Source organism: Citrus clementina, unplaced genomic scaffold (assembly GCF_000493195.1).
Source record: "Citrus clementina cultivar Clemenules unplaced genomic scaffold, Citrus_clementina_v1.0 scaffold_7, whole genome shotgun sequence".
NCBI lineage: Eukaryota > Viridiplantae > Streptophyta > Magnoliopsida > Sapindales > Rutaceae > Citrus > Citrus x clementina.
The window spans coordinates 3,975,360-4,036,307 of NW_006262075.1; the positions used below are offsets into that span (position 1 = coordinate 3,975,360).

General features: G+C 33.8%; 5 protein-coding genes and 1 non-coding gene across 9 annotated transcripts; 3 read left to right on the top strand and 3 right to left on the bottom strand.

Annotated features, from left to right (window-relative positions):
- Positions 1-9,554: 9,554 nt before the first annotated feature.
- TRNAL-AAG lies at positions 9,555-9,635 on the bottom strand. Its single transcript has one exon. It is a non-coding gene; the product is annotated as a tRNA-Leu (tRNA).
- A 3,414-nt stretch (positions 9,636-13,049) lies between these two features.
- LOC18037011 (LOB domain-containing protein 38) lies at positions 13,050-14,357 on the bottom strand. The gene is made up of 2 exons (XM_006426002.2): positions 13,970-14,357; positions 13,050-13,856 (listed from the first exon to the last, which is right to left on the bottom strand). The coding sequence occupies exons 1-2, from the start codon at positions 14,151-14,153 to the stop codon at positions 13,321-13,323; spliced, it is 720 nt and encodes a 239-aa protein (XP_006426065.1). The 5' UTR covers positions 14,154-14,357; the 3' UTR covers positions 13,050-13,320.
- Positions 14,358-23,294: 8,937 nt separating this feature from the next.
- On the top strand, positions 23,295-29,163 carry LOC18036470 (formamidase). Of its 3 annotated transcripts, XM_024181390.1 has the most exons (9): positions 23,295-23,321; positions 26,074-26,300; positions 26,371-26,541; positions 26,732-26,969; positions 27,108-27,298; positions 27,548-27,783; positions 28,090-28,333; positions 28,418-28,525; positions 28,843-29,163. In XM_024181390.1, exons 2-9 carry the CDS (start codon positions 26,082-26,084, stop codon positions 28,963-28,965), a joined length of 1,530 nt encoding a protein of 509 aa, XP_024037158.1. In that variant the 5' UTR covers positions 23,295-23,321; positions 26,074-26,081; the 3' UTR covers positions 28,966-29,163. The 3 variants fall into 3 exon arrangements, with proteins under 3 accessions (XP_024037158.1, XP_006426071.1, XP_006426069.1); XM_006426006.2 differs by lacking the exon at positions 23,295-23,321 and having other exon boundaries at positions 26,212-26,300; positions 26,371-26,497; XM_006426008.2 differs by lacking the exons at positions 23,295-23,321; positions 26,371-26,541 and having other exon boundaries at positions 25,858-26,300.
- Positions 29,164-33,247: 4,084 nt separating this feature from the next.
- LOC18037675 (queuosine salvage protein) lies at positions 33,248-37,660 on the bottom strand. The gene is made up of 7 exons (XM_024180653.1): positions 37,277-37,660; positions 37,012-37,155; positions 35,995-36,093; positions 35,271-35,347; positions 35,061-35,169; positions 34,608-34,936; positions 33,248-33,767 (listed from the first exon to the last, which is right to left on the bottom strand). The coding sequence occupies exons 1-7, from the start codon at positions 37,344-37,346 to the stop codon at positions 33,675-33,677; spliced, it is 921 nt and encodes a 306-aa protein (XP_024036421.1). The 5' UTR covers positions 37,347-37,660; the 3' UTR covers positions 33,248-33,674.
- A 2,720-nt stretch (positions 37,661-40,380) lies between these two features.
- LOC18037753 (casein kinase II subunit alpha-2) lies at positions 40,381-46,656 on the top strand. 2 transcript variants are annotated; one of them, XM_006426012.2, is made up of 10 exons: positions 40,381-40,839; positions 41,108-41,237; positions 41,755-41,949; positions 43,436-43,593; positions 44,788-44,878; positions 45,321-45,386; positions 45,688-45,770; positions 45,871-45,934; positions 46,015-46,083; positions 46,229-46,656. In XM_006426012.2, the coding sequence occupies exons 1-10, from the start codon at positions 40,448-40,450 to the stop codon at positions 46,283-46,285; spliced, it is 1,305 nt and encodes a 434-aa protein (XP_006426075.1). In that variant the 5' UTR covers positions 40,381-40,447; the 3' UTR covers positions 46,286-46,656. The 2 variants fall into 2 exon arrangements, with proteins under 2 accessions (XP_006426075.1, XP_024036162.1); XM_024180394.1 differs by lacking the exon at positions 45,321-45,386.
- Positions 46,657-50,084: 3,428 nt separating this feature from the next.
- Positions 50,085-50,435, top strand: LOC112096761. Its single transcript, XM_024180425.1, has one exon. The coding sequence runs from the start codon at positions 50,085-50,087 to the stop codon at positions 50,433-50,435; it is 351 nt and encodes a 116-aa protein (XP_024036193.1).
- The last annotated feature ends 10,513 nt before the right edge of the window (positions 50,436-60,948 follow it).

The following is a 60,948-nucleotide window of genomic DNA, read 5'->3' on the forward strand; positions in this document are numbered from 1 at the left end:
GCTCACATGATTTGTTTTTATTATTTTATATTTTCATTCAACCAATGAATTAATGCCACATCAGTTTGTACAAAATAAATTTGTACAAGAGTTTGTGGCTGTATCATTATTCTTCTAATTATTATTTTTTTAAGTTATCCAATTTTTTTCTTAAATTTCTTCATCTATATGAACAAGATTTGAACTCCAAACTTTTTACTTTCAGTTACTTAAAATTTCATACCAAGCTTCATTCAAAACTAGAAACCATGAGTTTGCTTGCTGATCATGAAATGTTATCACAATTTCGTTCTGCTTCCATCTTCCCAGTAATCTGATCTCTAATAAATGAATATAAAGTTCTCAACGTTCTCTAGTTCTACAAAGTTATTTGTATTATATATCTTATCCAGGATCATTTTGGATAATCATATATAGGATATTTGAAAAGAGGGACAACAATACAAGCTATAGGATTTATATACACATTTCTACATGTGAAGGACACATGCAAATCAATCCTTGGAACAGGTCCATATGTATATGCATGGAATATCTTGTATTCCTCTTTTGTACACATGGGACCTTCCTGCAGCTTACACGTGATTTACTTTTTTTTTTTTTTCGTTTCCTTGTTTGATGACTTGTCTCCCCGTCCAATCCCAACCCCACCACAAATAGACTAATCAATCAGAAAGGGGTCCCCTTTCTTTCCCCCTGCTGCAGCAGTTCGCCAATGTTTTCTCTGTCTCACTCACACACATACATATTATATGAATCCCCATCCGCTTACCATGTTATCACTACTAGTAAAAAGTTTTGGCCCGTAAGAGCATTCTGATGTTTAAAATATGTACAATTGTGCCATAATCATGACCATATATGTAAATATGCAAACTTTTTCATTAGCACTTTAACATTCTCATAACAAGTACACCCACATAAAACCACAAAACTCAAGAGTTAATTAATTAACTGATTCATTTGTTCTTCCTATAATGGTAAGGCCACCACATGTCTAATTTTCTCACCAACCGAGTTTTCATAAAGTCAGAAAAAAGTTCCGTAGTGTTGTTTCTCGCAATGGTTTCCATGCATGCACATGCATGTTACCTAATTTTCACTGTTCAAAATGAAAAAAAGGGGACTGCAGCTGAGAGCCAGAGAAAAGCTGACTCACTTTTTTTTTTTTTTTCCCCCTTTCGTTTGTATACTATATGAGTATATTATTTTATAATCATTCTCAGGATTTCGAAATGCATGAAGCTAGAGAAGAGCATAAGAAGAATCCGAGGGAAGCATATAAGGAGAATCATATAAGTTAAGCTGTGAAAGTTTTAATATTCCTCTCTGTGAGAATTTTGAGGAGGATTCCTAAACTTGAGATACAAGGACTAGAGGACATGAAAGCTAAAGATATTTTTTTGAGCTTGTTTTGGAATCATATAAATAAGGAATTCTCCGGCATCGATGGTCTATATTATTTTTCTTCACTAAGACAGCATAGAAAACAAAATCTGAAAGCATGAAAGTAAGGAATGTTACCATGTGCCTGAGATTATTAAGATACCCACATACAAATTGATAATCAATTCTCTTATAATAAAACCATGAATTATACGCACCCTAGTGTATTATTAAATTATATTAAACAGGAGGAACTTTCCAAAAGCATATGAAAGCCAAAGGCATAGAGACATTGGCTTCGAATGTTGAGCTACAGGAAAAAGGAAAACGCCTTTTCACGCAGCTGATTACTTTAGACTGAATTTTGATGGTGTTATATGTTATTATGCCAAAACTATCCGCCCAATGATTACGAAGAAATTTTTGTACTGATTGATTAAAAAATTAATTTACATGTTGGCATCCAGCAATTGATTTATTTTATTCTTTATCTTCACCTTATGTTTATGTGTTCACCTATGACTTTATTATTCAACTACCTTTACATCTAAAATGTGGATTCAATTTAGATCTAAAATGTGTTAATATTTTGAATTCAATGTAGATCTTCCCAATTTTTAATTCATATCCTTAAATTTATAAATTTAGATTCAGTTTTGATCTAAAATATGTTAATAATTTAAAGATCTTGTGTCATATGCGTACTTATAACAATATATAGTTGAAATTTAATTACATACGTTTATATTTTTACTCAATAATTATTAATCTCAACTTGTAAAAATCATCACAAATCTCATATTACTTAATCCTAATCATATATTCACATTGCATCACCAAATTTAGGAACAAATAATAATAATTCAGGTGAGCTCCTGTTTGGCAATCAAAAAATAGCTTCCCTTCATCGTTTAGTTAGCTAGGTTGAGAAATTAAATTAAAACACTGCAATTTGTACTCAAAACAAGTCCTATAGCCAGGCTACCCCTTTTTTTTTTTTTTGAAGAAGAAAGTAATCCTTTCAATGCTCAACAATTAACAAGGTACAAAATCTCTGCAGGGGTGTCCTCAACAATTAGCTAGGCCACTAAATTATTATCATTATTATTTGGAAAAATAACATGGGATGTCGGAAGGTTGCCTATAGTGCAGGAAGAGTCAAAGATTATCAAACAGACTTTGCTTCAAAATAAATAAAGGTCGTCGATGAGAAATAAATGCGGAGAAAGTACACTGAAGCTTACTGATTTCCTTTGACCGCTGAAGATTTCCTTCCCGTTCCTGTTGCACTTTCCTGTTTGCTGTCGTCTCTTTTTTTTTTTTTTTTTTTGCCTTATCAATATATTATATTGTATGAAACAGAAACTATTTTGTTTTCTTTGAAGCATTTTTCATCAAAGATACAACAATCCGATGGGAAAACAATACCAACAAACGTAGAGGAACCTAGAGCATTGTTGTAAATCGAATGGGTGAGTAATAAAATAAAGGAAAATTTTCTAAATTTGCGATGTATTTAAAAGCATCCGGGCTAAAATAACATGAGCAAGCTTTTAACCAAATACTGAAAATCAGAATTAACGAGACAACCAATTTCAACCCCAATCTGGGGAACATTAACATTGCTTTATCACTTTTCAGTATCTACTCCTGTCAGAAAAGCTGTTCTGTAAGTAAATTTACTAAAGATGAATGGCTGATTTTTTTTTTTTTCTGAAGGGCTTTTTCCTGATCGTCAGAGTGGACAGATATAAAGTTCACCGGCTTGCAGAAAGGACCGGACCAGGTCCAGGCTTGACTTGAACGGAGTGCTGACACTAATTTGAACAAATGGGTTATGACCTATGGGCCTTAACTCAAACCCATTTGCCCGTCGGTTATTGTTTGATAGGATTTAAATAAATTTTAGGTTAATTTTTCTAATTGAAGTGTCTCTTTAAGACAAGTTGTTATTTTGCCATTAGAAGAAAATCAAAATCAACAAAGTGATTGTGCCAGGAGCCCAGGACCATTGTACTGATAATATGCCTGCAATTTTGAAGCAGGTCTTCTCTGCACATTTTTTCCCAACATTTTACTTGTTTTTGGAAGTTTTTTTTTTTTCCTTTTTTTTTTTCTGAAACGTGAAATAACCCAATTTCAGATGTAATAAAGGCTACAGGACAAAGTCTTCTGCAGAGTGCTGCAAGATACGGCACTTAATGCCTAGATCAATGATCATGCCAAAAATTACAAATAAAAGAAAAAAATGGAAATTTAGCGGCATACTGAAATTTAGACTCCTTCTAGTTCTGGTCCTAAATCGGCCCATTAGGATAACTTTATTGAAGATTTTAATAAGTCTCTCATTTCTTCTACGCTACAATCTTGTTGTTTGTCAATGTGAAATTAGTAATTTGTTGAATTCTTTTTGTTTTTGTTGTTGTTGTTGTTATTTTGAATGGTTACAGTGTTATCAGAATTTAAAAAAAAAATAAAAAATTCGGAAAAATAAAAAATTAAATTGAAAATTTACTCATTTTATATGAATTTCACAGTTGGGCCCTTTATTTTTTATATCATTTTATTATAACCTAATAAATTTTATAATTTATCCAATAGAGACTGTTGGACTTTTCAATTTTATGGATTTTATGTTACAACCTAATCAAATTTTTGTTTTTAATTTTGACATCCCTCAAACTAAAATACTGGTTCAAACTAGACATGGGTAGAATGAAATAATATTTTTCTTTACAAAAAAGAATAATAGATTATACAAAATATCTAAGATATTCCTTTTAAACCACCAAAGTTTCCATGCAATTATCATTTCATTCGGACTATTTTTTTTTTTTTGGTGATTATTTTTATCATTATGCATAGAATGAAACTTCAAATCCGGGTCTTATCCGCATCAAAATATTAAAACAGGTTGGTATTCCAATTCCATCATTATTTGCTTGAATTTTCATTAAACATTTACGTCACCAAAACAAATCTTTCTTTTCAATGCATAAAAAATCCACACAAATTTTCGATGGGCGGCCTCCATGATCCTTTGTTTGAATTTTAGGGGCTCTCAAATAAAATTTTACAGTTTACGTGTTTACATTTTACCGGTGGAAAAAGGGAAAATGTAAAAAAGAAAATCAGGTATCTAAAATGGATACTTTATATAAAAGAAAAGAGGGTGACATGGTCACGTGAGATATAAAAACATTCTCGATTCATTTGATTCTTTCTTTCTTATGGGGTTTGAAATGCATCTTGTTTTCCCAAGGGTTCAGGGCTTGTTTTGTTTCTTTAATTAAAAATAAATAAATAAATAAGGTGGTCAAGTCAAAGAATCCGGCCATGGCCATGGCGCTTGCTTCCATCAACTTGGGCTCGCCTTCACGTGACCACCCATATCCGACGCGATTCCATGTCGGCCTTTTAATCATCTTTCTAAATACTTACTGGTCCAATCACTTGGTGCTTTCTTTCACCAAAATCATCACTTACTAACTCACTCTCCTATCGTTAATACTTTTAATTGCCTTTATTAAGATTAAGCGTAGTTTAATCCAAATCCTATAAGGAGTTTGTTTTTATACAGTACAATATTACAATTAGACTTTTTTTTTTACTCTCACATAATATCAAAAGAATAATTTTATCAAAAAGGACTTTATAATAATCATTGGCTAAGTTATTAGGAGGTGGAAACAAACAAAAATTTAGAAGGATATAAACGACGAGACTTTCTCTTCAATGACCACAAGTTTACGTTATGATATTTACTCCCGCACGTCAACGTAAGAAATTCTTTTCTCACACGTCTCTTATGGAGAAAAATCATCCTTTTTTTTTTTTTTTTCACTTTCTCTCTCTTTTTGTCGGGTTTTAGACATCTGCACATGTGCCCACTTGGCGAATACAGTTTTGAACTCAAAATTAAAAATCAAGAAAGAAAAATTAAGGAAAAACAAAAAGATTTTTTATATCAACAATTGAAATATACTAATAGCTGATGACTCGATCGAATCTTCCTCGAGAAAGTGCAATTATGAGTTCCGTGAAAACCAAATCAACTAGATTGGTTCCTAATATAAATTTATACGTAACCGAATTAATTCAAATAATATGAGAGCCATTAAAAATGAATGAAGTTGGTGTCTTTTTTGACTAATTTAATGCATTAAATAAAAATCAGCCTAATGAATTAGGTGTAAAAAGTCAAAACCAATACCAGGCTTCAGAAGATTACCCATATGTCGATGTCGGGTCGGCAGGTCCATAATGCATGCCTCGTTATTCACGTTTTCCCGAAAGTTTATAATCGCATTGGCTCACGTTACAAGTTTGGACTTTATTTATTTATTTATTTTTGGGGTTGTATACTCATGTGACTTTGTTTATAATTGTATTGGCTTACATTACTATTTTAGACTTTCTTTTTTTTTGGGTTCTATATTCATATAAATTTTTAAATACAATTCATATAAGTAGAGTTTTTACCCAAAAAAAAAATCTAAAAAACTTTTAACTTGTTTAGTTGTTAATGTAAATTTTTATTAAAAGTTATAAAATTAATTTAATAGGAAAAAGTTTTAAAGATATATTATGAAAAGAACAAAATAAGATTATCAAATAAGAAACAAAATTTAGATATTTTATATTTAAAAATTTTAATCAAAAGTTTAGAATTTGAATTTTTGATAGTATAAGTGAAATATCTTACTTAATATACTAAAAGTCCAAACAATAGAAAAAATTTAAAAAAATTATAATTATTAAATAAGTTATACTAAACATGCACTAACTCTAAAAAATACAGTATCTGAATTGATCCTTAATTATTAATTTTAGTGAGTTGAGTGAATTATAGGTTATTGAAGTGAAGCTTGGCAATATAACGAAGGCTTTCTACACTCCTTTAGTGCAAGTGTAGTAATTGGTATCTTGTAGACCCCCACACCGTTGAAAGCTTTTAACCAAACTATCACTCGTCCAAATCAACAAAAGTAACAATACGATTTATAATACTACAGTTGCGAGTATACTAACGATTTATAATACTACAACTGTGGGTCTATTAAGCAAGATCATACGAAAAGAAAAAGGAAATGGAAATAGGCTAGGGTTATGATTTTATAATTGCCTCATTTTAATTTTGATTTGGTACTAATAAAGAGTGCCATTGGTATTGGAGAGAAAGTGATTAGATATCTCAGTAGTCCTAACCGTAAACAATAGATAGTAGTTTATTTACTTTTTTCAATTTTTCTAAATTCTATATTATAAATTCGAAACACAATTAACTCATTTTTTATTAAAGAATTCTTAACTTTTGTCTTAGAAATAAAGCCAACATGAAAGCCTAGTTTGGTACGGATACTGGTACAATAGTAATCAAAATACTAGGATTGTGTCCAATAATTAAGATTCTCCTCTAATATGAATTCACGTATTGATTGGTGGTTAATAAATTTGAAATATAAAAAAAAATTAAATCTTATCTATACACTATTACTACTTGACACATGACATAAGATTGTTAGAAATTTAAGAGTACTCAGATCTTGGAGAATTTCATTTCCACGAAAAATGATGGGTGGTTTATAAATTTAAAATATAAAAAATTTAAATCATATTCATACATTATTACTATATTACACATGCTATAAGATCGTTAAAAATTCAAGAGTATCAAGTATTAGATTAAGAGAGGATTCCATTTTCACAAAGAACTTGGTCATATAATCAACTTAGTCAACTGTAATATATCATTTTCTCCAGATAACTCACAAATCTAAATTTAATTTAAAAGAAACATAAAGAATCAAAGCGTTAAATTTGACGCAATTTCTTTTGCTATTCGCTTCCAGCTAGCAAATATCCTGTAATGGCTATTTTTCTCGATGCAAGTTGACAAAAGAGAATTGTTTCAACTCGACTTAATTTCCATAACTGACCTTATTCTCCCACTTTACAATTAAATTTGAGCCAACTGCAAATCAGTAAAAGAGTTTAACATCAAATCTCACGTACGAATACGATGGTGGAAACAGAAAAAGAAAATTTACCATAAATATAATGTAAATCAGAAAAAGCAAGCAACGGCCAGCCGCCTTGCTGCTTCCAGATACGCACATGCATTCATGTCATCAATTAAATATTAATTGATGACAAATCAAGGGACCTCTATCTCCGTGATTGATCAACGCCGATTGTCGTACTATAGGAGCGTTCAAATCTCGTCCACCGTACGTTTTGATTACTCTTACCAAAACAGGGAAACAGATCCTGAAATCAATTTCGGAAAACATTAAAATAGGAGCTTGACAGTGGTGCAGTACACGTTGGCATCACCAATCACCCTTGCTCTACGGCAAGAAAATCAGAGATGAATATTGAATGGGCCCGTTAACGTGTGGTGGAAAACTCTTCAATTAGATTCGATGAAAAACCCACGTCTGCGTTTTCATGTATGTATTCGTGATTAAATTTTCATATGTTTAGATACTAATCGGGTGTAATTTTGGGTGCGTTTGGAATTGAGATGCTGTACCTTTTAAGCTATAGTTACTGTGAAAAAAAAATTATAATAATATATAATAAATATAAATTTTAAATAATAATTTTGATAAAATTATTAAAGATATAATAAATTTTATATTATACAAGTGAAAAATCATATCAACATAGTTTAAAAGTTACAGCAGTTAGTGTTTACCAAACACTTTAGTGCTGTAGCTTTTTAAGCTACAGCTGCCCAACCTCAATTCCAAACGCATCCTTTATCTTGTCTGTGCTTCAAATTCACTCACACTTACATGAAGGAAAATACTGATAATTTTTCGTGTTCAAGTGATGTACGGTAGGATTGTTCTCCTGTAAATATTTCCAAAATTCCTTGGGAATCCACGTATAGGATTTATTAAATTGGTCTCGTGGGAGCTTTTACATGACTTCATTAATTTTTTTCTGTTTAATAAATTTCTGTGTTTAAAAAAGAAAGAAAAAGACTTCATATATGTAAACATTTTATGATAATATGATTAAGAAAATGATTAATATGAGATGACTGTAAATTTTATTGAAGGGCCACATGTCTCTACAAGAGAAGGCAAAGCCTGCCTTCCAAAGAAGGTTACAGTTGCTCATACAGATACCCATTCGTTGGCAGCAAAAGCAAAGAAAACGATCGACAAATAAATAAAAAAAAGATAAACATTATTACAATAAAATAATTGGGAAAGAACATAGCACAGGCATAGCAATTGAGAATTCAGAATCTAAAAAGCCACCAAAAAAATAAATAGGATAGCAACGTCATCCACATCCACTTTCAGGTAGACCCCAAGTGCCAACTTGCTTGCCAACTTGCTGTAACAAATTATTAATGGCCATCAAACCCAGCTCTTTTTTTTTTCTTTTTTTCCCTCCCCTTCCCACTCTATTCTTGAGGAAAAGGACGTGTATTTTTCCTTTTCAACCTTTTTTGATGGAGAAATAATGCTATGTTGATGAGAGAGAAGGCGAGCTTGAAGTAAAATGAAATTGTTGAGTCAAGTTGATTGGAGACCACCACCCACGCCTGGGCCAGTAGTGGGCTCGTTCCCTTTACAAAACAAGATCGAGTCATTGTGGGGTTAGAACTCAATATTTCCTTAAATATTAGTGGAAATATATTTTAAAACTATCTATAAGACACCTATTACACAGTAGAGGTATATATTTAGAGTGTGTTTAAAACACTACATTACATGAGATTGTATTAGTTAATGTAATGCAATATCATCTTTGGTCAATTTTCCTGTTCGATGTATTACTATGTACCACAATGTAAACATTTTTGCATTAAATAACTTAAGGAAGATCAGTCATATGTAATACAACATTGTTCACATTTTTTTTAATTCTTTAATTAAAATAAAAAAATATTAATTCTTCAGTACTACTGGCAGTGGTGAAGAACTACCGATAACAATTCGACAACTACCAACTATCAGCAATTGCCGCATAATAGTGTATTTTACATTAAAATTTGGCACTATTAAAATTCTTATTGTGGGAGGTACGCAATAGTAAACTTTCATTTGTCGTAAATAAATTCAAATCTTGAAACTTTCATAATATATAGATTAAATAACCAATAAAGAAAATTGATTAAAGATGAAAAAGAAAATCGAAAATAAATTTGTTGAGAGTGGGATTTGAACCCACGCCCTTTCGGACCAGAACCTTAATCTGGCGCCTTAGACCAACTCGGCCATCTCAACACGTTGTTAAATCTGTGAGATTTGGTATATATAAATTTATAATAATGTATGGTGGGTTATAAGCATACACATATGTACGACCTTGCCAAGTTCAAAAAAATTTTCTTCTACAAGGAAACCTAGAGGCTAAAAGGCTCATGCTTAAGAGTACTCGACCACTCGACATCCAGCGAGTTTTTTGGTACTGCACTAGTTTTGTCTCTTTCAACAATTATTTAATAGCTGTTAGTGAGCGCTTGGAGTGGACCCACGGTCGAAGCTGTTAAAATTAATTAATTTGCAATTTGATGTTTGATAATGATTCATTAACATATTAAAAAAAAAAAAAAAAAAAAAACGTCTGCATCCGCACCAAGAAGCTTGGAATTTGTCGTGGTTGCCTACATTCAATGAAGGGTAGCGGTGGTGAATCCCGCGTCACACCTTCTCTCCCCTTTCTTTTGCTTGTCTTGTTTTGATAAGCTTAATAATGCTGGCCACAGGCCTTTTTTTTTTTTTTTGCCAATCTTTTTCATCCACGTGTCATGTTTGTAAGCATCTGTGTTTTTCGTAGATTTTGATAATGTAGTTTATCAGTTTTTTGTTTTTTTTGGTTGTGATTGAAAATTTAATCGAGAATCAATTAATGGTTTCTATTCGTTTTTTTTTTTTTTTTTATAGATTTTGTTTACCAACCATGCGTTATAAGCACACTTTTATAACACATGCTTTAATTTATTATCCAAATAATTTTTTGGTTTAACATGACATAAAAGTATGAGTCGGTTATGGTAGAATTGTAGTACCGTGTCACCGTTGCATCCAATCGTTGGATTCACTTAGATGGTGAAGTTCATTAGAATCCAACGATTAAATGTAATTATGGCACAATATCATATTTGTACCATAATTTTTTTCTTAAAAGTATATTAAAATATAAAAATATTAGAGTCAAGATAACAGTGAGTACGTTTCATCACATCATCATCATAACAGTTAAAAAGGACCTGTGAAGAATTATATTGAAGTGGGAGACGAAGATCCTTCAATCCATCCCGCACGAATTTTTCGTGCTATATGATTGATGGTTTTTGACTATGCAACAGAGAGTTCCATCTTGGGTGATTTCCCAAGATTACATATTGTTAAATCATAATCATAAATGAGAAAATTTTAGATTTGAGATATCTAACAGCGACAATGTAACATAATTCTAGTGGTGACGACGTCACAAAGCAGAAGAAAGAAGCGAGTGGTGCAGGTGGGTGAAAAAAAGCAGAACCAACAGCAAATTGCAAGAAGGTTCCGCCTGTGGTCCCACCTGCAAATGCGGCGAGACGCAGCATTGCAACAATGAAAAAAGCGGGACCAATTTTCTTTTCATTCATCCAATTTCTAAAATCACTCTTAACTATTATTAAAAAAGAAATTAGTTTTGCTAATTAAATGGCAATTGGTAGTGTGATGATGATGTGGAACCCACCACTTCCCAAGATGGGAGGAGAGCTGGAGACAAACGTTGTAAGCCCCCACAAACAGGGACGGCCTATAACAGTGAGCTTACGTGGACCTTTCCCATTGGTCAATAGAGACGTGGAAACTTGCATTCCTTTTGCAGTCCCCACAAACTCATCCTAGAAAATAAAAATTGATTCCTTCTCCCTCTCAACACGCCTCTTCGTTTTCCCCAAAAGCCGCCTCCCTCCTCTCTCTCTCTCTCTCTCTCTCTCTCTTTCTCTTTCTTTCATTTTCAATTCAAGCTGTGTTTTGTACGCCGAAAGGTCCGATATTTACATAAATTCGATGCAACGACAAGTGACCCCAACGTTAACTATTATTTGTCAACATTTCCATTTTTTAAAAGTTGTAAGTTGCGGATAACCACGGAGAGAACACAGAAGTTGTACTGATACTTCACTTGCGTGTCTGGTCCCTTGCTTCTTGTTTAGAAGCATTTAAGTCGCACTCTCTCTCTTTGGGCCGTGAGAGTTACGACTTACGACTTACGAATGCCATATTAAACAATTATTATTATTATTATTTTTTATTCGATAGAATACTCCAGACAAAGGCGTCTGTATACGACTGAGTGATGGTTTTCATTTTGAGATTAGCTTTTGAATCTCTCCCTAGACAATGGGTGGTTTTTTTTCTTTCCTTATTGAGTGAAATGTAAATAGTCGTAAGTATTAATTGATTCTATTCAGTAATCTTAATTGATTCTATTGGGTAATCTTTTCAGTGTATCATGAAATAATTAAGGCTCGAATTCTACTCATATTGAATAAATTATAATAATAATAATGGCGTGGAGACCACTCAAGAGCTTTACGATAAGCCATCTCTGTTCATGCTAGTGGAAAGCAGTTTGATTATTCTTTTTTTTCCCCTAAATATTTCCAAGTATTAAATGTGAACCATTTTGGGCCCCTAAATTGAACTATGCAGTCACAAAATGATAGATTCCAGTAAAATTTTCATTATGAACGTTAGTAGATTTTATTGTAGTTAAAAAAAAATTATGTCATCTTTCAAAAGACTTTGAGAGTTTACTTTGTTAAATATGTCATTAATCGATACATTTTAGTAATAGTCTTTATACTTTTTCTAACCAGACTCAGGATTTCCGCTAGATTGCAAGCACCAATAAAATTGATGCTTAGCCTAACTGCCACGTAAGGTTGGAGAATTTTTTTAAGAGTATCAACAAAAACTTTGGGTTGGGTCAAAGTTTAATGCTCGGCGCCAATATTTGCCATGCTTGCATGACTACCGTGGACCCTGGCACGCTCTAGGGAATATTAAAAAAAATTAAAAAAAAAAGAATTGGTTATTTTGGATTTTGGGTAATTGCTTGCATCAGCTGGCTTTGCTTTACATTAAGTCAAATATGTGATTGATTAAGCTACTTAATTAATTTATCCATTCATCATCATGATGTTTGTGTTTCCAATTTAGAGTGCCATAATTCACAACGTTAATGTCCAATCAATTGAGCACACTTACACGAAGCTTCAGAAGATCAAGAGGCATCAGATTAAAATATAAACAAGAAACCTACTAAAAAATAAGCTGAATTAGGAGTCCTTTTTCTGTGGTTTATATACTTATACTAGATGTGTCAGTGGAGTGAGTGATGCCCTGGAGTTTAATTTTTAAAAGAAATACTTCTAAATTTTTCTTGTATTTATTTCTTTTGTCATAATTTCACCAAAATTATTGAGCCATCTTCAATGAATATAACGGCTGAGGAAATTCACGTCGGTCTATTCTGTTCTCAATGATTTAATAACAAACCTATCCAAAAGAAAAAAAAAAATTGATTTAATGGACCGATCATGCTTCAGATTTGGTAATTATATCTATACATTCAGTGCGTAAGACTCTCAAAATTAATCGGCAATAATTTCATTTTATTCATGTCATACACATAACTAAACACATAATAAAAATTTATTAAAAAAAGAAAAGAAAAGAAAAGAAAAAGAGAGTCATCACCGACAAATTCACCTTCCTCTCTTCCCGTTTGGATAAATCAAAGAGAGAAATCCTCTGACGGTAATTATACAAAAACTCGCCGGAATCAGTTTCCGGGAAAATTCTCTCAAAAGTAAACCAAAAACTAAGGATAATAGTACAACTCTTCTTCGTGAACATAAATTCACAGAGTTAAAAGTGGAAGAAACTAATTAAGGATAATATTTGCTCAAACGAACAAGTTGAGTAATTTCCTCTCCTCAGCTCCATTGAGATATCGATGATCTGTTAACCCACTTTCGAAGCACGTAGTGGTGCCTGATTCCTCCGAATTCATCGACGGAGTACCAGGTCGCCGCCTGACTTCCGGCGGAACCTTGCCCGTAAACCTTGGCGTCAAGCGAAGATCCAGATCTGACTGTTGCAATTTCATTGCTGATTCTTCCACTCTCTTACGTTTAGCTGGTGACACCTTGGATCTTGAACTCGAGAATCTACAATGAGAACTTGGAAACGACCGATCTTGCAACCTAGACATGTCCGTGCAAGTCACTTCAGCTTCCGATACATCGTCGGAAGTTGGTGTTGGCGATCCGCCGCAGCTGTTGAGAAGCTCCGGCACCGGACGCAACGTGCCGCCTCGGAGGACAGTTTCCACGGCAGCCTGGCAAACATGCCAGTTCCCCGTCCACAAAAGACCTACAGCTCCATTCACAGGATTCACAGTTCGGCCACAGGCTTCGTACAACAAAGACTGAAACAACGCTGCAGTAACAAAAGCAAGGACAGGGAAATGGGATATTTACTTAAAACCCAGACAAAATAAAATAAAAATAAAGCCCTAATGACATTATACATATGTAAAAATATGTACATACCAGGACGCTGGGATTCAGGGACAGCCGAGATGAAGGACATGAGGCCAGCACGGCCAAAGAATTTGGCGACGAACACAGTAGCGTGGCCTTGGGATTCAGGACTCTCGATCCACTGTAAACAAGGACGTAAAATACACGACTCGCTGCATCCTTTTCGCAAAACTCGGCATCCGTTGCAACTCATCTCTCAGCTTCTTGTCTTTTGTCGTTCTTCTTTATCCTTAAAGAGAAAGGGTTAAAAAAAGAAAAGCTATTACATAAACGCGAGGATTTGGAGAGTAATTATTAAGGTTGTTTGATTGCTTTGGCTGGCTGCTGCAGAAAGGGGAGAGCCAAAGTGGAATGAGTGGAGACTGAAGCTTGCTTAGGTAAATGGGAGGGCGGTATATATAAACCACAAAAGAAGAATACGGGAGTTAAAACGAAGGGTTGAGTTTTAACCAGGGTTAGGTTTAGTTGATTAGCAGTGGAGTGAGTGGTGAGCGTGTGTTACATATATTATTATTATGTACTTAACAGGCTTTGTATTGTGAATTTGTGGGTTACTACTATTTTGTTTTGTTGGGGCAGGTTTTGGGTTAAATTCCAAGTACTTGGGCGTGAGCGGCTCCGTGTCTCCGCAATTGGTCGTGTCTCCACCGTTGGATTCTTTTTCTTTTCAACTTTTTTTTTTATATATATTTTTTTATTTTTTAATGATATATTTATATTCCGGCTGGGGACGGGAGGTTCTATTCTAATTCTTGTTTTAAGCTTTCTTTTATCGGACTTAGTTTATTGTGCGGGCATGTGTTTTGATGATACTTTTGTAGTCTAAAAGGTGAAATTTACCATCCCAACTGATTTTTTTTGGAATATATTTTTGTAATCTGAATTTATTCTAATTTTTAAAGGAGTTGCGTAATGCCACTCTTTTTCAAATTTATCTCAAATCGATTATGTATCTTCAATATGTGGAGAGAAATTTACACAAAATCATCCTTCACTCAATAAATATACATCATGTGACATTTCATTTATGATACATTTTAAAAAGTTTTGATATATTTTATAATATTTTTATAAAAAAAAAATCCTTTAAACAACGCACACACTATTATTTCTGTGAGGTTTTCTTTAATATTTTATTTAGGTGAGATTACAATTAATTTCTCTAATTAATTTTTATTATTAAAAATTTCGAATATGAAAATAAATATATTTATAGATTATAACTCTTAATTTTTTTATTAAAAAATATTAGATGTATAATTTTAATCCTATAATATTCTCACATAGCATTTTACTAAGACTTCACTACAAAAAGTAGAGCCTTTCCATCTGGGAGAAAAATAAGTTATTTTTATATATGTGTTACATATATAATTTTAATCCTATAAAACCAATTACTTATGGATCTGGTTTGCTCTTTTATAACGTACGCATTTTTACTTTTAAAAAAAAAATTACAGCTGTAACTTTAGGCAGCTAATATTTTCTCATTTAAATTGTGAATTAATAAAGGTGCCGCGTAGGGATGGCAATGGGGCAGATATGGGTTGGATCTACTCTGCTCCAAATTCAAATCCGTAATAAAAATCAAGATCTGGATCTGCTCCAGATCCGTTATGAATCCATATTTTTTGCTCCATATCCAGATCCAAAAAAGAAATAAATATCTATATATGCTCCAAATCTGAAAAAAAATTAAAATCTAAATCTGCTCTAGATCCGTCATGAATTCTAAAATTCAATAATAAAAAAGTACTGATTTTTTAAATTGAAAATTGAAGGCTAAAATGTATTGATAACAAATAAATTATATAATTTTTCTCAAAAATATAATAAATATTGTAGCTTATACTTTTACACCAAAACAACAAATAAGAAAGATAATAAAATATCATTCAGAAGTAATTGCAAGAGTAAGATCAATCTAATATTCTATTGTCTCCTTCATTATTCTACTATCCACGATACACCTACCCTCATTCCTACAATATTAGATAATGACATATAAATTAAATATAATTTATATTCAGTTCTTTATTATTTTTATTATGACCATATTTGACTAAATATATGAATAACTATATTCCTTAAAAATTATTTGGCTAATATAATAAAATAAATTATCATGTTATATTACTTAGCTTGCAATTTGAATATTGCATGTACATGCTTTGAGGCTGGCTGACCTTTAAATTTACAAAACTAACATTTAAGTTTTAAGAGTTTAAATGCATGGTAAATACTACTAATATGCTATGAATAAAATTTATTATCATTATCATTCCACAATTATTAAGAAACTTTTAAAATAAAATAAAATTAAAAGATGAGTGGATGTGGATATGGATTTAGATATTAAGATAGCTCCAGATCTGCTCCAAATCCGTCTTAGATCTGCACATTAATATCTAAATATAATCCAAATCTATTTTAAATCGATTGAATTTAGATCACGTGGATCTTAGATCAAATCCAATCCATTGCCACCTCTAGTGTCGCGTGAGTACTAGGAATTGGGATGTATCGTGAAGCAATATATAACAATACCCCAATCAGGATTCAGTACCACAACAAAACATTTTTTTAATTATTTGAATTTTAATTTATTGAAAGTCGGCATCTGGCAAGCAATGGTGTCAGAAAAGCGGTGGTATTACAAAAGGAGGTTTGTAGTTTTGTGGATATTACCGTGGCATGCACATGTACTGGAAAATATTCGCAGAGTTGTAAGACAATTCTTAATCCACTTTGTGGAGATAATTTATGGTACACTTTTAAGTCACTAATCATTAAGACCGTGGCGCAAAATCGGGAAACACAAGCATTGTTACCGGGTTTATTTACTCCTTTCAATTAAAATATTATCATTACTGCGCTCAATAATAAAAAAGTTTCCCACAAAAAAATTGGTACGTTTGAATAACCTTCTGCTGTATCATTTCAGATAGAAGATTTCGGAAGTTAAACTTCTTTCTTCGAAATTGGTAATATTTAATTTAAAAAAATGAGTCGGTGATGTCTCAGGTATCAAAAAATAAAAAAAATATAAAAAAAAAAAAGTAAAAAAGGTGCGTGAACAAGTGAACTTCTTATTATAATTTTCAATAGTATTCGTACAAAATTTATTCTGAACTTCAAAATGTAAACATGAACGTTTTATTTTTAATTTAAAAAAACTATTATGCATAATTTAATAAACAATCCATCACATCGATCGGTTAAATTTTCTTGGCGATGCCAGCGCATTTCTTACCATGACTCTCACTGTCCTCACTCCTAACATGAAGGAACCTGTGATCTACCGCGACCAGCCATTATCTTTAGGCTTTGCGTAGGCAAACTGGCAAAGTCTTATTCACAGCAAATTCATATTAATATATTCTCTCAGTTGATAGTTGATACCAGTATCGAAAATAAAACGAATTCGCAATAAATAAATTGATCGGATCACAGAAACATAATAATGAACAAGGAGTTTCTATCCCGTTAAATAATTAAATCCAAGATCGATCCCTGCGTTGGCGTATTAACTTAATTAGGCTAGCTATGTTAAAATAATGATCTAACATAATTATGTCCAGCAAAATGAAATTTGAGTTGTTGTGAGAGATCATATATTAGCATTATCTTCATGAATTATTGTTTTTGATGATCTCTTTTAGCTCTGGTGTCTAAGAAACTCGATTGTCGAACCTCATCCTTATGATTATAATTAGTTTAGGGCACTATAAAGGTGACATGCATATTTCTTTCGGATTTATTTATTTTTTTATTAATAATCTCGACAAAGCGAGAAAATTTTACCAACATGAAATTGAAAAAAAATAATAATTGGAAAACACATAATGGGTCTGATCTGTTAAAATAATAGCAAAGCTGAAACAACCAAACGAAAAACTCGGGAAAATTAGAATAGCAAAATCAATTAATGAAACTAGGAAAATGATAAGTTGGCATCATTTGAATGCAAGCACGCCATATTCGAAGGCGGAGAAGAATCCAATTCCCACCAAGTAAAATCTGGATAAACAGGGGGTCAAATTAATTAAACAATCTGCAGGTGACTCGAAAGTTCCATCTTAATTATCAGTCAATCTTTAGAATAGCCAAAGATAGAAAGCCAAGTTGATGCCCAAAGGCAATGCCAAAAAAAAAAAAAAACTCAAAAAAAAAAAAAAAGACCAAGAAAGACAATCTCTAAAAAAGTAAAAAACACCACCAGCCGCCCAATGACCCGGGCCGGGTAACCTTTTTGGGAGGTGAAGAACAAAAAATTTAGAAAAAAATATGAAGTTTTTTATTCAGACAAGTGTGATTAGACGTTAGAATTAACGTAGGATTGACAAGTCAGCATAAGCTGGAGGTCCGAGTGCGACTGCGTAGCGGGAAGACAAGTTATTCGGCGCGTGATGGGTGAAAAGGGACAGCTGCAGGTGTCGTGATATAAGCGGGACGTGGCGTCCTTATCTTTTCAAGCTTGTCACTTCCCCCACTTGCACAACTTACTTCAGCTTTGTTTTACTTTACTTTTTTTTTTTTTTAATTTTATTTTATATATTGCCATATTCTTTTCAAACAATAATACACACCCAGATTTCTTTCGTATGTTGCCATATTCTTTGTATATTTTCTACAGATTTTTTTTTTTAATTAAAAAAAGGGGAAAAAGGAATTAAGCTAATTGCATACACAGCCAATCGACTTCCCCAACCATGGGAACGAGTCATTTTCTTTTTGAAATTGATCTTGTTGTTATCTACTTATCTCTACGTTAAATCAACCCGAAAATTGTTTTATCTTTTTCATTTTTTGAGAATCATTTTCAGTGTAAAGATGTGAAACCCGTTTGGTAACTCCCAACAAAACTTCATTACCGCACATAAGCCTAACTAAGTTAGGTATTAGGATAAGTTTCATCATCTTCCATAACACTCTTTTCATGGAAGCATATGATATCATAATCTAACGAATGACAGTTCCAAAGATATCTAATTGATGACGTTACGCTCCTCATATGGGTGCGTTACGTGCGTATTTGAAACTTTCGTTTGTAATGAATGTGTCACACTGACACCGACAAAAAGAAAATATAAAACATTTAACAAAATTTATTATCGGGCTATATTTGTTCTACACTTTTGACAAATTAATTGGTAGCACGGTTATATTCTACATCTAAGTTAAAAGAATTGAAAAAAAAAAAAACAAACTAAGATAATAATGAACACTGACGGTTTGGCGAAGGGAAAACCGGGTCTCGCAGCTTGTGATGCCGTGGTTAGTGGGTTTAATGGTGCTTTCTGAGATTGTTTTGCACAGCCCCTGGCCATCAAATGTCTTTCTATGCAGAGATATACGCTATTTTAAAGGCTATTGAGCTTCTTCGAAAGGTTGGATCTTTATCTGGGTGGAGAGTGACTCGGTTTCGGCTTTAGCTTGTCTTATAAGTACCAAATTCAAGCTGCCCATCTGCGTATCAGATGGTTGAATTGTTTAAGATTTATTCATTGAATACATTTTGTTAGTTCACACATCTGTAGAAAGGAGAATTCAAAGGCTGATAGTCTTGCTATTTTGGGGTTAAATATTAATGCTTATGGGTGCGTTTAGGATTGAAGTTGGGCAACTGTAACTTAAAAGTTACATCACTAAAGTGTTTGGTAAACATTAGCCGCTGTAGCTTAAAAGATATGTTAATACGATTTTTCACTTGTATAATAGAAAATTTATTATATCTTTAATAATTTTATCAAAATTATTATTTAAAATTTATATTTAGTACATATTATTAACTTTTATTTCATAATTACTGTTTAAGCTACAACGTCTTAATCACAAATGCACCTTATGATTAGTAGGATGATCCTCCTATTTTTAATTGTCACAGTTTGCATGAGGATGTTTGGGGTCTCTCCAAATATCGTTTCAAACAAATGTTTTGTATTCTTTCTTCTCTTTTTTTTTAATAAAATTCAGTATCATTATATATATATCAAACACCAATTCAGATTTTCTTGATTATTAGGGCTTTCAATATGCAAAACCCTAACTTAGAAGTTATAATACAAAAGGAAGCTCTAGTCTTAAATTAATTCTTTTAAGTTAAAAATTATCTTAAAACTATATATATAGTTCATTACAAGCTGAAGAATATATATTAACATCATTTCTACTTCTTTACATCTTTAATATTCATGAGAAAGTCGTTCCATCCTTTTTTACTAACAGTGGCTATCTGACACCAAAAATTACAATCATAATTAGGATCTTCCTTTAGATAAGAATTTCAACCAATAAAACATGACAAGAACGGCATCATTTTAAATTGCAATCAAGAAATAGCACAATCCTAATAAAAAGGAGTACTAGCTAGACTAACGAAGAGCTGGGACCATTAGCATTAATTCTTCAAATAAGGCTGTCGATTTTACTTGCGCGCAGGTCAATTAACACATCGCAATCCTAACCAGACCAGTTGTATAAGCCCTATAAACAGGTACTGGGATTCTGGGACCATCCAATAACTAAAGCAAAGGAGAGCAACGTTTTTCTCTATGAGAACAAACAAAAGCTTGAATCATCACGAATTGTGTAAGGCGCAATATCTTCGAGATTCCGATTTGTGGGGTCTTTCACAAAAGCCATTTCCGACTATTGACATGAAGTGAAAGCCTAGCTGTTTTAATCCTTAAATCGCTATGGTATCAAGTCCACTTGTTATAGCACATCTTTATTTATTTTTTAATAGCCACAAGAACATGATAATTTGGAGTCTACCTAAAATTCTAATAGAGACTAAAAAATTTACTTCAACTAACAATATAATGGAAAAATTTACCCCCATTCTATACATGCATGTATGTATATATATGATTTATCTCAAAAGAATTCGTATGGAGACTATAATTGGTGCACTCAACATTGTTGACGCCATTACCCCACCATTGAGCTTGTAGCCCAATGGTGCTACAACTAATTACTAATCGTTATGATATGATAATTACGAATTGCTTGCCACTAATTTACTTGTGATACTTAACCAACATGTCAGTAATTTATGTTATCAACTCGATATCACCCCATCCCAAGGAACTAAAACATGTCATGATATTACGTAGAGAAGCAAATAAGCAGCTGGAGATGGATATTGTCCGTCCATATTTAAATCCGTCCGTCATCATCTGTGATTGATACGTCTATGTCCATATCCAATTTTAGCTTGGATATAGATATAATTATAGATTTTGTTGATATGGATGTGAACATCCATGGGTATTCATGGAATTTTTTTTTATAATTATAAATCACTAGACATTTTATGATATTAAAAACTAATTAATGTGTCTGACATTAAAAAAATTCTTATTTTATTTTTTATTTAATTTACTAAAATCATTATATTAAAAGTTAACTTAATTTTATTATTAATATAAAACAAAATAATAAACAAAATTATTACCCTTATATTTTTTTATAAATTACAAAAACTTATTTTTGTAAAAAAAATATAGATAATCACCAGCGACCACTGCTCTGTTGCTGGCGATGGCATCACTAATTGAAGGGGCTCATGAATGATACCATTAAACTCAAAATTGGATGATCTACACAATGATAGTCTCAATACTGTAAAACAATTACTCGTAGCATTGCACACGCCTTCCAAAAGTGGCAACCACTATAACTATGTTGCAAAACAATGAGTGACATTACATTGTTGCCTTTATTCTATTTCTCAGCTATAGTGTCGTCATTAGTTCAATAATTTCCAACAATGTTATTTTGATTTTGCGTATAATTTATAAAATTTAAATATTAATGATGATATTCAATTTTAGTCTCAAACAGTTAAAAATTAAAATATTCAAGTTCATAGACAGATATCATAAAACAAATAACATCCGTGTTCGTTCAATATGCAGTTGGATAAATTTTAAAATATCCATGTTGTGATCCAAAATATTTTGAATGGATGTTATGTAATCCATTTGAATAGGATATTTTGATATCAACTTGGATGAATTTAATTGCCATTCCTACTTGTGAGTAGCGGTGTTAAAAAAGGCAATTGTAGACGAATAATGGTATTTCCAATACCCGCACCAGTTATTTATTCACTTATTTTTTTTAATACTTGTAGCTGTTAAATACATGCTAAATTTTCTGTAATACCAAACTTGTTAATTACCCATTGGGGCGACGAGTATTCAACTGATCTTGCGGATAAATATAAAGCAAAATTTTGAAAAACTGCAAAATAGTTATAGTTTTAGTTACCTGCTTCCAAGCAACATCTTGCTCAGGATTGCGTCAATCCATCCTCCCATGCATAACAAAGGAGACGATCAAGTATATTGGCCTGAGTCGAATAATTATACTATCACTATTAACTATGTTGTAATACTATGAGGAAGCTAAATTGGTTTAAATGCAAAATAACCTCTTGAGCTCAAATCGTAATGGATGTGGTACAAAGAATTCTCTTCTTTCTTTCTTTTTTTTTTCATATTTACTTTTATACACAAAAGAGATCAGGCTCAAATACTGGGTGGATAATGAAATGTTTTTCCGTACTCACGAATGAAACTGATGATAAACTTGTATACCCACAATCTGAACTCGAACCTTTAAAAAGTAGAAATTGAACGGAATACCTTTACGGAGCAGATACCTGCAAATAAAATTGACATCGCTACTTTTGAGGTATCAATAAAAGCACATCTTTAGTGCATATTTCAAATGATCTAGATAATTTCGTCTAATACACGATGTTGATTTTAAATCTGACACCGCTCACTCAAGTAACCTTCGGTGATAAGATAATGTTCCTTAGCTAAGTACATGCATTATTCCGCAATGAGTGGCTGGCTTTTGTTATAAAACCTGAGCATAAAATAAGCTTTTCAGGATAGGTTTTCACATGGACCTAGAAGAACGATTGGTGCAACAATCAACATTAGTCGTAACATTACCCCTAAATTCAATCTTGATTTGTTCCAATGATAATAGACTTCCATGTCTGTCAAAAAGTTTCTATCAAAGTGGTGGTCCATCCCATCCACTGAGATGAAAAGAAAAAACGGACTCTGTGGTGCCAATCATGGCTGTCAAACTCATCATGGTACTGAAAGTCTCAAAGGAATACTCAGCCAGCCTTAGGGAATCTCTTCCTTGGTTACATATCTAATTTTACACAGAGCCGTAGCTGAATTCAAAGACTGGTGGTGCCGTGGTGTCGACAGACTTGAAGAAGCCAGAAACCATGGCAAAGGAATCGTGGTCTTCGCAACAAGTGTTGAAAGGACTACAGCAGAAGCAGGATTGTGCATGATGGCGTTAAACATGTAGCGATCATTCCATTGTGAGTTCTACTTCATCATGTGCGTGCTAGAGTTGAATCGAATACTACTGCATGAATGTCAAAAGTAATGCCTTACTCATAATTCATAACTGATAAGCAACAAGTGGAAGTTTATAGAGACATTAGTATAGAGTAACGCTAAGGATCACATTATTTAATAACTTAAGAGTTCTATTTTATCATCTGTGGATGCAATTTTACTTAGTGAACTAGAATTTTGGGAGATGTAGAAGTAAAAGAATATTAACTTGGGCTTTGACTACCTTCTATTTTAAAAATATTAATAAAAAAGTGTTGATTTAAATTTCAACTGATGTAATATTAATATTGAACATGATGTGGCAGTTAGAGATAAACTGTCACATCAATTAGAATCTGAACTTTAAATTCATATATTGAAATATTTAGAATTAATATATTATTACTTGCATTATGAAATTTTGTGATTAAACATAATGTGACAGTTAAAGATAAGTTATCATGTCAGTTAGGAACTTTAGACACTACTATTAAGATTTTCTAGCATTATTACATCATTACACGCATTGTGAAATTTTAAGAAGCGCCAAACAATTTTTTTTTAGCAAACATACAAAAACATCAAATATGGATGCCGTCTACTATTTTTCATCTATCATGATGCGTCGTGTACAATGGATTTGTATTTATTTTTTGTATGCGTTTTGTGTCGATTTATATGGTTGTACTCGGTAATTATCAGATCAAAATAAAGGGAGATTGTCAATTTCCCCCGTGCTGTAATTAATATATACCATTTGCCTCTTGTTGTTTTTATAATAGCCAATAACTCCCCTGACAACATAAGTTTACAATATTACCCTTATTTTCAAACACACTCGTATTCATATTTATTATGAGATTAAATATATCACATGAATAAAAATTAAAATAAAAAATTAAGTATTAAAAATAAGAAATATATGTTTTGATGTAAAAAAATTAATAATAGTTTTTTTTACTTTTACATTTAATTTTAAAAATATTATAAAATAATTATTAGAAGAAAATGTTTACAGAATAATAAAATACAAGAAAAAAACTTTATTATTAGTTTTTTTGTTCACTTCAAAACATATGTTTCTTGTTTTTAATACCTATTTTTTTATTCAGTTTCTATTCATATGCTTTATTTAATTTATAATAAATATAAATAAAAGTGTATTTAAAAATATGGGTAATATTATAAACTAACGTTGTTTGGGGGGTTATTGTCTATTATAAAAACAGTAAGGGGGTAAATAGTATATATTAATTATAGTAGGGAGAAATTGGCAATCTCCCTCAAAATAAATATGTAGTAAAAAATTTTAATTAGATATTATTATAAATTCATACGTGGCACAAAATTTTTAAAAATTAGCATAATTGATTCTTTTTATCTAAATTTATTTTTAAAGTTAAGTTACAAAGTTTGTATCTTTAATATTGTTGCAAATGGTAATATAAAATTATTATATTAATGAGGATAGCTAATACTAAATACACTGTAATAATTAATTAGTGACACATTATTAATTTGAGAGACAAATTTTGTATCTCATTTTTGTAAGTATATAATTACTCTTGTCTATGTGTATAATAGTACGGTTAAGATTTATTTCTTTATTATTATTTTTAATAACTTTCAATTATATTCCATATTTTTGTTATGAGAATATCCTTAAAGAAATATGTATTCTTCTATTGTTTTCGTTCTAATTGTCAATCACATCTATATATGTATGAAGTGATGTTAAGTATCTCAATAATTAAGTCTTATCTTGAGTATCAACTAATACAACTTTTATCTATTAGATGAATTGATGCAGCACTTAATACTAATATACTAGTTTTATGTTATGTTTGTGGATTTTTGTTTTGTTTAACTTTAATACTTTAATTTACCAATTTTATATTAGTTTACTCATTTCACCTTCTATTTACAAGTTTTATACTTCATTTGCATTATTTATATTTTATTTCACACTTAATATTGATTTATAAGTTTTGTATTACATTTGTAAGTTTTCATTGTATTTACTACTAGCACATTAATTTATCACTTTTATATTAATTTATTTGTTTTACCTTTTATTTACAACTCTTATGTTTCATTTTCATAATATATATTTTATTTTTCAGTTAATATTGGTTTATAAGTTTTATATTAAATTTACAAATTTTATGTTTTATTTACATAATTTATAAATACGGTAAACTCACAATATCATAAAATGACATCATCTATCAAACTTTAACTAAGTTTTGCCCTGCACACCCTTTTAAATGCCAAAATAATTGCTACACCTCTTTATTTCCTCTGTGCACCCTTAAATTATTTAGATACTAATCCTTATGGTCAAGGTATCTTAACCAAACAAATTATCATTATTTGATCTTATTTCTTTTTATAATAACTGTAAGTTGTATGGGTGTGTTAGGTGGATGTCAAGATTACTAACTGTATTCTATTTTTTAGTGTCATATTGTTTTTAATAATAAATTACATCTTTTTCATTAAAATATAGGTGTTCAAATATATTATAGGGTGCAAATAGCTCCACACTGGATAAAATCTTAAGCCTGAGCAGAGTCATTGGAAAAATTTGTCCCCCAATTTGTCAGTCAGCTCTCAGCTAGCAAGTATCCCATCCGGACGTGTCGACTTCTTTTTCTACAACAAACCGAAATTTGATTAATCTAATAAATCATAAAAAATATAAGAATCTTGAAACTCTCTGAATCTTCACAGATTCATCCATGGCTCCAACAACCCCAACGGTGGTAGTGCCAATAGACTTGAAGAAGAAACCAAATGAGCAAAAGCTAACCCTTCACAACAGATGGCACCCGGAGATACCTCCGGTGGCAGAAGTTAAAGTTGGCGAGCTTTTCAGAGTAGAGATGGTAGATTGGACGGGGGGTGCGATAAAAGATAATGATTCTGCAATTGATGTGAAAACCTTAGACCTCTCCACTGTAAGTATCAATTTAAATGTATTTACTTACCTCTAAAGAAACTCTTTCAGTGTAATTAATATAATCTCAGTGGACCTCTACACATTTGGGATGCCGGCGACCGCCCAAAGTCATTAGCTGTGAGCAAATGAATTACGTTCTGAGTAGAGATGTCAAAGATAATAATATACAAAAACAACAGACCCCTCCACTCCACGGCAAGTATCAACTGTATTCTTCTGAGCAAAGCGATCTTCTTAATGTAATTAAGTAGCCACTATTACATACCCAAAAGAAACACTTCGCATGCAAACAATTTAAAACCTTTGCGACAGGTCTAGCTGACATCGAGATAAACATAAGTTACTTGAGTCTGAGAATTAATTTATTAAAAGACAGCAGTTGTTTTTAAATAATAAAAATCCTAAATGTATTTGTAAAATGTTCACCAGGTGCATTATCTCAGCGGACCGATCAAAGTTGTGGATGAACAAGGAATTCCAGCGAAGCCAGGTGATCTTCTTGCAGTTGAAATATGCAACTTGGGTCCTCTGCCTGGAGATGAATGGGGTTATACAGCAACATTTGATAGAGAAAATGGAGGTGGTTTTTTGACTGATCATTTCCCTTGTGCAACCAAAGCTATTTGGTACTTTGAAGGAATTTATGCCTACTCTCCTCACATAACGGGTGAATTTTCTACCTCATATTCTAAAACCAGTTATGCTTAAGGAAAAGTTCTTCAAGATACTATTTCATATCCATATTGAACGAAAATAAAATGTACATGTGATGTTTATGCCCTGATATAGGTTTGTACACATTCAGGGGTACGATTTCCAGGTTTAACTCACCCTGGCATAATTGGAACTGCGCCATCAATGGAACTCCTGAAGATATGGAATGAAAGGGAAAGAGAACTTGAAGAAACTGGTCTTCAATCCCTCAAATTATGTGAGGTCTTGCATACGCGACCATTGGCAAAACTACCATTGACCGAGGGCTGCTTGCTTGGACAAGTACGAAATATTACTACTCAAAATAAAAGTAATTTGAGTATTTAAGTCTACTACTGTAGTTTAGTAGAAAATTACAAAATTTTGCAAATCTTCATGGCTCAAAACAAATAGATACACGTCATGAAGTTGACTTAAACTAATAAACATTTTCTACATGAAAGTTAATATACGTTCTAGAATTATCAAGAGTTTAGAGATTTGTGATACTAACATTAATTTACTATGTGGGGGGGAATGAGTTTGTACTAGATCCAAGAAGGAACTCCTGAATGGAAAAAAATTGCTATGGAGGCTGCGAGGACAATTCCAGGAAGAGAAAATGGAGGAAATTGTGACATCAAAAATCTAAGCAGAGGTTCAAAAATATACCTTCCAGTATTCGTGGATGGAGCAAATCTTAGTACCGGCGATATGCACTTTTCTCAGGGTGATGGTGAGGTCACATTCTGTGGGGCAATTGAGATGAGCGGCTTTCTAGATCTCAAGTATATTTTCTATTTCATATCTTGGCATTCTATTCACACCTTAGACTCTAGACACTATGCCTCAATATTACATGATGCATACTATTTCAAGACAAGTGCCTGTTTTCTAAACCTACTTAGAAGACTAAAAATGGAGGAATTAGCATTTCTATCAGGCAGTTTTAGACATCTGAGAAAAATCTCCCACCAAACGTCCTGGGTTCTTGCAAATGTTTGATAATCTTTTTACGCTACAGCCATTTTCTCTGTTCCATCTATTCTTCAGCCCTTGTTGAGGACTAACATTTGATCATATCCCGTTATCAGATGCGAAATCATACGAGGTGGAATGAAAGAGTACCTTACACCAATGGGGCCAACTCCTCTTCATGTAAATCCTATCTTTGAGATAGGTCCAGTCGAGCCAAGATTCTCAGAATGGCTAGTATTTGAAGGGATCAGCGTGGATGAGAGTGGGGGGCAGCACTACTTAGATGCCACTGTTGCTTACAAACGTGCAGTCCTCAACGCCATTGACTATCTATCTAAATTTGGCTACTCCAAAGAACAGGTTTGATTTGGATCTCCTTCATTGTCTCCTGAACTCAAACAAGTGCATGTGAAGATAGACACATTACTGAATGGTGATTTTCAGGTATATCTGCTTTTATCATGCTGTCCGTGCGAAGGAAGGATCTCTGGGATAGTTGACTCTCCCAATGCTGTTGCAACCCTTGCAGTTCCAACAGCAATATTTGATCAGGTTAATACATCCCCCATTTTCAAAGCAAATTCAATATACACCACATTGCTATATGATGCACGCCTACTGCTTAATATCACGAGATCAATCAAATTCGCCTGATTGCAATATGATGCATGCCTACTGCTTAAAATCACAAGATCAATCAATTCACCACAATGTTATATGATGCATGCCTACTGCTTAAAATCACGAAAACAGATAATTAGGTTTATAAAAATAGTAACATTTCCATTAAAAACAATAGGCTCCTTTCTAAACCCTCAGCATTTCATGAACATGTAGACTTTATGCTATAATGTATTAAGCTTGTGCAGGATATTCGTCCGAAAAGCAGCAAGGTGCCAGTTGGACCCCGGTTAGTGAGGAAACCAGATGTTTTAAAATGTTCTTATGAAGGAAACTTGCCCACTACAGAGAACCCTGGAGCCAGAATATAGGCTAAATCAAAGCGTACTAAGATGAAAAGAAGCATTTTGGATACAGAATGGGATTCAGAACTGGCTATGCTAGCAACAGATTCTTTCTTTCTTCTTTTGATTAGGTCTTTTGTCATTTAAATAAGGCCTAAGTTTTCAATTAGGAGTCAAGACTTTGAACTGTTTGATTATCATTGAATAAAGTACTTTGATCTCTCATCTCCGTTATCTCTGAATGTTCTCCCATTTCCTCTGTAGATACAATCATAACTAATATCTTGCTTTAACATAGGAATCTTATCCAATAAAACATGCCAAGAATGGAATCATCTTGCTTTACTTGTAATCAAGTGTTACCACAATCCTAACAAAAAGGAAGTACTAGTTAGCCCTACGAATAGATGGGACCAATCTTCAAAAAATTACCATCAATTAACTTGCAAACAGGTCACAATCCTAAATAGAACAGAGTGGTACAAGCCTAAACAGATGTTGGGACTCTGGGACCATCCGATAAAACATAAATAAAGCAAAGGAGGGCAATGATTTCTCTATGAGAACAAACAGACGCATGAATCATCATGAATTGCAAGACACAATATCTTCAAGATTTTGATTAAGATGAGGCTATTGATATGAAAGCCTGTTTCTATCCTTAAATCGTGATGGTGCTAGTCCAAGTGTTACTCTACCGATAAGAACAATTAACTTGCAACAATCTTTAACTAACATAATATTAGTAATACTTAACAAATAGTAACTAATGAACATTAGATATTACACATATGACTTATAACATTGGATATGGTAAGAAGTGTCCGAATAACATTATCCAGACAATAACTTGATGTGAACAAGCAAAAAACTTGAAGCACAGTCTTATGAGGTAACAATTAAATGGAATTTTTAGTACTGATTTGAAATCATAGAGATAGTTACATCTAATTCACAAAGTTGATTTAAACTTGGCGCCAGTGAATTGACCTTTCAAAATAAGATGATGTTCCATGGCTAAGTACATGCATTATTTCTTAAAGTGGCTTGCTTTTGTTATCACACCTGGACATACGTGCTTTTATCGATAGGTTTTCACATGGACGCTGGAAAGAAAAAAAAAAAAAAAAAGGATTGGTTCAACAATCAACGTAAGCTGAAATCAATCTTGCTTTTTGATGACAAAGAAAACTAGTCAAAAAGTATTCAGCCAATTCTAAGTGGCAGTCCATTCTAGCTTTTCCGTTCACTAAGATGAAAAAAATAAATAATAAGATTTTATGGTGAGAATCATAGCTGTGAAAATTCCTTTTTGATACTGAAGGTGCAGGATTGCAAAGCTAGTCTAAAGAGTTTGTTCCTCAATAACATGCCAAATTTGCTTACCGTGACAGAGTTGAAAATTTTATACTGAGCCGTGGCTGAATTTGGTCCAAGACTGGTGGTGTCAGAATGCCGACCTGAAGATCAAGCCTCGGGAACAAAACACATATTGACATGTATGATAAAAGAATGCATCGGAATTTATTATCGGCTTCCAATTTTCCCCGAAGCCCTGTTTCATCCAACGCTAACAGGTTTCAAATTTCAATGTGCAGCCGCCACTTACTTCACTCGCCAGATTTTTTTAAGCATCATTTTCTATCTTTCTTGAAAAATAAAATCTGGATTTGAACTCAAGCCCAACCCTGCCCTGCTCGTGTCGGGCCAAAGTCGGGCCTGTCCAAAATGGGCTACAATCTTCCAAGCGGAGAGTTTAAGACCCCTCTAAAATCCTTCCACCATCCTTTCGAATTTTATTTCTTAAAATACCCCAGTCCAATTTATAAAAGACAAACCATTTTCTCATAAAATTTCACCCTAAAAAAAGAAAAAAAGTCTTTCTTCTATGTTTTTATTATAAAATACATACAAATTCTGTATTTTTTAAGGATTCTTTTTTGTTGTTATATTATTCATATCTCCATAACTCAAAAATTCTTATAAGAAAAATAGTTTTAATTCAAATTTAAAAATATAAATTATGATATGAGATGGGTGTAAAAAATTTATAAAAAATATTTTATTTAAGTGTTTAATTAAATTTTAATTCAAGATAGAAAATGAATTAATTTATCTTTAGTTATTTAAGTAATTTTAATTAAAAAAAAAAAGAATTTTTTCAGAAGACTTTTGAAGAGTGTGAAGAGGCCTACTCTTCACAATGCCTGTTCCCAAGCTAGGCCTAGCTCGGCCCATATCGACCCATTTGCCATCATAACACAACAGTCAGATAGGATACCGGACTTGGCCATAGCCCTTTGTTACTTTTGTCTTACGAAATCCATTTTTCGGCTATTCCCAGGATTTAAGAAATCAACAAAAACGTTGAAACTCCCTGCATCTTCACAGATTAATCCATGGTTCCGTCATTACACCACCAACAGTATAGTGCCGATAGATTGGACGAAGAAGCCATAGAAGCAATAGCTAGCTCTTCACAACCTTAATGCACGAATGGCTTTACCTCTCTGAATTTGGCTACTCCAAAGAACAGATTCGGATCCCCCTCAATTATACTCACGCGATAAAAAGAATTAATGCAAGGGTGCTAGGATATTACTGAGGATTCTTCCCATTACTCGCACAAAATATTAAATGGCGAGTTTCAGATGTATCTTCTGCAATTGTGCTGTCCGTGCGAATTGCAAAGGAATAGTTGACTCTTCTCCCAATGCAGTTGCAACCCTCGCGATCTCAACATCTATATCCCAGCGGGTTAAAATACTTTTCCCCCTATTTTCTATACAAACTCAATGTTCATAGATCGATCACCTTACTTAAAAAAAATACGAAACCCCTCAAATTTTATGACGTTGGTAAAAGTTAAGCACCTATCGGATACTGAGATTTAACAGAGGGATTTACGTTTCCATTAAAACTCTCTTAGAGTCTAGATTCTCTTCCAGATGCATAATCTCACTCCAATGACTGGCTCGATAATTTTCATAAAGGACGCTACTGAACACTCCGTGGGTTCAAATGGTTTAGAAAACCGCAATGAACAGTAATGATAGAATTCCAAATGCTTAAACCACAAGCAACAATCCACTAGTAAAGCGTAATTTCTAATATTTGATGCCACGAGATAATTTTGCATATGCACAACATGCCACTGAAAGAACGTGGATACAACCTCAAGATCCTTATATTTTGCCAGAGATGTGAAACATTGCATTTTGGAAAGTGGATACAGGTACAAAATGCTATACTGGACAACGTGTACATATCAAGGCAAGTTGACAGGAATCAGAAAGCATTATCAACTTAATAAAACTTTTTAAGAAATGAAAACGCATTCCCAAGTGCTTTAGGTAATAACTGTGATTGTGCAGGATATTCTCCCAAAAAGCAGCAAGGTGTCAGTTGGACCCCGAGTGAGGAAACCAGATGTCTTAAAATGCACTTCTGTTGGAAATTTGCCCACGACAAAGAACCCTGGACCCACAGTATAACTGAAGTCAATGGTGCTAAGATAATAGGGGAAAAAAAGAAATAAGAATTCGGAATACAGAATGCCTTATAGCATTGTTGCATACGGTCATACGCATTGGTAAGAAACTAAAATAACCTGCAGTTTCTGCTTGAATTAAAAGCATCATCTTTGTCAGCATAAGAACCATGTCCTCAGTAGAAAAGGTTGTGTCACAAAACTTCATAACTATATTCCTGTGATAAATGATTAAGATAATTTCTCACGCAAGCAATGCTTTAGAGTTCAACACCCATCAAAAGCTAGCCTAGCCACAATCCTGCCTTGGATAACTGGAGATTTAACAGGTAGGTCTTTATATTCTTTGCAATAGCGCAACCAGTGAAATACAACAGCTGACCTTGAAGTTTAGCGATTATAGTACAGAAAGTCCTCTATAGGTCTATGACATAAGAAATGTAGGTGGAAAAGTTAACTAGTTTTCTAGTATATGCATAAGCTACTAACTTTCCTTTGATGCAACCCTCAACTCCCATGCTAAAACAGCATATTCTTATTCAGAATATTTAACAATGATCATGGATATTCCACAGCTGATAGCTCTGAAAGAAAACCTCACCAAGAAGTTGAAGAATCAGGCTGGCATACATGTATCAATAGAAATAGTAATTAGCCACTAATAAGTATTTCAAAGGACTTTATGAAAAAAAAAAAAAAGGAATTTCAAAGGACAGCTATTTATTTAAGTTATCCAATGAATTTCAGTATTCCATCACCTTAGTCCTTATATGAAATGCTACAAGTTTCTAAGAGAAACAACATTCATGTGAGGCCTAATGTAAAAGTCCAAACTACATCCCCAAGGTGAGTACCAAATTATTCCTGCAGAGTACAATTGAATTAGCACACAAATAAATGCTGCCACAGTTCATGCGCCATTGATTTCCACGTTGAGCCCAAAGGGAAAAGCCATTTGTTGTAGGAAGCATTTGATATTAATATTGGACTTAATAAATATTGACTAGTATATATAATAAAGTTGTTTGGTTTATCTAAATCCACTAAAAAGTACAACTAATTAAGAGAGCACAACTTAGGTCTCTAAAATTGTTTTAAGCGGTGACTCTTCACAATGTATAAAACAAAAGAGGATGCCATAAACTAATGTTGGCCTTGTCCTAATCACCCCAACTCTTCTAAGCTAACATTTCCAGATTCCCACCAGCAAATATATAGCAAGCCACTACAATGTCATGTTGTGCAGTCAATAATAAATTGAGAGCGTCCGATGGTGTTGTAGAGCTGGGCATTGGACGCCAACAGACCAGAGCCAAAGGTCCAGTTCCACACTGAGAACCTGAACAAAGAAGCAGATGAATACTTAAGAAAAAGAAGAAGAAGAAGAAGGAAAATGAAGAAACAGCATGGGAATAATAAAAGGGATTCTTTTCTGTTTCAGTTCTAGAGGCACAAAAGAAAGAGCATGTGTACTCTGATTCACAACACATCCCTCTCCCAAAAGGCAAAAAACAAGGCCATTACATTGAGTTTCTAACTATTTTTTCCTTTTTTTAAATGACACTAGTCACACTGAGCTACAGCTGCAGAAGATTGTGTGTGCATGTTTGTTGGGGGTTGGGGGGTGGTGGAAGCGGAACATATTGAATCATCTAAACTTCCATAACAGCAAGAACAAAACTTCATTAACAGATTCACTAGAGGCTATGTAATTCTGCAAAGATAAACTACACTGTTGTGTTATTAAAATATCTGCATGCAAATTAATTTAACATTGGACTGTCAAACAGGCCTTATCCTAATCCTTTCTACCAGTTTGATGTGATCCAGCTACAGCCCGAGTCAGTATCATTAAGAAAGCTTTCATATTCCTAGGTAATAATAGATTTAAGATAACTTTAACTCAGCAACGCCTTGGTATCATTGGAGCTAAAACAAATATTGCAAGGAACAATGTTTTTATCCTTGTAGGCATGAATAAAACAATTGTAACTAAGAATTCTGAAGGAATAGCAGCTATGTGCCCAGAAGCATGCGTCAAGAATATTCAAGCTCCACTAAAAGGCCTAGAGATAATACCAGCCATAGACAAAATGATGCTGAAGCTAATTTTCTTTGCAATAATATTGTATCGTTGAAAGAAATAAATGTAAATTAAAAGTGAACATACAGCCCATACCTGCTTTCCTGATTTTATTCTGATCAATTCCCTCATTTTCTCCACAGCATATACAGAGCAAGCTCGTAATTCCACTTCCTCTTCACTGCCTGAACTTATTTCATTATTGGTCTCAATTATGTTGGCAAGTCTTGAACTGTATTTTAGCACACCAAGCTGCTCAAGCACTGCTGGTACGACATAGTCCGCAAACATAGTGATTGAACCTATGTCATAAAATTCTCCATATCCTTGCCCTTTGAATGCACCCCATAAATCTGCAACAAATATCTGTGCCCTTTTGTACAAGAATACCTGGTGACCTTTGTACACTGAGTGATCTCGAAAGCCTACAACATCATATTGCAACTACCTTAAAAAATAGCCTGCTGTGCCTGAGATACAACAATATAAAACATATGCCCCTGCATGCATGATACATTAAGAATATAGAACAAGAAGTAGTAAGGATACCAGCAAAGTGACGGGTGACAAGAGCAACAAGTTTTGCAGCTGATTTTCCACATAATTCCACAAGATTGGATGCTTTACCCCCAAAGTTTCTTTCCAGTTCAAACCCAACCTAGAAATGAAATTTAATGATTTCAAACAACTAATTTGGCCATAAATCTAGAGAATTGCATGGGGCAAAGCTAACTTCGACTATGGAAAGGTAAGTTTTACCTCATGCAATAGGCGGACTCGTTCATCCTCCAAAGGAAGTGGCCTAGGCCATTTCAACAATTCACGTAACTCAGGACCTGAAACCAAAAGATTGCTCTCATCTTTCTTTCCTATGGAATAGAGAATTCTCAATGAATGTGAAGAATTCCACAGCTGATCTTTCATGCTAAGAACAGAAATGTGTGCAATATAGGAGCATATGTTTTCATAAAAGAAATGAGGAAAAGGCAAAAAAAGGTGATGAAACTTTAAACCATGAACGAGTTCTGTACATGGTGATAAAATTTTTTATCTCACTAAGAACAGAGATATTTGACAAAGCAAAAAGGTTACTTCCTAAGTATTCTACTTCTGGCTTTGCTGACTATACTGAATATGTAAATTCATGCAACACATGAAAAAACTCAACTTGCATAGGTCCTTCCACACTCTTGAATAATGTGTGTGTGTGTGTGTGTAAGCATCACTGACCGGCAACACCACTGACAAATGATGATGTGAAGCATGCTCCTAAGAAGGCAGTTGAGAAAATATTGCCATCTTCATAATTTGCTCTGTTGTCCTGAGCCAACAGCTCAGTATTTATTTCTTCTACATTTTTACTCTATATGTCTATCTAATTAGAGGGAAATTTTGAATGCGTCGCTTTGTCTGTATTCAAGCAAAGGGTTCTACATGCACAACAAAGCCTACAAAGTTCAGATAGCAGGGGGGAAAAAAATACCAGTGTACTTTTGCAGGCGATCGGCATCAAATGCAGATTTGTCATTCTGTAGAGCAGCCTTCAGACCCAATGCTAGATGATCATAATTTAGATCCTTATCTTTAAGCATTGACAAGATCAGAAGAAAAAAGGGAAAAAAAAATGTTAGTGGAGCAAACAAGAAGAACTTGCATGAACAATGGCAAGAAATATATAAAATATATCAGGGGTTTCTACTCAAATTTGGAGGAGTTTATTGCTGTAAGCGAATTGAAATATTTGAGAAGAATGTGGTGAGCAGTAAAAAAAAACCAAATATGAATAGTTTACTTAGTAATTTGCTTCCTATCACTGCACCAGATATACCAAATTACATTCAGTTCCCACTACTGGGGCACATCAATATCAAGTATTGATGTGCGCATACAAAGTGATAAGGGGATCCATCTTCCTACAATACTATTGCATAACTAAAATGCCTACAACATCCACCAACCACGTTCTTCCAGTAATCTTGGAGCTAAGCAGCGGCAAAGTCTTCCAAGCTGTGTAGGGAAATAGTAAGACTTGAATCTAAAGCAGAGGAAAATTAGATACAAACATCTCACATGTTGGAATCCAAAATATCTAAAAACAATTCTTCATTTTCAGAAAATTAAGGATACAGGAACTGTTTATGTAGCGAACCCAGTTAGGAACTTGTAAAAGCAATTCTCTATTCGATGAGAATCCTACGGGATGTCCTGAAAACGGCAAGCCATTTTCTATAAGATTGGACCCAAAATTTTATCCAACAACTTGAAATTGTATCCTAAGCTTTGAAAAATGGATTTGGACGAAATATGCAACACCATACACGATTAAAGCCTCAAAAGAGTGGCTTGAGCTTCTAGGAGAATAGAAATCAATATTTCTTTTGAAACGAAAAAAAAAAAAAGGGAACGGGGACAAATATAGCACGAAAAAAACAAAGGCAATGCTAAAAGAATAAGCAACAAACAAAGTGAAAAATAGAAACAAATAAAGAGATTATATTACCAGGCCAAAAACAAAAATTCATGGCATCCAAGACAAACAGGTATTGAACGGAGAGCGGGCCGTTATCAAAGTAGTGAATCCCCTCGTAATCCCACTCCACTTTAGGAATCGAGCCTTGTATATTCTCTACGACCTTCTCAATCCCTGCATTATTAACACGACTATCTAACAGTAATATTATACCCATAAATAAAAATAAAAATAAAAAGACGAACTTGCATGCATTCGCGAGTAAAACAAAAATAAAAGAGCCCAAGTAATAGACCAGAAGAGTCAACGAGCACGTGAGAGGAGTGAGTAGCAACCCACGCAGAGGTTTCCCTGACATCGTCCATGGCTGTGGCTGTGGCTGTGGTTCAAATGAGAGGGTCCGACCTGTGAGTTCTTGTCTTTAAACCCTAAATGGGATTTCATAAACTGACAGACAACGTGTGTGTGTGTGTGTGTGTGTGTGTGTGTATATAGTAGAACAACAAATGGAAGCTACAGAGTAGAATTAGGAAAGCCAATTTGTAAGATAATTCGAAGTTTCCCGCTATAGTGTGCTACAGTTTGTATGTTGACCACCGCCCCGTGAGTGTGGAGTGGATTTGGGGTTGGATTGGGCCCACCCCATCACACCCCAGTCTTCAACCACACAAATATACAAAGCCTCTCTCAACTCTCATGTGTAAATGCAGTGGCCAATTGCCACCTTTTTTGGCCTGATAAAGTTATCCGAAAAGGCTCATTGTCACAGTCAGTCAATGGTATTTGCGGCTGCCTTTTTGACTCAATTAATTTAATCTATAAAATAAAAATTAACTAAGCGTCGGCCATCCGTCCGTAGTAGCAGTCGTTTGTTTTACGTGTCAGGTGAGACATTTCTTTTCTATTTTTTGTCAAATTGGGGACGAGCTGGGTCTGAGCGATGGAATTGGACAGGCTTTTGTCGCGTCCATTGGGGGACAAGGCCCACTAATGCATGTGCCTCGCTGCCTCTAGGCATTATTACAATTGGCCGTATTATTTATATTCCCCTTTTGTAGGTGAAGCCACCGGTGATTACCTAATAATATTTTGCCGAACACTTTGATAAATTATTGATGGAATGAAAACACCTAATTCACTTTATTTATTTTTATTATATTAAATTTTATGTAATCAGCAGTGCTATGTCACTTGAATTTGTACAAAATAATTTTACAATTCTAGTATTATTTTTAAAATAAAAAGAGGAATAACAGTAATACTATAATTACAAACTTTGTGAAAACTAAAGATGACAAAAATTCTGGTGAGAGTAGGAAATTGATATGCTTGGACCACTTTTTGAACTTAATTTTACCCTGTTTAAAAATTAGAATCGATTCGGGATTTTTTTTCCCACCACAACCCATTTGATTTTTTTTACTGTTAAAAATTATTTACAATGCTGCTCTCTTACCGCTGTTTTTTTTTTTATAAGGTTAAGAAAATAAAACATGTGGTTCGTAGAATGTTTTATCTAACCAATGTTGTTATATCATGTTAATTTGTGGCCCTAACATATCAGTCAACATTTGTTGATATTCACTGTGTTAACAGACCAAAAGCTTTTCTCATTTCTTTTCGAATGAATTGGATTGGGTTTTGGGTTGATCATATTGGAAAAAAGATAATTCGAACTCAATCCAACGTCATAATTTAATCAAATTCATATTCGGATCGGTTAATAAATTCAGATCAAATAGGGTTATCATTATTTTATCAAATTTTGATAGGTAGCTGCTTCGTCTCTTTAAACATTTCGATTTCTCCTTATTTCTTTTTAAACAATTATAATTACATTTTTAATTTTAATGTGAGACAGTCAGAGTTTTAATTGGCTAAAATCATATTGGACCATTCATCTACATCTGGTCTGAGCTTGAAATTTTCAGACCGAAACGGATTATTTACCCACCCCCAGTTCCAACAAAAGTAGGAGGCACAATGATTTTGTATGCCCCAAAAATGGACAACACTAAATTAAAAATCCGAAACAATAAAGTGATAGATCAAACAATTTATGTTTCTTTAATTGAGTTTTCATGTAGACGCTGGATTTGCCATTTTACTTATTCGTGTAATGATTAGAAAGGTGGGCCAATTGCGCACAAACACGATTAATAATATTTCATTGGATTAATGTGGATACAAAGTGGAATGAAAATTGGCTAAAAGGAGAAAATAGAAATGAGCCGCCCACATTTGTTGGATGAATGCAACAAAAATTGTAAGTTTCCGTGGTTCCTACTAAGGATACAATCTCAACAGAACTTTGTCCTTAAAAAAGAAAAAGAAAAAGGCTTCAGCACAAATTGGGAGAAAGTCATGATTTTAATTTTTACAAGTTGGTTGAATTGGTTTGAATAATAATGAAAATTTTATTTTGTAGAAGTAGCTCAATGATTTTTTATTTTATTGAGAAGTAGTAACTGAATTGAAAGGTCTACCCTCACAGTTAAGTATGATTGTGAGAGTAGTGGTTTGAATGCTCATGAACTCAATTTTCCTCAATTACACATAATTGTGTAGAGTTAATTTATAAGTTTTATTGAGAGTTATTTATCTGGACATGTATTTAATGAAATCTAATGTAATAATGTAAGTTCCGGTTATATATTTAATGTAATATAATAATTTGATGTATAATCAATATTAATTGATACTAAAAAAGAGATAGAAAAACGTTTTAGTAATTAGATTTTCAATTGAGAAGAGATTATTTACTTCATGGAGGTTTCTTGCTTGAATAGACAATGCTTTATACATTGACATTAATTTAATTAAACTTTTTATTGAAACAGCTCAGCATTATTAGAGGCGGCAAAATTACCCGCCCAGTCTGGACCCGGACCGTATTCGGACGTTGTGGGCCGGGTATTATTCTGCCCGGGTATGAAGTCGGGTCGGTCTTGGGCATCACTTGATAAATCTGGAATCTGGATTTTATTAAAAAAATATTATAAAATACATATTATTTTAAATATTTATATTTATTTGACTCATTTATTAAACATATATAAAGTTTTAAATACTTAAAGTTTATATTTTCATGTCAAATTTTATTAAATTAAATTTAAAACTTATAAAATTACCAAAAAATAAAAAATATATACACATATAATATTAAAAAATATAAAATTCGGATATCCAGATTAAAACCCGATCCAAACTTAGATCCGGACCGATTGCATCCGGGTAGGATCCGGTCATTGCAATACCCGGCCTGAGGTTTTGCCATCCCTAAGCATTATCAGGACGACTAGCAAGGCCTACAGTAATACGACGTCGTTTAAACAGGACTGATTTAAAAAAGAAAAAGGGGAAAAAGCAAAAAAAGGGGGAAAGGAAAAAGAAAAAAAAAACAATAAACATGATTGAAATAAAAATCGATTCCCCGTTCCGGCTAACACTCTTTTTGGGTAAATAGATGGCCATAAGGCCTTTCCAGTTCACAATCCATCGCAACAACTACAAAAACACAACTCTCTTTTCATCTTTCTTTGCCATTTCATCAAACACATCATCGTCAAGAACAACATCGGTGTCAAAGATTCTCTTTTCTCCATTATCTCAATCTTCTCGTATATTCACCCCTTTCGGCACTCTTCGCGGACTCGCCTCCAGCGCGTCTCTATCCCACGCGCGACACCAACATCAACGGTTAAGGCAGTTGGCCACGCCGCCGGACACGCTGGCTCAAAAGATCGGAAAATCGGTTCGGCGCTCAGGCGCGCCCTCCAAAGCTAGGGTTTATTCCGATATTAATGTGGTTCGCCCCAGAGAGTACTGGGACTACGAGTCCCTCACCGTTCAGTGGGGGTAACATGGTTTTTTTCTCTATATATTAGTTATTCTCATCTATTTTGCTCTAGTTTCATTTGCTTTATGCCTTAGGGTTTCTGTTTCACGGGAGAATTACTAAAAAATTATTGTTTAGCTGATAGGGAGTATATTATCTCCTTGCATTAAAAATGCTAGTTTTATCATTGCAAGCTATAAATTATAAATATTTTTGTATCGTTTAGTTTCTTGACATGTTTCGGGGGCATGTAATGGTTATTTATTGGTGTGTTTGGTTTATTAATAGGGAGCAGGATGATTACGAGGTGGTGAGAAAGGTTGGGAGGGGGAAATATAGTGAAGTGTTTGAAGGCGTGCACTGCACTGATAATGAAAAGTGTATTATTAAGATTCTTAAGCCTGTTAAGAAGAAGAAGGTAAGTTTCGACGTGGGAAATATGTTTGTTATTTCTAAGTTTTATTTTGCTTTTTTTCATTATATGCACGTGTTTCTAGATATTTAGTTTTTGTGGATGGAATCACGTCAGTTGCTGAAGAATGTGAGAATTGAAAGTTATGTTGGTAGGCACATGTATTCCTGGAAGAGTTTTGAATTAGAATGTGTATTTTGAGAACTTCTTTATTCATTGGAATGTTATACTACTGAGGAGAGCGTTGATTAAATTGTTGTGCTTATGTTAAAATGGAAAAGTTTTTATTCTATTTTATTATACATGCATGTATGCATAGCGAACAGATACTCTTTAGTTGAATCTGTATTGAAAACTATGGTTGGTTATGCAAGCTTTGTTTTTGCCCTCCATTTCCATGGGGAACTTCTTATGTTTCTGGTCTGAAGAAATTCAGATTGTGTTAACTATGCTTGTGAAGCTTGTGATTTATGGCTTAGCTTGAAATTGGAAAGCCTGACATTGTTTTTCTTGTCAAATGCAGATTAAGAGGGAGATAAAAATACTTCAGAATCTTTGTGGTGGACCGAATATTATCAAGTTGCTTGATATTGTACGAGACCAGCAATCAAAGACCCCAAGTCTTATATTTGAACATGTGAATAATACAGATTTTAAAGTGCTTTATCCAACACTCTCGGACTATGATGTTCGGTATTACATCTATGAACTTCTAAAGGCAAGTGAAACACTAGTTTGTTTTTCAATTGATAGCTTGAAGAGGTTGCAAACCTTATATTATACAATCATTTATACTTCTTCATCACAACATATATACATATACATTCAAGAATTGTCTAGTGCGGACAGAGCTAAAATATGAAGAAAACACAATCTCCAATGTAGTGTTTTTTGGATTTATATCATTAGAGTTATCATTATTCTTTTTCTTTTACTCCCCGCATGTGTGTGTGCGTGTCTGTGTGGCCATTTGTATTCATTTTTATTCAGTTGGCTAGGTTAGAATTTCCATCTGTACGTTTTTCAACTATTTGCTTTTCTTTTCTTGTTTTCTATCGATGGCCAGAGTGTAATGGAAAATTTTGATGAGCTTTTTTGCATTTGTATTTGGTATGAAATATATAGGAAAGAGTTTTAGTTCTTTCAGTGAGGTGAAAGAAACACATTGGTTTTTTTATCCTTCAAACATGCAGTTCAACATAATAGTTCATATTCTTCGTTGAATGATTTATAAAACAAGGGGGAAAAACACAAAAATACACCATTCTTTCAAGAGTTTCATTCTCCATTAAATTTTTAGTGAAGACACATTGAAGCGTTTCTTGTCTCAAAGAAATTCTAGCGACAATTGGAGAAATTATATTCTAGGAGCAAAACAAAAGTCAATATATTCTGTTAATGCATGGTTATGTTCATCTATGGGAATGCTTGATTACGTTCTTCTATGGGAATTGAATGGTGATCTTGTCCTGATATTACTCTGGATGCCGAGCTTGGACTCATTTTTTGGGAAATATTAACGAGTGTAATTTTGTTGGAGAGTTGTGAGATGGATCTTAAATTGTACTCCAGTCTGGATGTGCTTTCTTTTCTTTCCTTTTTCCTTTTTTTTTTTCACTATCCTTTACATTCTACATGCAACGATGATTTATAACTATGTCAATAACTACGGTTCATTTGCTTATTTCAAGTATTCTCACCAATATATAGGTAGGTCGGTCCTGCGTTTATGTTTCTTTGAATACGTTGGTTTTGAACTTTGACATTCTTTAATGTTTCGTTAAACATATCATCGTTTTGGGAGGATTGCTGTGCTCTCTATATGTCTTTAGGAACACGTTCTTCATAAAGAAAGAGTTAGGTTTTCCATTTGGGGGAATCATTCAAGTGTTAAATTGCAAACCATTTATCTATACTTGAAGGAAGCAGACATATTTGCATGACAGATCTCTTAGATTTGAGGTCTGCTAGTCTCGTCTGGAAGTTTGTTGGATTTTGTGATTGCAAGATGCTGTGCTGTTTGAAATTATAAGAAAGAAAATTGACTCTTGTGCATGCACTTATGAGTTTTCTGTATACCTTGTCTTCTGATATATGGATTGCTGGGTGTGGGATGTTATATGTTTAAATCACTGTCCTTTAATGTTGTTTGTGATCTTTAGAAATGCATTTGTTCTTTATTTGATAACAACCTTGATCCGCAGGCATTGGATTACTGCCACTCACAAGGCATAATGCATCGAGATGTGAAGCCCCATAATGTGATGATTGATCATGAGCAAAGGAAACTTCGTCTTATAGATTGGGGTCTTGCAGAGTTTTATCATCCTGGCAAAGAATATAATGTTCGTGTTGCTTCAAGGTTGAGGTTTCTTCCCTCCCAATATATAAATTGTTTCACTTCTACAGGTGCTATTATTTGAGTATCTGTTTTTTCATCTGATTGTTCATTTGTCGAAGACATTATAGCATCTAAAAATTGCCAGATAATTGTAACTTCGCCTGGTCTGATTTTAACTATTTGTTACTTGGGTTGGCTTTGGGAATTGATTTAACTTATCATTGGCAGTGGATTGGTTGGACGATTGATTGCCGATTAATATTGTATTAAGAAAATTGTAGTTGGAGGAATGAATGACGTTTGTCTATAATGTCTGAGAAACTAGTTCTTGGTTTTTCATTTTGGGTATTATCGTAGAATTACCGTGGACTGGACTTCTTGTTGTCCACTGCTGTGACACTTTGAAATTCAGGCATATACGTGAAACAAACTTATTACTAAGTTTAGGGGAAAAAAGACAGAACACATAATTTGTTAGTTGATAAATCATTTGGTTTGAATAATTCCTAAGAAAGAACAATGGGTTTTGATTATCTGTCCTTGCCCAAGGATACACAACTACTATTGTATCAACTTTGACAGATTTTCCTTTTACTCTGAATTTCATTGCTGCAAAGAATGTCTGTTATTGAGTGTAATGGGATAATGTTGGATTCATATGTTTCTGTAATCAAAATTTCAGGATTAATCGAGAATAGTTGTGTCCATAGAAAAGAAAGACAAAGGAATAATTTGCTAACTTCCAGAATAATCTAAAATGTGCATTTTTTTAATGGAAAAAATTGGGTAGATGAGGACAATGAATTCGAAAATGAATAAATGTATCTTAAAAGAATTATGTCTCAAGTACAGTTATAGATGTCAAAGCAAATCATAGTTGATCTTGAATCTAGGAAATAAGTATCATACCACTGAAAACCAGGCCAAATTTATGAATAAAATGAAATAACTAATATCCCAAAATTTAGACGCAAAACCCGTATAACATGTTAGTCTGCTAGGAATAGAGAAAAGGTGGGCCTCTTTGTTTGCTCTTCTGTTTGTTTGGGAGGTGGGAGGTGTTGGTCGTCATATGTTCTTGCTGTTTAGCTCCAAAATTGATTTGTCCTTGTATTCAATGTATGATGTTAAAGTGGTTGGCATCTGAAAGTGAAGGGTCATTTCTGAGAATTTACTGCAAACTAATGTCATTCCTCTTTCCATCCTTGGTTGCAGATACTTTAAAGGTCCTGAGCTTCTTGTTGATCTGCAAGATTATGATTATTCTTTAGACTTATGGAGTCTTGGTTGTATGTTTGCTGGAATGGTAAGTGTTTCTCCGTCAGTACTTTTTTATGTCAGTGGGCTGGGTCATTCCTGTCTCAATACTTGGTTTTTGAGAACATGTAGCATTCCTTTTTTTCCTCTGAATCTCCTCATTCCCATTTGTGGTGTGTATGCAAGTGGGCTTGGACATATCTTCTCTGTGTCAAGTCCCAAAACTATATTGCCACCGACACTGTGATTATTGAGTGCCAGCTAATGGACATGTTTTTGTGTGAGGCTTTCTTAAGTGGTCGCAACAGATTTTGTCCAGAAATTAGCATCTTATTAGATATATGGGTAGAATATCTTCTTGGACATGCCATAGATGAGTGATCTTGATCTACTTGCATATTCATCCATTGGGTGGCAGATGGCGAGCAGGATCAAAATTTCATATAACGTCAAGGTTTCTGATGCTTATTATTGAGGCTTGTGTTGTACAGATATTTCGTAAGGAGCCTTTCTTCTATGGGCATGATAATTATGATCAGTTGGTCAAAATTGCCAAGGTATGTGGTCTTATGCGGAATAAACTAAGAGTTGAGCAGATCTGTAATGCATTTTGCACATATTGTTCCAATTAAGAGATATTTTTCTCCCTTAGATATTCGATTATCTAGAAGAGTCTATCAATTGTTTTGTTTTCAGCTGATGCACACTATTAAATGAATGTGAGTTCCCTATAAAAAGAGAAGAAAAAAAAAAAAGATGTATAATACCGTCTATCAGCATGTGACACTAGCAAGTCCTGAGTTGGAATTCTTTCTTGCTTATTTGTTTATTTATTTTTTGGGTCATGTTCTGTGGCAGGTGCTTGGGACAGATGAGTTAAATGCATACCTGAATAAGTACCATATAGAGCTAGATCCGCATCTTGCAGCTCTCGTGGGAAGGTTGGTGATATTATCGTACTTCTTTCAATTTTTTATTTTTTTTAATTATTATTTTTGCCTCAAAACCTGTAATTTTTTACTGAGAAACTTCTTGGTACAGGCACAGCCGGAAACCATGGTCAAAGTTCATTAATGTGGAGAATCAGCATTTGGCAGTTCCTGAGGTAGAATTCTTAGTCATTTGCAGTTGATGCTTTTTGCAATTCTAAAGATACATTTTAATTTATATATTTTCTTTTGGGAGGCTGTTGATTTTCTTGACAAGTTGCTGCGATATGATCACCAAGAAAGGCCGACAGCAAAAGAAGCAATGGTAAGTCAATGGTCTTTACCTGTCAAAACTCTAAACTTGTACAAAACTGTTGACATCCCTCTTGTGCATATTTTGCCCATAATTCTTTTGTTTTGGTTGCTCATACAATATTTTGTTGTAATTAAACCACCTTTCTGTTTTGCAGGCCCATCCTTATTTCTTCCCGATAAGAAATGCAGAAAGCAGCAGAAGTCGTTCATAGCATATTCAATTTCGGATGCTGTTAAGATCAACATCTTCACGGTGCACAGTGACCTTGCTACTTTGTCTGTCCGATCCTTCAATAGTGGTGGTTTCTTAGTTTTCAGCTGTTGCAAACTATCGGATACCAGCTCCTCATCTTCCATTTTTCTTCATTTTAAGCTTTTCTTTTGACTTTTAGAAACTTACCTTATATTTGCGGGTAATCTCATTTATGTGTGCTCCAACTTTGTGAATCGTCTTATTGATCTGATTTCTACGAAAGGTAGCGTGGATTTGTGTCCTACATTTTTCCATGGCCAAATGGAAAAGAAATATTTTTCTTACCCTTTTTATGCTATTATTTACTTGAGAAATGGCTTAAATATGTAATCCTCATTTTCATTTCCTTTTAAAAACACTGAAATTTTGTAACCCGACGAATCAAATTCAGTAGTTAATTAAAATTCCAAACGCTTTTTTACCAGTTTATTTGAATTTGATGATGTTGAGGAGACGGTGGAATCCACTGTTATTTTTTCGAGGTTCTTCTCTGCGAACTGGACTATGTTATGACTCGCTGATCCCTCTTTTGTTTTTGTTCATTGTCTCTTGTTTGTTTGTTGAATAAAACTCATTTTCTTATTGTATAAATAATTTCGAAAGTCATCCTGTTTTCTACTAACTACTGTTTGATCAAGTATGGATATTTGTTACGATATAATTTCATACGGCCAGTCCTCTCGTTTTCTCTGAAAACCCGAGAATGGAAGATGAATAGAGTCTTTATGACTCTTGTTTTTACCTACTAGTTGGGTTCTTTATTTTAAGTATGTTCATTGTCTGTGCAAAATCAAAGCCTCGATGGCTTATTTGAGGCGGTTTCTTTAAATAATATTGCATTAAATAGAGAGGGGGAGGGGCTGCTGAGTAAAACTTCTGAGATCCAAAATGGATACAGAAGAGTTGATTCGCAAGTGCAAAGCCATAACTTTGAAAGGTGGGGAGGAAGGGAAAGTATCCTTCAAGAGTGAAATGAAGTCAAAAGGAGAAAAGATAGTTGCAGGGTGTTTAGTAGGTAAAGTGCTGACAAGTAGAAATGTTAATAAAGAAGGATTGAAGATAGCGATGCAACAGGCATGGCAAACAATCAGGGAAGTGAAGATTGATGCCATGGGAGAAAATATCTTCATATTTAGATTTGCAGCAGAAACCGACAAGAGGAGAGCAAGTGCAGGTGGCCCCTAGCATTTTAATGGTGCACTTATTATATTCACAGAACCAACCGGTATTGGAGAGGTGTCAAAACAATCCTTTACCAATGCATCATTCTGGGTGCAACTAAAAAATGTACCCATTGTGTATGGATAAGGGAACAATTTCAGAGCTGGGAGCAGCCATAGGAAGAGTAGAAGAAGTCTGGACAGATGCAAATGGAGAATGCACTGGGGAAATTATCCGGCTTAGAATATTTATTGATATTACTAAGCCTCTAATGACTCTCTTATCGCTTGAACAAGAAGATGGTGAAGAAGATGCTGTCCCAATTACAATCCAATATGAAAAGCTGCCTGATTTTTGCTATTGTTGTGGCTGCATTGGTCATCAGTACAGAGAATGCACAAAGTTTAAAAACCAAGCTAAAGAGGAGTTACTGTATGGGCCATGGATTAAAGCCACAACTATGGTGGACAAACTGAAGCAACACAGGGGCAAAGAAAGATGGAATATAACCACAAACAAGCAAAAACCAGAATCCTCATCAAATCAAATTCCAGTAGGCATTACAGAAATGCAAGGCCAAAATGCTACAGACAGACCGGGTCAAGAAGACGGGTTGAATCCGACCCGAAAATCCAAAGCAGCAGAGATGCATTCAATGCAAGAAGGGGGTTTCTCGAGACTGGTAGACAAAAATGGGCAAACACCTGAAGACGTAACTAGTACGGAAAAAATTGCTAGGCAGCAGGAGCTAGAAGAGGTAAAGGGGAAAGAAGGAAAACTGCTGAAGGACAGTCAAAAGCTCAGTGCAGAACATGAAGAGGAAAACGGAAAAAAAAAGAGGGAAAAATGAGCGGGAAAAAATAGAAACCAGGGGGTATTCTCAAAGTATGCCACTGCATCAAGCCTTAGACAAGGCCTCGGCCCATACTGAAGTCGTGATGGAGGAATATGTAAATGGACCAGAGCCTCTTAAAGCTAAGCCCAAAGCCAAAAAATGGAAAGCTCAAGCTAGAATTAATATCCCAAGAGTGTTTTCAAAACACGGCTCTTTGTTAGTAAAAAGACTAGCAAGCGAAGAAAAGTGGCCAAGCTCAGAAGCAAAAAAGAAAAAAGATGGATAGCTCATTTACAAAATCCCCACCTGCATTTCCAGCAGCAGAGCAAATACTAAAGTGGGAGTTCACAGACAGAGAAGATGAAAGAGATATGGAAATGGCAGTCGGGAACCTTGAAAGCTCAACGGCGGAGGCTGGTGACCAGCCCCGCCGACAACCATGAGAGTCCTAAGCTGGAACGTTCGGGGTTTGGGGACGGACTGAATGTTCCGTGAAGCAAAAAATATTCTCCAAAGATACAAACCACATATAGTTTTCTTTTGTGAGACAAAGTTGGAGCCGAAACGAATGAGAAGAATTAGTGAAAGTTTGAATTTTGAAAACTGCTTTGAAGTTGGTAGAGAAGGTATGGGAGGTGGACTGGCATTATTGTGGAGTTCGGAAGTCACGGTACACATTCAGTCATATAGCAAGCACTAGGGGTGGGCACGGTTCGGTTCGATTCGAAATTAAGTAGAACCGATTTAAATCGGTTATTTTATAAAAAGAACCGAATAAGAACCGAACTAAAAAAGAACCGAACTCAAACGGTTCTTTTCGGTTCAGTTCGGTTCGGTTCGATTTTTTCGGTTCTGGGCCTATTGGGCCTATTTTGAATTTTCAAATTTTTAGCCCATTGGGCTTCATAAATGTAATAATTTTTTTCAACAAGTTCACCCTAATTTCATTATAAATATTAACAATAAATACAAAGTATTCAAAACACATTTTATCAATAATATCTTACTAGCTATTAATAAATAATTAAATAAACAATCTATATAATAAGATGCTAGTTTAAAAAAAAATAAAGAAAACTTACTGGTAAGCAACATCAATCAACTATCATTTACTCTTCAGCTACTTGCTGTTGTTCTTGAGACTGCATTGGCCTAAAAAATTCTTCAAGAAATTGAAATTTACGAAATTTATGAAATTGTTTTATATTTTATTTTAGGGTTTATTTTGGGAAATAAAAATTTACGAAATTGTAACACTAACATATATATATACTCTGATTGTGTGTATGCAAGTTTATGTTAGTTATCTTACACAATTAGTTAAAATTTAACACATTTAATTTAATAAAATTTAAAAATAATTCGGTTTTTCGGTTTGGTTTTTCGGTTCAGTTAAATGAACCGAATACCGAACCGACATTTCGGTTTTTTTATAAATTGTATCGTTTGGTTTTTTTTAAAAAAAAAACCGTACCGAATTAGAAAAAATCATCGGTTCGGTTCGGTTTTTTTAAGACTACGGTTTTTTTGCCCACCCCTAGCAAGCACCATATTGACTCAGTGGTGTATGCAGAAAATGGCAGCTATTGGAGGTGCACAGGAGTCTATGGACACCCAGTGGCAGGACAAAAGTATCATACATGGACTCTATTGAAAAGGTTAGCAAGCTTTTCCTCATTACCATGGTTGTGCTTCGGTGATTTCAATGAAATTATACTGCCAAACGAAAAAAAAAAGAGGGAACAATAGGGATATTACGCTAATGTATGAGTTTAGAGAGGCAATTAGAGAATGCGACTTGAGGGATATGGGATGGAAAGGGATGCCTTTTACTTGGTCGAATAAGAGATATGAAGCTGGATTAATTGAAGAACGGTTAGTCCGTTTCCTGTGCAATAAATCTTGGAGTAGCCTTTTTCATGAAAATGCAACAGAAACAGTGGTAACATGGACGTCAGACCACAACCCAATTCTAATGGATTTTGAGGAGAAGGGCAGAAGAATAAGGTATGAGCGGAGATCTACCAGCCGTACTCATTATGAAGACTCTTGGAGCTCATATGATCAATGCAAGCAAATTGTGAAAAGAGAGTGGTCAGACCAAAGAAAATAGAGTAGTGCAAATGCAATTGAGAGTTTTAAAAAAGCGGTGAAAGATTCAATGGCTTATCTAAAGCTTTGGAGTAAGGATGAATTTGGAGGCCGCAAAAAGAAACTGGAGATGCTGATGGGAGAACTAAAGAATATGCAATTACAGGGCTTGCAGTATGGGGATGGGAAAAAGATTCAAGACATCGAAAGACAAATTGATGGTTTTCTTGTTGATGAGGAAATTTACTGGAAACAGAGGTCTAGAGCCGATTGGTTAAGAGAGGGGGATAAAAATACGAAATTTTTTCATGCGAAAGCATCTTTTAGAAAGAGGAAAAACAAGATATGAGGGATTTTAAATGAGCAAGACGAATGGACAGAGGAAGCTGCAGATGTAGAAAAAATCTTATGTGATTACTTTGCAAACCTATACACATCAACAAAGCCATCGCAACAACAAATTGATGCAGCCTTGCAGGGGATGCCAAAGCGAGTGACAGAAGAGATGAACGAGGAGCTAAACAAACCTTTTACGGAAGATGAGGTCTCAGCAGCCCTAGCTCAAATGTGTCCTACCAAAGCACCATGCCCTGATGGTCTCCCAGCAGCCTTTTTTCAAAAGCACTGGCAATCCGTGAGTAGAGGAGTCTTGACAACCAGCCTGCACATATTAAATGAGGGAGGTACCATAGCTTCAGTTAATCATACATATATTGCATTGATTCCAAAAGTTGAGAAGCCTAAGAAAGTAGCTGAATTTCGGCCAATTAGCTTATGTAATGTTATATACAGAATTGTAGCAAAAACAATAGCTAATAGGCTGAAACAAGTTTTGCATAATATTATCTCACCCACTCAAAGTGCATTCATTCCAAAGAGACTCATATCTGATAACGTCATCATCGGCTATGAATGCCTTCACAAAATAAGGCATAGTAAAAGCAAAAAACATGGCTTAGTAGCTTTGAAGTTAGATATCAGTAAGGCATATGATAAGGTAGAGTGTGATTTTTTAAGGAATACTATGCACAACTTAGGCTTCTCTAGAAAGTGGGTGGAGCTGGTTATGAGATGTGTAACAACCTCCTCTTTTTCCATTTTGATAAATGGGGTAGCTAAAGGCTTGATTTACCCCCAACGAGGATTGAGGCAAGGCTGTCCTCTATCACCATATTTGTTTATCCTCTGTGCAGAGATTTTTTCCAACTTACTGGCGCAAGCAGAATCAAAGCAACTCATTCATGGATTAAAGTTCAGCAGTCAATTATCCATCTTACACCTCCTTTTTGCAGACGATAGCCTCATCTTTACAAGGGCCACCACTGAAGATTGCATCAACTTGGAAGCCATTTTTGAGTGTTATGCTATAGCATCAGGCCAAATCTTTAATTTTGATAAGTCTTCAATATTCTTTAGTGTAAACACACCTGCAGCTCAAGTAGCTGCAATAAAAAACATCTTTGATCTTCAAGTTGTTTCCAGGCATGCAAAATATCTTGGGCTGCCAGCTATGGTGGGAAGGAAGAAGGTGACCTTTTTCAATGACATCAAGTTACGAGTCTTAAACAAAATCTCCAACTAGAACAGTAAATTATTCTCCAGTGGGGGAAAGGAAGTGCTCATCAAAGCCATAGCCCAAGCAATTCCAGCCTATGCTATGAGCGTTTTCAGGTTCCCTATAGGCCTATGTACAGTTATTCAGAAAGCAATTGCTGAATTTTGGTAGGGATCCAAGAAAGAGAAGAGACGCATTCATTGGGCGAAGTGGGACAGATTGTGTAAAGCGAAAGGAATGGGTGGAATGTGGTTTAGGGATTTAACTTGTTTCAACCAAGCCTTAGTGGCAAAACAAGGATGGAGAGTAATTCATTTCCCTGAATCCTTAATGGCGAGAGTTTTACAAGTAAGATACTTTAAGAACTCAAGCTTCATGCAAGCTAAACTCGGATCAAACCCCTCATTCATCTGGAGAAGCATGTTATGGGGACGTCAAGTGCTTCAGAATGGGATGCGCTGGAGAATAGGATGTGGGCAGCAAGTGAAGATATACCAGAGCAGATGGATCCCTAGACCGACCTCCTTCAAAATTTTTTCCAGAACAACCTTACCTGTATAAGCTACTGTCTCAACCTTGATTGACAAAGAGCATAAATGGAATGAAAACTTGATTAAGCAGCATTTTGATCATGAAGATGCAGACAAAATTCTAAAGATCCCTCTCCCAAGAGCCCCTGAACCAGATCAGATGATATGGGCTTATGACAAGCAAGGGAGATATGCTGTTAAAAGTGGATACCAGATCGTAATGAGTTTAAAATTTAAAGACCAACCGAGCTCCTCAACAGCCAGCCCAACAGAATGGAATGCAATATGGAAGTTGGAAATTCCGGAAAAAGTGAAGGTGTTTATGTGGAGAGCAACCCAAGACTTATTGCCTACGGCGGGAAACTTATGGAAGAAGAAAACTTTGCAAGATCCATGGTGCCAAAGGTGTGGAAAGAAAGGTGAAAACGTTTTTCATGCGCTTATAAAGTGCAAGTTATCCCAAAAGGTGTGGAATTAGACCAAGTTCAAAGAGGATATAGAGGGCATGGAGAACCAAGATATGTTCATTGCCATGAAAGCTATAGCAGAGAAGCGAAACACAAGAGATGTGGCTTTGTTTGTGTCTCTATGTTGGGCTATTTGGCACTCAAGAAACCTCTTCATTTTTTAAAGAAGAAAAGAGGATCCCCGACTTCCAGTGGCCAGAGCTGAAGCAACAATTGAAGTGTACAGAAAAGTCAAAGTTCCCCAGATGCAGGCAGAGGGTAGACAAAAGTCCAACAATGAACAAACATGGAAGCCTCCCCCTGAAGGGTATGTTAAGGTAAATACGGATGCTGCAATTTATATGAAAGAGCAAAAGGTGGGGCTTGGGATCATAATTAGAGATTTAAAGGGAGACTTTGTGGCAGCTGCTATGAAAACGTCCAAATTCATTGACAACATAGCCTATGCAGAAGCTGAAGCAATGCACTTGGGGATGAACGTAGCAGAAGCAGTAGCAAGTGGGCCAATGATAGTCGAGAGTGATTGTTCAGAGGTGGTTAATCAAATTTCGGGAAGGACAGGAAGTAATATGGAGCTTTTATGGATTATCTCAGACATTCAAAAACAAATGCAGAGAGTTAAGGACATCAAAATGCAATTCACTCCACGGATATGTAATGGAGCAGCACATGACTTGGCTAAAATGGCTCTAAAAGTTAATGATCATGTCCAGTGGGTGGGCACATGCCCGCCCCATTTGTTGTATCTTTTTTCTTAATTTAATGAAAGTATGCTTTCTTTTCAAAAAAAAAAAAGTATGGATATTTGTTCATTCTCTAAATGACCTTTCATTCAAAAAAGGCAGATGGTTTCCAATTCTACTATTAGAACTTGAAATATATGTGGAGGCCGCCTAGAGTTACCTAAATTAATCATAATAATAATAATAAGTCGTGTGGTTTTGAAAAAGAAATTAGCAACAATATAATTTATGTGCATTTGGCCGTGTTTGACAACTAGTATTATATTATATTGTATTGTATTAAAATATTATTCTTATACTGGCCCATGTTCGGCTATAATTTATGTTGCGTTGCATTACTTTAAAAAAGTTACTAATATAATCAAAGGCATATAAAATAAATGAAAATTATCATTCATATATCTTAAATTTGTACTTTTATCAAAAATACTACAACACGTTAAGGGTGTATCAATCGTCTACCTTAAATTGACAAAAGTTATCTGCCGACCACTAAACCGTTAGCTGTCGTTTGAAAATTAATGGAACTATAGTGAATTAATGATTTTATCCTTGAAAATTATCACTTATATTCCCTTAAAATCTCTTATTAGCACTCATATACCCTTAAATTATCACTTGTATCATATGAAAAGACCAGATTACCATTTTGACGTCATCATATTTAAACAGCAACTAATGTTTTGGTGGACGGCAGATACATTTTTTCAACTGAGGGTAGACGACTGATATACCCTAAAAGTGTTGTAGTAAATTTGATAATGGAATAAACTAAGGGTACACAATTGATAATTTCCCTAAAATAAATTCATGAGATGTAGGGTTTAGATTGTATTGTATTAAAATACTATTAATATTTCAAATATAATTATTTAACTTTTATTATTTATTGAAAACAATAAATTTATATTTATATTTATAGTTAAATAAAAAAATGTAGTTTAAACAATAATATTAGATATTAATAAACCTAAGTATTTATTAAATAAATGATAATACATAATTTTACTTTCATTACATAAAATCGTTTTAATTTTATTTAATAATTTATATGTACTAAAATACTAAATTTTAAAATAAATTTTAAATTAAATAATTATATTCGATAATAATAAATAATATTTTATAACTATACAGCAATATATTTTTACAATATAACATTCAATTATACTATGTTATAATAACTAATATATAGAAATAAATTATAATATTATATTAATAATATAACATAATATTGTAATATTTTATTATTTAATAATAGTATATTATATTGTAATATATTATTATTTAATAATAGTATATTATTAAATCATTTTTATATTATAAAATTTAATATATACAAAATAAATATTTAGTATTAACTTCAACAAATATTAATAAGATCCTAAAATACTAATAAATTTGAATAATATTAATTTAATTTTAATATTATTGTAAAATAATATATTTTTAATATTAATATAAAATAATAAAATCCGCACTATACAATTCTAATGCAATATAACTTAATACAATGTAATATAATTCAGTGTATCAAAAACACTCTCGAGTGCTTGTGATTTGTAATGATCAATAATGGCACCAACGATGCGCTAAATAGTAAATACTAAGGGTGTGTTTGGTTGTAGTATTAAGGGGGTATTATAACACTGTTCACATTAACATAATACCAAACCTATGTTTGGAATAAAATTACAAGGGATTAGGGTGGAAGGCTAATGCGTCAACTGATGCATTAGCTTTGTTTTTTATTTTTTTATTTTGCTTTTAACTTTTGCTTTTTGCTTTATTATTATTATTATTATATTATTAAAATAATAAATAAATATAGTTTTTAATTTAATATAATATTTTTATTTTATTTATTTTTACATTATAATTATTAATATAAATTAATAAATAAATAATTTATCATTCAATAATAGTATATTTTTTATTTTTACATTAGAATTTATTAATAAATTTATAACTTATTATAACTAATAAAAATATTTAAATATGAATAAATTTGAATAATATTAATTTAAAATTAATAATAATATAAATAATAACATAAAATATTAATGCAATTTAAATATATTAACATAATATAAAACATTAATATAATATAATATTTAATTTAAATTAATTAAAAAAATAATACAGTACAGTGTAGCACCAAACATTGTATAACATTATTATAATACAGTGCTAATACAATACAACATAATACAATACACCAACATTAAAATAATGCAATACAGCATAATACAATGTAGTGTGCCAAACGCACCCTAAGAGAACTAACGAGGCAGGGATTGAGAAGTTAAAGAACAAGAGGTTGGAAGCGCAAGAGGATATTATGCAAGAACGCGCATTTTATTCACCGTGCTTAGAGCAAATAAATTCAAGCATAAAAAAGAAAGTATAAATAAAAAATTGGAAAGTCAATTGCCGATAATCAACTCGCTGTTGCAGAGTCCTTTCCTCCATTTTTTGCAGGTGCCAAAGAGCTGGTAATGCGAAGAAACTTCGCGTACACCAGCCTACGTTGGTGTTAAAGAGCTTGAAGCCGAAGCGAACTGTAAGGGAGCATACTTTTACTGAAGGCTAAAATTGTAAATATACAGAAGTGGGGTTTTTGGAGGATTATTGAGGGGGTGGCTCTCGTCCTAGCCCAGTCCCATCCCCCGAAGTCAGTTGCTGATCTAATTGGGCCATTTAAAAAGTTGTCTTTGATCTCTATTCTATAACTCTGGGCCGCTAGCAAGAAAGAGGTAAGAGTCCACTACCTTTTTTAGCTGTAGATTGAACCGGTGCGCTAGTCTTACGGGTCAGCTGATTAGAAATGTCATTGTAAAAGGCCACTTTGCATCATCATTCAACGACTTTGTAGTTTACTGCCCCGAGCCGAGTTTGTTTTTGTAAATTTTGACGCTTCAGTTACATTTTCTATTTTGGTTTTGAGCCCTTGAGAAGCTAGAGTTGGTTTCCTTTGCTATCAAAGAAAGGAATCGCCGGCAACGAAACGTGAATGACCAATGGAAAATTCCAACGCAACTGAAATTGATTCCTGTTCACGCAATTCATTTAACTGTTTTGTTTGTGTTTGCATTGCAAGCTACGCCATAGTTCTCTTGTCCTCTGGTGTGTAATGGGAGCTAAAAGAATAAGCAATGGTGGCACGACAAAAATGTTCTGGCGTTACCTTAAAATCCGTGGACTTGTGATTACTTCAGACCAAGATTGCATGCGTTATCTGCCTTTGTCATACATAACCTCCTCATTTATTACACCGGGGGAGGTTGTGGCCATTGAATATTGAATCATGAATGCAGGCAGTTTCTGCTTACGCCTGGTCTCACATCTGAACCAATTGGCCATTCGTCTGGTCTGAATCTAATAATAATACCAGTAATAATAATATATGGTATGTGAAACAATTTGATTGGATTCAATTTATTTCCATTCATGGTGACACAGGCCACAAAAGGGACGAATTAAAGTAATGTCTACGACTACGAGCTGAACCTATTCATAGCCATGGCCTCGGGGTTGAGGCCTCGATCGATTATGGATTTGACCGTTGACAAGAGCCTAAAAATAGATTAAATGGACGACCCGCGTGTGCTATCTTTCCCCCTCCTTTCTCTTCATTTTCAATCAATCATTGTGTGGTTTGAATCGCGAGAATAAAATTGTGATGCAAGATTTTAATTTTGAGTGACATGGTATCGTATTCATTTGATGAGTAAAGTTAATAATTAACATATTAATGATGGAATTATTAAGTTACTTAACACATAGTAATCGATTATTATACTTAATGTTGTTTGAGAATCGAGATATAAATTTTGTATGTGTAGAAATATTCTTTTGATTTTGACCTCGTACTGAGCAAACTACAAGTTGTTAAATCAGTAGTTAATGTATAAAAATATTTGAGTAATTAATCTTTAGCCATATATTATTATTATAATTGCACACGAGATGCATTACTTTGTAGAGTTTAATACTAACTTATCCCAATATTGTTCTGAATTCGATCTTCATCATGTAAAATTGAAATTCTTATACGGAGATTGCAGTCACTTGGACCTTTTCAAGAGAATAATATGACATTTTTCTAGGATTTTATTTTTTAATCTACAAGTATAACATTAATTGTCATTTAAGCTTGAAATTGAGTGGTACTCATCTCCTCAATATATATAGAGGGAATAAGTTCAAACCTTATGGGGCTCATTCTCTCTCAATATTAGTGGTGGGAACATATGTATGAGCTTAATGCACATATGGGCCTCACTCGTGGGGTTGTTCTCCTTGTTACAAGAATAATTTTTTTTTTTTTTTTACTATTTCCAAATATGCAGAAGCATTTAATTTTTTATCTTCTTTTTCTATAACAAGGTAAATGATCTCGTATTTTATTTTATTTATTTATTTAGTGAACTTTTAGACTATCAATCAAATAGTTCATTACCTCATTTAGTGCACCATAAAATTTATTTTCTTTAAGAGAAAATTATGTGATTAGGTGATCTGACCAATCAATAAAGACCTACTATTTAGCAAGTATAATCAATGTATTATAGGAGTGAGACTCAAAAAAATTAAATAATATAAAATTTACATTATTTAAAAGAAAGATTCATAGATCTCACTGTGGGACCCAACCCTCGCCCCCACACAAGGTTTTCTCCTTTTATTTATGTATAATTATGCACTTTGGTTAACCAACTTGAGACAGAGAAAGTACAACCGAGCAAAGCGTACCAAATTCCTTCAATTATTTAAGGTCAATTTAGTAAGGAGAGAGAAAGAGGGTTGACCAATTGAAAGACAAAGATCCCCATCCTCACCAAGTTGTATTGACAGCGAAATGAGGTGGTCTCTTACCAAATATTCATTCAATTTAGGATGCAGATGTCAAGTGCCCATTATTTAATCTGTAATATCTCATCATATTTTCATGGCTCCTTGCTGTGCTTTTCCTTTTTTAAATTTTTATTAAACCTAGAATTCCCAACATCATCGAACACATTTTTATTTGGGTGTCACAGCCTCGCTGTCGTCTTTGCCCTACTTCCCCCTTAACCCTCCCCACAAATCCACCACCTTAAGGGATGTGTCCCTATAATTTAAGGGTATCTTCTCATACCCAAAATTGATTACCTCACGCTCTCAAAAACGCGTGCATCTCAGTCCGACCAATGGTTGGGTAAGAGAAAAGGAAGTCTAGCTTGAAATGGAGCGTGGTTACACGCATTGGAGTTGTGATGAGTAGGAAGGAATAGGGATTATTAGTTAATCATCGGAGACAAGGTTAGGACATGAATCTTGAAGCTCATCTCTGCATGAGAGAAGAGACATTTGGCATATAATCCGATTACGGGGCCTCCATCAAGGGAACCATCCACCTCAATTACCCACTACCATCTCTAATTTCCTTGATCCATTATTTTATTTCCTTTTTAAATGATTCAATAGCTATGTATATAAGCATGAATTTAAATTAGTATGTGTTACAAATTAACCTATGGTTTCGCTTTCGGACCGGCGGTGCTAATCAAATCTACAACTTTTATTCTTATTCAAATCATAATAATTATGTTATAATTAACTTGAGAACTAACTAAACGTGAGTCGATAATCTGCACTGTATAAGTAAGTTATCAGATGTAGCTCACGCACTTAATTACTACGAAATTGAAAATATAAAACTAGACTCCAATAACCCAGCCAATGACCTAACGAGCAATGTGTCGGTATAAAAATACCGCACAGTGTACAGCACAGTTACAAGAACATCATGGCATGGCCGTGCATGGATAACGATGTTGATGGGGGGGATGATGTTGTGGTTATGATCACGATCGTGATGTTGATGTTGATGGGACCTGGATAAACGATGTGGCTGGGATTCTGAGTCCTGAATTTGTTCTTATCCGCAATGGACGAGTCTCAGAGTCGCCATGCTTTTCTGTTTCGCTCCTTTTTGTCTGGTTGTTATGTATTTGCTCTTCTGCACTCTCTCCCACAAGCCTACAAAATCTACACCCTGCAGCCTACAAAATCGTTAGCCTGTGCATACCAAAACAAGTAGGTATTGTCACATATAGGATGGGATGAGTAATGCTATATTTAGTAATTACTCACTTTGAATACTCAATTAGATGCTTAATAATGTGATATGTATGTATTATTTATTGAGTGAGTTATAAAAATAATAAATTAATAATTAATAATAAAATTAATTAATATCATACTCATGACATTAAATTATTAGTGAAATGGGACATTAGTGAGTATCTCAACTAAATATCCAAACTTATTAGTAAACATAGCATTATTGATATTACATAGCTTAATTTCAAAAAATTTACTTCAAAAATGAAATAAAACAGCCCAAATTAAACTTTAGTTCACTTAACCTAATTGAAATTTATTGTTAAGTGGTGACTAGGAAATGAAATTCACCCCGAACCATCTTTACGTTGCATAAATGAGATTTCTAAACAACAACGACATGATATTAGATAAAAAAATTTCCTTTTAAGAGAAGCTTAATTAATTCTTTGAGTGCTAATTGATACATTGATGATGAATAATCATTAATGATGAATGATAAAATCAATTAATACCTTAAATATGTTCATGATAATTGGTATGATACCTCACTCTGGATGAGAATTATATATCAGAACCATGTAAATAATAGCATTATTGGTAGTTTATTGGTTTATTTGAATGAAGATTGAAACCAAACATGCATGGAGCGGCTCAACTCTCAACCAAAGCTTGGCTTTTACTTGATGAGATTCATATGCACATAGATAAAAAGATACATAATGTACGTACAAATGTACATGGACGGTTGTGATTTTGTCATGATGCCGACTAGCTATAGTCAGGGTGCATGTAATCCACGTTTCAAGATATCTGCGATGATGAAATGTCATTTCAAAAAAGATGATCATGTTCACGATTATAGGAATAGAGCAGTGGATGGAATGTGAGTAGCTGTAATATATGATATGGGTCGATCATGGGCAAATCGGCACATCTCAAAGAGGAGAGGAGACACGGTGCATAATCTCGGGGATTCGGCCGAGCCAGGGCCGCACCCTGGTGTCGGACTCTTAGCCTACAGAATTCATCAACATTTCTTACTAAAATAAATTTGAATAGTAATGACAGCTCGATCAATCCTCAGCCAAATTCCCCAAATACGTCCCCACACACAACTCCTTTTATTTTA

What these genes read in the sequence shown, in the direction of transcription:
- LOC18037011 (XM_006426002.2), bottom strand. Translation starts at nt 14,153, where the DNA reads ATGAGTTGCAACGGATGCCGAGTTTTGCGAAAAGGATGCAGCGAGTCG. An exon ending in CCCTGAATCCCAGCGTCCTG is followed by an intron (nt 13,857 to 13,969) that starts GTATGTACATAT and finishes TTGTTACTGCAG; the next exon opens with CGTTGTTTCAGTCTTTGTTG.
- LOC18036470 (XM_024181390.1), top strand. Translation starts at nt 26,082, where the DNA reads ATGGCTCCAACAACCCCAACGGTGGTAGTGCCAATAGACTTGAAGAAG. An exon ending in AGCAAAGCGATCTTCTTAAT is followed by an intron (nt 26,542 to 26,731) that starts GTAATTAAGTAG and finishes AATGTTCACCAG; the next exon opens with GTGCATTATCTCAGCGGACC. An exon ending in TTGGCTACTCCAAAGAACAG is followed by an intron (nt 28,334 to 28,417) that starts GTTTGATTTGGA and finishes GGTGATTTTCAG; the next exon opens with GTATATCTGCTTTTATCATG.
- LOC18037675 (XM_024180653.1), bottom strand. Translation starts at nt 37,346, where the DNA reads ATGGACGATGTCAGGGAAACCTCTGCGTGGGTTGCTACTCACTCCTCT. An exon ending in CGTGCTCGTTGACTCTTCTG is followed by an intron (nt 37,156 to 37,276) that starts GTCTATTACTTG and finishes TTAATAATGCAG; the next exon opens with GGATTGAGAAGGTCGTAGAG. An exon ending in TGTCACCCGTCACTTTGCTG is followed by an intron (nt 34,937 to 35,060) that starts GTATCCTTACTA and finishes ATGATGTTGTAG; the next exon opens with GCTTTCGAGATCACTCAGTG.
- LOC18037753 (XM_006426012.2), top strand. Translation starts at nt 40,448, where the DNA reads ATGGCCATAAGGCCTTTCCAGTTCACAATCCATCGCAACAACTACAAA. An exon ending in TCCCTCACCGTTCAGTGGGG is followed by an intron (nt 40,840 to 41,107) that starts GTAACATGGTTT and finishes GTTTATTAATAG; the next exon opens with GGAGCAGGATGATTACGAGG. An exon ending in ACATCTATGAACTTCTAAAG is followed by an intron (nt 41,950 to 43,435) that starts GCAAGTGAAACA and finishes CTTGATCCGCAG; the next exon opens with GCATTGGATTACTGCCACTC.
- LOC112096761 (XM_024180425.1), top strand. Translation starts at nt 50,085, where the DNA reads ATGTATGAGTTTAGAGAGGCAATTAGAGAATGCGACTTGAGGGATATG.